This window comes from Mustelus asterias, chromosome 23 (assembly GCF_964213995.1).
Source record: "Mustelus asterias chromosome 23, sMusAst1.hap1.1, whole genome shotgun sequence".
Lineage (NCBI taxonomy): Eukaryota > Metazoa > Chordata > Chondrichthyes > Carcharhiniformes > Triakidae > Mustelus > Mustelus asterias.
In genome coordinates, this window is record NC_135823.1 from 11,833,455 (window position 1) to 11,896,116 (window position 62,662).

General features: G+C 45.0%; 3 protein-coding genes and 1 pseudogene across 7 annotated transcripts; 3 read left to right on the forward strand and 1 right to left on the reverse strand.

The window, feature by feature from the left end:
* The first annotated feature begins 15,402 nt into the window (after positions 1-15,402).
* On the forward strand, positions 15,403-28,363 carry LOC144510914 (uncharacterized). Its single transcript, XM_078240971.1, has 2 exons — positions 15,403-15,696; positions 26,626-28,363. Exons 1-2 carry the CDS (start codon positions 15,403-15,405, stop codon positions 27,745-27,747), a joined length of 1,416 nt encoding a protein of 471 aa, XP_078097097.1. The 3' UTR covers positions 27,748-28,363.
* A 3,077-nt stretch (positions 28,364-31,440) lies between these two features.
* On the reverse strand, positions 31,441-38,872 carry LOC144510514 (uncharacterized). Of its 3 annotated transcripts, none has more exons than XM_078240000.1 (3): positions 38,605-38,872; positions 37,822-37,894; positions 31,441-33,444 (listed from the first exon to the last, which is right to left on the reverse strand). In XM_078240000.1, the coding sequence occupies exon 3, from the start codon at positions 33,121-33,123 to the stop codon at positions 32,449-32,451; it is 675 nt and encodes a 224-aa protein (XP_078096126.1). In that variant the 5' UTR covers positions 33,124-33,444; positions 37,822-37,894; positions 38,605-38,872; the 3' UTR covers positions 31,441-32,448. The 3 variants fall into 3 exon arrangements, with proteins under 3 accessions (XP_078096126.1, XP_078096128.1, XP_078096129.1); XM_078240002.1 differs by having other exon boundaries at positions 37,609-37,894; positions 38,605-38,861; XM_078240003.1 differs by lacking the exon at positions 37,822-37,894.
* On the forward strand, positions 38,183-38,402 carry LOC144510963 (U2 spliceosomal RNA; annotated as a pseudogene).
* A 4,500-nt stretch (positions 38,873-43,372) lies between the features above and the next one.
* LOC144510511 (uncharacterized) lies at positions 43,373-48,349 on the forward strand. Of its 3 annotated transcripts, none has more exons than XM_078239995.1 (2): positions 43,373-43,437; positions 46,702-48,349. In XM_078239995.1, exon 2 carries the CDS (start codon positions 47,172-47,174, stop codon positions 47,889-47,891), a length of 720 nt encoding a protein of 239 aa, XP_078096121.1. In that variant the 5' UTR covers positions 43,373-43,437; positions 46,702-47,171; the 3' UTR covers positions 47,892-48,349. The 3 variants fall into 3 exon arrangements, with proteins under 3 accessions (XP_078096121.1, XP_078096122.1, XP_078096123.1); XM_078239996.1 differs by lacking the exon at positions 43,373-43,437 and adding an exon at positions 43,455-43,513; XM_078239997.1 differs by lacking the exon at positions 43,373-43,437 and adding an exon at positions 45,677-45,727.
* The last annotated feature ends 14,313 nt before the right edge of the window (positions 48,350-62,662 follow it).

Consider the following 62,662-nt stretch of genomic DNA (forward strand, 5'->3'; position numbering starts at 1 on the left):
CTCTGGAGTTTAGTATAATGAGAGGCAAACTCATTTAGAAGTCTGAAATTGGGAGACATTTTGACAGTATACATAGAGGTTTCTTCCCACCTAGCTGGAGTATCTAGAACTGCGCTCACGTTCTCAGGATAATGTGTCAGCCATTTAGGACTGAAGGCGACATTTATTCACTCAAAGTTTCATTAATCTTTGGAACCCTGTAGCCCAGAGGTCTGTTGGTCTTCAGTCGATTAGATATTGAAGGCTGAGATGGAACATTTTAAACTGCTCAACCACACTACCATGCTGAAAGGTGTGTGAACAGACTACTTGGAACCAAGAAGCTGCTCTGAAACTTTTTCTTTTAAATCCATTTACGGGATGTGGGTGTCACTGTGCTACCGTGCCGCCCGAAAAGCAAAATTAAACTATACAATTCTTTTTTGGGTGACGGAAGGTCATTTATAGGTAACACTTCTGTTATTTGCCCTTCCTTATTTCCCAAGAGGAGGTCAAGATTTTCCCCCTTTCCATTCGGGCCATCCACATACTGAATGAGAAATTCTTCCTGAAAACACTCAACACATTTTTCTCCATCCAAGCCACTAATGCTATGGCTGTCCCAGTCAATGTTAGGAAAATTAAAGTCCCCTACTATTCCCACTCTATTTTTCTTGGAGCTGCCTGTAATCTCCTTATATATTTGCCCCTTAATTTCCCGCTGACTATTGGGGGTCTATAGTGCAATCCTATCAAAGTGATCTCCCCCTTCTTATTTTTCAGTTCTACACATATAGACTCAGTTGGTGAACCCTCAGAAATATCACCTCTAGGTACTGCCGTGATGTTTTTCCTAATCAAAAACGCAACACCCCCTCCTCTCTTACATCCTGTGCTATCTTTCATATAGCATATGTACCCTGGAAAATTGAGCTGCCACACCTTTCCCTCCCTCAGCCATGTTTCAATAAGAGCTATAATATCCCAATACCATGTACCCATCCATGCCCTGAGTTAATCTGCCTTGCCCGTCAAATCTCTTGCATTGAAATAAATGCATTTTAATCTGTACTTCCCTTGCCCGCTGCCGTGCTTTTGTCTGACATGTCTAGTACTAGGATTTCTAACACTGCCTTTACTATTTAATGTGCTGTCTTTAACTTCCGTGCTGTCCTCAACCTTCTCTTCTGTCTTCCTACTGCTGTGGGTCCCACCCCACTAACAAATTAATTTAAACCCTCCCAAGTGGCTTGGAAAATCTCCCTGCGAGCATATTAGCCTTTGAAGGCCAACAGGATGTTGGCCTTCATCGCGAGAGGATTTGAGTATAGGGATAGAGATGTTTTGCTGCAATTGTATAGGGCGTTGGTGAGGCAACACCTGGAGTATTGTGTGCAGTTTTGGTGTCCTTATCTGAGGAAGGATGTCCTTGCTATAAAGGGAGTACAGCGAAGATTTACCAGGCTGATTCCTGGGATGGCAGGTCTGTCATATGAGGAGAAATTAAATCAGTTAGGATTATATTCATTGGAGTTTAGAAAAGATCTCATAGAGACTTGTAAAATTCTAGCAGGGTTAGACAGGGTAGATTTAGAAAGAATGCTCCCAATGGTGGGGGAGTCCAGAACTAAGGCTCATAGTTTGAGGATAAGGGTAAATCTCTTAGAACTGAGGTGAGGAGAAATTTCTTCACCCAGAGGGTGTAACTACCAGAATGTAACTGAGGCCAAAATGTTGTCTGATTTCAAGAAGAAATTAGATATAGTTCTTGGGGCTAAAGGGATCAAAGGATATGGGGAGGAAGGGGTATCAGGATGTTGAATTCAATTATCAGCCATGATCAAAATGAATGGCGGAGCAGGTTCGAATGACTGAATGGCCTACTCCTGCTTCTAGGTTCTATGTTTCTATTTTTATGTTTCCGGCTATAACTGTTTTTATCTCAGTTTTTACACATTACCGTATTTTTATTTTGTAGAATCCCCACACAATGTCTGGTCTCTATTAACAAGTTATCTGCACTTTCTATCTTGGATTGTGGTTAATTATTGAGTAAGAGGACGGCCTCAACCGGAATCTTGGATTCATGTCACACTATCTGTAACCCCCATGACTTGCCTGGGCTGGCAAAATCTCACTAACTGTCCATAAGACCATAAGACATAGGAGCGGAAGTAAGGCCATTCGGCCCATCGAGTCCACTCCACCATTCAATCATGGTTGATTTCAACTCCATTTACCCGCTCTCTCCCCATAGCCCTTAATTCCGCGAGAAATCAAGAATTTATCAATTTCTGTCTTGAAGACGCTCAACGTCTCGGCCTCCACAGCCCTCTGTGGCAATGAATTCCACAGACCCACCACTCTCTGGCTGAAGAAATTTCTCCTCATCTCTGTTCTAAAGTGACTCCCTTTTATTCTAAGGCTGTGCCCCCGCGTCCTAGTCTCCCCTGTTAATGGAAACAACTTCCCTACGTCCATCCTATCTAAGCCGTTCATTATCTTGTAAGTTTCTATCAGATCTCCCCTCAACCTCCTAAACTCCAATGAATATAATCCCACGATCCTCAGACGTTCATCGTATGTCAGGCCTACCATTCCTGGGATCATCCGTGTGAATCTCCGCTGGACCCGCTCCAGTGCCAGTATGTCCTTCCTGAGGTGTGGGGTCCAAAATTGCTCACAGTACTCCAAATGGGGCCTAACCAGTGCTTTATAAAGCCTCAGAAGTATATCCCTGCTTTTGTATTCCAAGCCTCTTGAGATAAATGACAACATTACATTTGCTTTCTTAATTACGGACTCAACCTGCAAGTTTACCTTTAGAGAATCCTGGACTAGGACTCCCAAGTCCCTTTGCACTTTAGCATTATGAATTTTGTCACCGTTTAGAAAATAGTCCATGCCTCTATTCTTTTTTTCAAAGTGTACGACCTCGCACTTGCCCACGTTGAATTTCATCAGCCACTTCTTGGACCACTCTCCTAAACTGTCTAAATCTTTCTGCAGCCTCCCCACCTCCTCAATACTACCTGCCCCATCACCTATCTTTGTATCATCGGCATACTTGGCCAGAATGCTCCCAGTCCCGTCATCTAGATCGTTAATATATAAAGAGAACAGCTGTGGCCCCAACACTGAACCCTGCGGGACACCACTTGTCACCGGTTGCCATTCTGAGAAAGAACCTTTTATCCCAACTCTCTGCCTTCTGTCTGACAGCCAATCGTCAATCCATGTTAGTACCTTGCCTCAAATACCATGGGCCCTTATTTTACTCAGCAGTCTCCCGTGAGGCACCTTGTCAAAGGCCTTTTGGAAGTCAAGATAGATAACATCCATTGGCTCTCCTTGGTCTAACCTATTTGTTATATCTTCAAAGAACTCTAACAGGTTTGTCAGGCACGACCTCCCCTTACTAAATCCATGCTGACTTGTCCTAATCCGACCCTGCACTTCCAAGAATTTAGAAATCTCATCCTTAACGATGGATTCTAGAATTTTGCCAACAACTGAGGTTAGGCTAATTGGCCTATAATTTTCCATCTTTTTTCTTGTTCCCTTCTTGAACAGTGGGGTTACAACAGCGATTTTCCAATCCTCTGGGACTTTCCCTGACTCCAGTGACTTTTGAAAGATCATAACTAACGCCTCCACTATTTCTTCAGCTATCTCCTTTAGAACCCTAGGATGTAGCCCATCTGGGCCCGGAGATTTATCAATTTTCAGACCTTTTAGTTTCTCTAGCACTTTCTCCTTTGTGATGGCAACCATATTCAACTCTGCCCCCTGACTTTCCTGAATTGTTGGGATATTACTCATGTCTTCTACTGTGAAGACTGACGCAAAGTACTTATTAAGTTCCTCAGCTATTTCCTTGTCTCCCATCACTAGATTACCAGCGTCATTTTGGAGCGGCCCAATGTCTACTTTTGCCTCCCGTTTGTTTTTAATGTATTTAAAGAAACTTTTACTATCATTCCTAATGTTACTGGCTAGCCTACCTTCATATTTGATCCTCTCCTTCCTTATTTCTCTCTTTGTTATCCTCTGTTTGTTTTTATAGCCTTCCCAATCTTCTGACTTCCCACTACTCTTTGCCACATTATAGGCTCTCTCTTTTGCCTTGATGCATTCCCTGACTTCCTTTGTCAGCCATGGCTGCCTAATCCCCCCTCTGATAACCTTTCTTTTGTTTGGGATGAACCTCTGCACTGTGTCCTCAATTACTCCCAGAAACTCCTGCCATTGCTGTTCTACTGTCTTTCCCACTAGGCTCTGCTTCCAGTCGATTTTTGTCAGTTCCTCCCTCATGCGCCTGTAATTACCTTTATTTAACTGTAGAACCTTCACATCTGATTCTGCCTTCCTTCTTTCAAATTGCAGACTGAATTCTACCATATTATGATCACTGCTTCCTAAGTGTTCCCTTACTTTAAGATCTTTTATCACGTCTGGCTCATTACATAACACTAAGTCCAGAATAGCCTGTTCCCTCGTGGGCTCCATCACAAGCTGTTCCAAAAAGCCATCCTGTAAACATTCAATGAATTCCCTTTCTTTGGGTCCACTGGCAACATTATTTACCCAGTCCACCTGCATATTGAAATCCCCCATGATCACTGTGACCTTGCCTTTCTGACATGCCCTTTCTATTTCGTGGTGCATTTTGTGCCCCTGGTCCTGACCACTGTCAGGAGGCCTGTACATAACTCCCATTATGGTTTTTTTGCCTTTGTGGTTCCTCAACTCTACCCACACAGACTCCACATCGTCTGACCCTATGTCGTTTAGTGCTATTGATTTAATTTCATTTCTAATTAACAAGGCAACCCCGCCCCTCTACCCACCTCTCTGTCTTTTCAATAGGTTGTGAATCCCTGGATGTTTAACTGCCAGTCCTGAACCCCCTGCAACCACGTCTCTGTGATGCCTACCACATCATACCTGCCAGTCACAATCTGGGCCACAAGCTCATCTACCTTGTTCCGGACACTGCGGGCATTTAAATATAGCACCTTTAATTCCCTATTGACCGTCCCTTTTTGTTTTCGTAGTGTGGTGAACCTTGGTTTACTGAGCCTTTCCAGACACTGTGTCATATTTTGTGAGATGGGGACTATCGTAACCTCTCCTGAGTGCTGTCTTTTTGTGATTTTTTGTAATCCTAAGCAGCTACGCTTCCCACTGATTCCTTCACCTCTTGGTTCCCTGACTTTCCCTTCCCCCCCAATCTCTAGTTTAAAGTCCTATTGACCACCCTATTTACTCTCTTCGCCAGAACACGGATCCCAGCTCGGTCCAGGTGGAGACCATCCAAACGGTATAGGTCCCCCCTGCCCCAAAACTGATGCCAGTGTCCCATGAAAAAGAACCCCTCTTTCCCACACCACTCTTTCAGCCACGTGTTAACTTCCCTTATTCTTGCCTCCCTATGCCAATTTGCACGTGGCTCGGGCAGTAATCCGGAGATTATGACCCTTGAGGACCTGTTTTTTAATTTGAATCCTAGCTCTTTATAATCTCTAAACAGGTCCTCTTTCCTAGACTTGCCTATGTTGTTGGTACCAACATGGACCACAACAACTGGATCCTCCCCCTCCCTCTCCAGTATCCTTTCAAGCCGGTCAGAGATGTCCCGCACCCTAGCACCGGGCAGGCAACATACCATGCGGGACACTCTATCCTGCTCACAAAGGATACTATCTATCCCCCTGATAATAGAATCCCCTACAACTACAACTTGCCTATTTACTTCCTCCCCTTGAATGGCCTGCTGAACCATGGTGCCTTGGTCAGCTGACTCATCCTTCCTGCAGCCCTGTTTGCCATCCACACAGGGAGCAAGTGCCTCGTACCTGTTGGACAGGGTCAAGGGCTGAGGCTCCTGAGTTCCTGACTGCTGGTTCCCTTTACCTGCCTGACTTGCAGTCACACCCTGCTGTCCCTGGCCACTGGCAGGATTTAAACTATTTACTCTGACAGGTGTGACTGCCTCCTGAAACACAGTGTCCAGGTAAGTCTCCCCCTCCCGGATGTGCCTCAGTGTTTGAAGCTCAGACTCCAGCTCATCAACTCTGAGCCGGAGTTTTTCAAGCAGCCAACACTTACTGCAGATGTGGTCGCTGTAGCTCGCAATGGGATCTGCCAGCTCCCACATCAAGCAGCTCAAGCACATCACCTGACCAGCCATCTCTAATTAATTAATTAGTTTAATTTAAGTTTACGAGTTTAGCTGTGATTTTTTTAAAATTTGGGGCAGATTTGCTATCAACCAATCAGATCATGTCCTGTCTGGAGACAATACACATCTCCTTAACCTGTGCTTAACGCTCTCTCCACTCATATTGTCTGTACCTGTAAAGACTCGCATTCCAACCATTATCTTGTAAATTGAGTTTTTGTCTACAAATGCCCTGTTTGTGAACACAACTCCCACTCACCTGATGAAGGGGCAGTTCTCCGAAAGCTTGTAGCTTGTGCTACCAAATAAACCTGTTGGACTTTAACCTGGTGTTGTGAGACTTCTTACTTAGCTTACCCCAGTCCAACGCCGGCATCTCCACATCATGGTTAATTGTTGAGCCATTTCTCAATGATGAGTGTTTTAAATATAATTACAATTTCGGCACTTCTCTCGTTTTTCTCACACTTGATGGGCCGAAGGGCCTTTTTTGCTCTATGACTCGATGACTCATGGTATTATTATTAAATTCTTACTAATCTTAAATGGACGGATCAGCCCAGCACTGAGAGACCAGTCATTTTAACATCAGTGTTGAAAGCATTTAGAAGCGGAAAGTAAGGATAAAGTTATAGATTTAGCGACATTTGTGGCACAGAAGGTGGCCATTCAGCCCATTGTGTCCACACCGGTCAACAAAGTACTGACTGCACTAATCCCAGCAGCGCATGGCCCATAGCCCTTGGGGCTATGACAGCAAAGGTGAATATTTAAATACTTCTTAAATGTTACAAGATATCTTGACTCTTGCACCCTTTCGGGCAATATGTTAGAACATAGAAAAAATACAGCACAAACAGGCCTTCGGCCCACAAGTTGCGCCGGTCATGTCCCCACCTACCTAGGCTTATATATAGGCTTACTGATAACCCTCAATCCTATTAAGTCCCATGTACTCATAGAAACATAGAAACATAGAAACCCTACAGTGCAGAAGGAGGCCATTCGGCCCATCGAGTCTGCACCGACCACAATCCCACCCAGGCCCTCCCCCCACATATTTTACCCACTAATCCCTCTAACCTACGCATCCCAGGACTCTAAGGGACAATTTTTAACCTGGCCAATCAACCTAACCCGCACATCTTTGGACTGTGGGAGGAAACCGGAGCACCCGGAGGAAACCCACGCAGACACGAGGAGAATGTGCAAACTCCACACAGACAGTGACCCGAGCCGGGAATCGAACCCGGGATCCTGGAGCTGTGAAGCAGTAGTGCTAACCACTGTGCTACCGTGCCGCCATCCAGAAGTCTCTTAAAAGACTCTATCGAGTTTGCCTCCACCACCACTGACGGCAGCCGATTCCACTCACCCACCACCCTCTGAGTGAAAAACTTACTCCTGACATCTCCTCTGTACCTACTCCCCAGCATCTTAAACCTGTGTCCACTGGTAGCAGCCATTTCAGCCCTGGGAAAAAGCCTCCGAGAATCCACCCGATCTATACCTCTCAACATCTTGTACACCTCTATCAGGTCACCTCTCATCCTTCGTCTCTCCAAGGAGAAAAGACTGAGCTCCCTCAGCCTATCCTCACAAGGCATGCCAACCAACCCAGGCAACATCCTTGTAAATCTTCTCTGCACCCTTTCAATCATTTCCACATCCCTCCTGTAATGAGGCGACCAGAACTGAGCACAGTACTCCAAGTGGGGTCTGATGAGGGTCTTATAAAGCTGCATCATTATCTCCCGACTTCTAAACTCAAACCCTCGATTCATGAAGGCCAGCACACCATATGCCTTCTTAACCACCTCCTCTACCAGCGAGGCCAATTTAAGAGTCCTATGGACCCGGACCCCAAGGTCCTTCTGATCCTCTACACTGCTAAGAGTCTTACCCTTGATATTATATGTTGTACACTTCCACCACCCTCTGCTGGGAACGTTTCTCCTCAGCTCCCCTCTTAGCCTTCTGCTTTTTACTTTACTTAACTCTTGGAAAAACGTGTCTTCCTATACCCCTGATCAATACCTCTCATAATGTTAAACACCTCTATCTGCTACCCCCACCCCCCAAACTTCACTGCTCCAAGGAAAACTGTCCCAGCCTATTCAATTTCTCCTCATAGCTCAGACCCACCACTCCATGCAGCATCCTTGTAAAGCTCCTATGCACCCTCTCTTGTGCAATCGTATACTTTGTATAATATGGTGACCAGTTCTCCTATTATGAAATAACCACCAATCTCTGCAGTTCCAGCCTGACCATGGCAGCATAGTGGTTAGTACTGCTGCTGCCACAATGATTCAATTCCCAGCCTGGGTAACTGTCTATGTGGAGTCTCCACGTTCTCCCTCTGTCCGTGTGGGTGTGCTCCGGTTTCCTCCCACATTCCAAAAGAAGTGCTGATTAGGTGCATTGACCATGTTGAATTCTCCCTCAGTGTTCACAAATAAGCGCCAGAGTGTGGTGACTGGAGGATTTTTACAGTAACTTCATTGCAGTGTTAATGTAAGCTTACTTGTGAGACTAATAAATAAACTTAACTTTAAACTTTTAAAAACTTTTCCCTGCACTTGTACTCTATGATCTACCTTGGCTAATGAAGGCAAGTGATGAAGGGAATTTAATCGTATAATACCCAACATAGGGATATCAAGCAACTAATAATTTAACATAAGGTTTTGGAAATAAAACAGGCATTTGAATCATAAATATAAAGCTATTAAGTTTGCCAGTAATTAGAACAGTACAGCACAGAACAGGCCCTTCGGCCCACGATGTTGATTGTAAAACTCAAGAACTGATTGTATCAGTGACTAAAACATGAAAACTCGATTACAATGTAACTTGAACACGGTACAGTTATGAAGCCATAGAATCATAGAAACCCTACAGTACAGAAAGAGGCCATTCGGCCCATCGAGTCTGCACTGACCACAATCCCACCCAGGCCCTACTCTCATATCCCTACATATTTACCCAACTAATCCCTCTAACCTATGCATCTCAGGACACTAAGGGGCAATTTTTAGCATGGCCAATCAACCTAACCCGCACATCTTTGGACTGTGGGAGGAAACCGGAGCACCCGGAGGAAACCCACGCAGACACGAGGAGAATGTGCAAACTCCACGCAGACAGTGACCCAAGCCGGGAATCGAACCCAGGTCCCTGGAGCTGTGAAGCAGCAGTGCTAACCACTGTGCTACCATGTTTAAAAAAACAAATTATATAAATTTGTATTCAAGAACAAGGAGTTCATTCTGGGAATTCTGCCAGATGACTGGGCCCCCATCCAGCAGAAAACAACTGTTCTGACTACCCCACAAAATGCTGAATTAGTTAAAAATGTAGCTTTGTATTGCTAGGCAACAAGGAAGCCATTTTTATTGAGGCGTGTTCTTCTGAAAGTTGAGTGAACAAATGACAAACCATTATTTAAGGTGTCAGATTGTAATTCGATTTGAGAATGTTGTCATTGGATAGATTGAAAAGTTGAATATTAAATTAGATCATATTAAGTTAATTGTTGGGCTGTATAATGTTCAAGTTTTTGACACGAAGGTTGAGATCTGTGGAGGAAACTCGAGGTGCTGTCACATCACCAGATCCTCCTTCAGCCAAACTATTGTATTTGACTAATAAATGTCTTTTGTTATTTGTATTGTTTGCAGATTTTATAACAAAAGTAGATTTGGAGATACATTTATTATACTTTAAATCTGAGTTTCATTTACCTTTGCAAAAGTTATTAGTAATCTGGCCACCAAAACAGAATTCCTCACTACAGTAAGTATCCCATATAACATTTGTACTTTCCCTGCCACTTTCTGGAGTACGTGGATATGCATTCCAAGGTATATCTGATCTTCAGTATTTTCTAAGATCCTACATAGTGTAATACTTTGTGTTGTTAGCCTTCCCCAAGTGCATTAACTCACATTTTTCTGTGTTCGATTCAATTTGTCACTCTTCTGCCCATCTGACCAGTGCATAGATGCCCTTGTGCAGTCTACAGCTATCCCCCTCACTATTTACCATCCTGAAAAAAAAAATTGTGACATCTGCAAACTTCTTGATCATACACTCAAGTCCAAATCATTCCCTCACAACACAAATAACAAAAGCCCCAGGACTGTGGAACCCTACTGAAAACAGTCTTCCAGTCACAGAGACATCCCTCTACCATCTTCCTCTGCTTCCTGCCTTTTAGCCAACTTTGGATCCAATGTTCCAGTTTATCTTGGGTCCCATGGGCCCTTAGTTTTCTGACTATCTGCCAATTTGTTTTATGATGAGAGATTGGACAGTTTAGGACTATAATCCCTGGCGTTTAGAAGAATGAGAGATCAGATTCAGCATAACAAGATGGTAAAGGGAATTGACAAAGGAGATTTGGGGAGAATGTTTCCTTTTGTAGCGCAACCTAGAACAGGAAGTTGTACTTTAATAAGGATGGCAGACTTTTAGCAGAGATGAGGAGAAATTACTTCTCTCAAAGGGTCGTGAACCTGTGGAATGCATTACCCCAGATTATGGTGGATACCAGAACTTTGAGTAATTGTAAGGAAGAGGTGGACAAATTATTAATAAGTAAGGGTTTAATGGACTGTGGTGAAAGGGCAGAAAGGTGGAGTTGAGGCCGCGATGAGATCAGCCATGGTCATATAAAATGGCGTAGCAGACTCGAGGGGCTAAATTGCCTTGCTCTTGAAGTTATTATGACTTATGAAAGATCCAATCAAAAGCTTTGTGAAAGTCCATATATACCGCATCACATACATTACCCTCAACAACATTTCTGGTTACCTCAAAAAATCCCAATCCCGATGCTAAACTCAATTGTTCCTCAGTAACAATTTGAAGCACAGAGTTTGCAGTGGGGATTGAAGCCTTTCTCCTGTAAAGTTGTGATGATAATGAGTGCCCTAGGGAAATGGCACAGTAAGTAGTCTCACAACACCAGGCTAAAGTCTACATGCTCTGTTTGTGAACCCAATTCCCACTCACCTGATGAAGGAGCAGCGCTCCGAAAGCTCGTGCTACCAAATAAACCTGTTGGACTTTAACCTGGTGTTGTGAGACTACTTATGTGCCTACCCCACTCCACAACTAGGGAAATGAGTGTGAATCCCCCAGACAGAATCCCGGACAGAGGGGAACTAACCATCCATCTCTGACTCTAATTCCCAAACCGAGAATGCTGCCAATAATAAGCAAGTCATCCTGAGTCTGACTCTGGTTGGAGTCGAACCTGCAACTTTTGAACAGCGAACATGCCATTGAGTTAGACGTCCAACGCGCTATCCATTGCGCTGCAGAGCCGCGCTTTTGTTACTCTGCAATGTATAAATCTTCACCATTTAGTCTATTTTTACGTTTTTAACTGAATTTTGTGTTAAATTCTATCTGTTGTCTCCCCATTAAATCTCTAAATTCTTCCAGTTTGGAGAATTTGGAAACACAGAGTTTGCAGTGGGGATTGAAGTGGGGACTTACTTTCTCCTGTGAAGTTGCGGTGATAATGAGTGCCCTAGGGAAAAAGTGTGTCCCGGACCCCAGCCCCGGACCGAGGGGAACTGACCATCCACCTCGAATTCCCAAACAGAAAATGCTGCCAATAATCAGCAAGTCAGCCTGAGTCTGTGGCCGCTCCCACCATTTGAAACTCCCACAATGTCCGGCTGATTGACGGCGGCTCCGAACCAATAGGAAGAGAGGGGGCGGAATTGGAGGACCGAGCGTGAGTTGCTGGTCCTCCAGGAATCGGAGTGAATGGAGGGCAGGGCTGGAAGTGGAGCATGCGCAATGTGAGTAATGGCGATGGGGGAGACTGTGATCTGATGTCCAAACGGTTGAATGGCGGACTCGGAGGGAGCGATGCATCCGGCGGAGGGTGCGTAAACATGTTGTATAAAACTGTACACCCGAAAAATAATTTAGCGGACCCCGTTTTCATTGAGAGTGGCCGTTTTTTTTCCAATTAAAGACCCTTGTTAACGACGGCCATGTTTGCAGCTGACAATGTGGTTACAGCGCGTGCGTCGCTGAGGGGCAATGTGTGGTAGGGCGCACGCGTGGTCGCTTTGTTTATTCGGGGTAATCCTAGAACCCCAACACTGCAGAAGGAGGCCATTCGGCCCATCGTGTCGGCACCATCTCAGGAGCTTCGCCAGGCCCTATGACCACAACGACATGCATTTACTGCACTAACCCCACTAAATTATAGATCTTGTGACTCACCTGATGAAGGGGCAGCACTCCGAAAGCTCGTGCTACCAAATAAACCTGTTGGACTTTAACCTGGTGTTGTCATACTTCTTACTGTGCCTACCGGGTGTTTTTCCGGTTGGAGGAAGGTAACTAGTGGCGTGCCGCAGGGATCGGTACTCGGGCCGCAACTATTTACCATTTATATAGATGATCTGGAGGAGGGGACGGAGTGTAGAGTAACGAAGTTTGCAGACGACACAAAGATAAGTGGAAAAGTGAATCGTGTGGAGGACGGAGAAGATCTGCAGAGAGATTTGGACAGGCTGAGTGAGTGGGCGAGGATATGGCAAATGGAGTATAACGTTGATAAATGTGAGGTTATACACTTTGGAGGAAATAATAACAAATGGGATTACTATCTCAATGGAAACAAATTAAAACATGCTACCGTGCAAAGGGACCTGGGGGTCCTTGTGCATGAGACGCAAAAGCCCAGTCTGCAGGTACAACAGGTGATCAAGAAGGCAAATGGGATGTTGGCCTATATCGCGAGGGGGATAGAATATAAAAGCAGGGATGTCTTGATGCACCTGTACAGGGCATTGGTGAGGCCGCAGCTGGAATACTGTGTGCAGTATTGGTCCCCTTATATGAGGAGGGATATATTGGCATTGGAGGGAGTGCAGAGAAGGTTCACCAGGTTGATACCGGAGATGAGGGGTTTGGATTATGAGGAGAGGCTGAGGAGATTGGGTTTGTACTCGTTGGAGTTTAGAAGGATGAGGGGGGATCTTATGGAGACTTATAAGATAATGCGGGGGCTGGATAGGGTGGAGGCGGAGAGATTCTTTCCACTTAGTAAGGAAGTTAAAACTAGAGGACACAGCCTCAAAATAAAGGGGGGTCGGTTTAAGACAGAGTTGAGGAGGAACTTCTTCTCCCAGAGGGTGGTGAATCTCTGGAATTCTCTGCCCACTGAGGTGGTGGAGGCTACCTCGCTGAATATGTTTAAAGCGCGGATGGATGGATTCCTGATCGGTAAGGGAATTAAGGGTTATGGGGATCAGGCAGGTAAGTGGTACTGATCCACGTCAGATCAGCCATGATCTTACTGAATAGCGGGGCAGGCTCGAGGGGCTAGATGGCCTACTCCTGCTCCTATTTCTTATGTTCTTACCCCAGTCCAACGCCAGCATCTCCACATCATCTTGGGATGTTAAGGGGCAAGTTAGCATAGCCGATCCACCTAACTGGCGCATCTTTGGATTGCTTCACACTTTGAGTTACAATGTCTTATTGATGTGGCAGAGTGACAATATGTATCCAATTCCATGAGGACAATTTATATATATACTGTGCCTTTCACATAAAACTTTCCAAAGTAATTTCACAGAAAATAACATTTGATACTGAGCCACATAAGGAGATATTGGGATTGGTGACCAAAATCTTGGTTTTAAGGAGAATCTTAAAGGAGGAAAGTGAGGTGGAGGGACTTAAGAAGGAAATTCCAAAGCTTGTGCCCCAGCTAAATGAAAGAACCAATGTTGAAGTAATTAAAATCAGGAAGGTTCAAGAGACCAGAATTAGATGAGTGTAGAGATCTCAGAGGGTGTGCGTCTGGAGGAGATTACAGATAGGGATGATCGTAACCATGGAGCAATACAAGGATGAGAATTTTCAAATTGAATTGTTTCATAACCAGGAGCATTTGTAGGTCAGTGAGCACGGGTGATGGTTAAATGAGACTTGGTGAGAGTAAGCACACGGCGAGCAGATTTTTGAATGGCTTGATGATTACTGTGTGGTTAAATGTGGGAGGCTGGTCAGGACTGCATTAGATTAGTTGAGTCTAGAGGTAACAAAGGAATGGATGAGAGTTTCAGACAGCAGACGAGCTGAAACTGAGGTGGAATTGGGTGATGTTACTGAAAGAGGTGCCTTGGTGATGATGTGGATATGTGGTTCATCTTGGGGTCAATTGTGACACTGTCTGGTTGTGCATCACGTTTCTCATAGAGGAGGATGAAATCCATGTCAAAGGAGTGCTATTTGTTGCATTGACTGAAGACAATGGCTTCAGTCTTCCTAATATTTACCTGGAGGGAATTTCTGCTCACCTAGAACTTGATTTCAGATAAACCAGGACAGGTTTGCCTTGGTGCTTCTAAGTGGTGAATATTGGATGTTTTGGAAGGTTGTGTTGAAGGTTTAATTGATTTGTAGATATATTAAATCTCTTTCAGCTGTTGTGTCCACCTCTCACTATTGATGTATCTCTTGTTCTCCCTCTCTCCTCTGTCAGACACAAACCGTGTGGCAGATTTCCTTCTCTGAAGGACATTAGTGAACCATTTGGGTTTTTACAACAATCCAGCAGCTTTCATGGTCACTTTTTCCAAGTGCCGACCCCACAATTTGCCAGATTCATTCAGCTCAATTTCACAACCTGACTCCTTTTTTGTATTCTCTCTCACTCCCTTTTTTCTGTTTATCTATTTTACAGGATATAGTAGAAGGTGAGGATTTGCAGTCGGGAAACTGAAACAAAACATCACATCAGGATCTGACACAGTCGCCCAATTTATGGTAACATGGAAGAAAAAAGCACCATTCACAGTGGGGAGAAATCGTACATGTGTTCTGTGTGTGGACAAGGGTTCAGCCAATCATGTGACCTGTCAGACCATACATGCAGTCACAGTACGGGGAAGCCATGGAAATGTGGGGATTGTGGGAAGGGATTCAATTATCCATCTGACCTGGAAAGACATCGACGCACTCACACTGGGGAGAGACCATTCATCTGCTCCAAGTGTGGGAAGGGATTCACTCAGTTATGCTCCCTGCTGTCTCACCAGCAAGTTCACACTGGGGTGAGGCCATTCATCTGCTCTGAGTGTGGGAAAGGATTCACTACATCATTCCAGCTGCTGAGACATAAGCAAGTACATACTGAGCTGAGACCTTTTCAATGTCAAGATTGCGGAAAGTGCTTTAAAAGTTCAGAGAGCCTCATGTTCCATCAACGTATTCACACCGATGAGCGACCGTTTAGGTGCTCTCACTGTGGTACTGGATTCAGGTGGTCATCTGACCTCACTAAACACCAGCGCACTCACACTGGGGAGAGGCCATTTATCTGCTCTGAGTGTGGGAAGAGGTTCACTGATTCATCCGGCCTGAGTAGACACCAGCGCGTTCACACTGATGAGAGACCTTTCAAATGTCCAGATTGTGGGAAATGTTATAAAAGTTCTGGGAACTTGATTAATCATCAACGTGTTCACACTGATGAGAGACCGTTCAGGTGCTCTTACTGTGGGACTGGGTTCAGATGGTCGTCTCAGCTTACTGCACATGAGCGCAGTCACAGTGAGGAGAGACCTATTTCCAGTGTGAGAATGGATTCATTAATTCATCCAACTTGAAGACGAACAAAACAGTTTACATTGGAAAGAAACCATTACCTGATCCGAGTGTGGGAAGGAAATCAATCCGACAGGGCAGCACGTTCACAAGTAACCATACTGATTGGATTTTATTTTAATCACATCCAGGACTGAACTATTTCTTTGCGATCTGTTTCTGCTGATGTTAATGAACTCCAGCCCCATTATAGGGGTAATATCGTAGGTAGAAATGAAATAAATTACTTTTCTGTTAAACACATGGTGCATAAAATCTTTTTAATATCACCGACACAAATTGGATATGAACATAGACATTAGTAGCAGGAGTAGGCTACCCACTCCCCCGAACTGCTCTGCCATTCAGTAAAACCATGAATGATCTGATTTCAACTTCACCTCCATATTCCCGCCTATTCCCGATCACCTTTCATCCTCTTGCCTACCAAGAATCTATCTACCTCTGCCTTAAAATACTCATAGTCTCTGCTTCCACTGCCTTCTGTTGAAGACTGTTCCTTAAGATTCATGACCCTCGAAGAGAGAAAAAATATATCCCCCTGTCTTAAATGTGAGACCACTTATTATTAAACAGAGACCTCTAGTTCTATTTTTTTTTCCATAAGGGGAGGAAATCATTTACACAGAGTCCCAACTTTGCTGTAAAGAGAACAATGCCAGCCTCTAAAATGGCTCCACAAAACTGAATTTCCTCATACCTGGACATGATCCAAGGCAGAGGATTCAGACAAGATTTTGGAAAATATTGTCTGTTGGCAGGTGGGGAAAATGAAGAAGGAGCCAAACCAGAAAACTCAGTCTCCAGTTTTGTGAATCTTTAGAAACTCTTTGGGAACCAGAATCAGAGGAGAATGAAGGTTGAGCTGTCCAACTGAGCAGAGACAGTCAAGGCAGCTTTCCCTTTAAGATGTTGGAACATTGACTCTGATGTGATCAGTGAAATTAATTGATCTGAGATGTTGAATGGATTCTCATTACTGAACATCAGAAATTCAAACCTAATATCAGTTTCACGACAATCAGAATACTTGGCAACAGGCTTGAAGGGAGATGGCATTGTTTGTAGGAGTGCTGGTTCCTAGTGACATGGATATGTCTGGGGTGGGTGGGATCACACAGTTTCCATATACCCACCATGAATGTCCCACCTGTTATTTTGGAATAGTAAAACTAAGATAAAAATCGTAACTATTCGAGCAGCAATTTGAAGTGTTAATTCACAGAAGCTTTAACACACTTACGATACCTCATGGTCAGTACGTTTGGCTGTGAACCAGAACTTTGTTGGTTCCAGACCATCCCACGGGCGCAGCATCCACTGTTTTCCCCTCATCAGCATTCGTCATCTCACAGTTCCACACTTTCAATGGGGACTTGACAAGCCATTTAAAAAATCTCAATTACCGTTGGCTCTGCTGTTATTCAGTGTTGCCCACCTTATTAATTAAATTAATATCTATTTTTAACATGATATATAATATGCAATATATTTATTGTAAACATTCTATTAGGCTTAACATGTGTCTCCATCTAACCCATGAGAAATCCATGAAATTATTGCTTTCAAACAAACACACTAATTATTCTCTCTTCCTCAGCTCTACAGCGTTGAGAGCGGGCTGCGGAGTGAGCAGGTAGCAGAGTGAGGGCTGAAAGGCTTTGGCTCAAAACGGGCTTCGGCGAGAACAGGCAGAGGCGAGAGTAGGGTTTTTTTTCCCCAGAGTAAAAAAAAAATGCCAGGCAAGATGTTGGAATGTTCCTCTTGCAGGATGTGGGAGATCAGGGAGACCTCCAGTATCCCTGACGACAACACCTGCAAAAGATGCATCCAGCTGCAGCTGCTAGCAAAGCGTGTTAGGAAACTGGAGAAAGAGCTTGATGCCCTCCATCTAATTCGGGAGAATGAGAAGTACATAGACAGTAGCTTTAGGGAGGTAGTTACACCTAAGCAGCAGAGCACAGGAAATTGGGTTACTGTAAGGAGAGGAAACGGAAATGTGAAACGACAGGCAGAGCAGGGTTCCCCTGTGGCCACACCCCTCCACAACAGGTATACTGAATTGGATACTGTTGTGGGAGATGCTTTACCTGGGACAGGCTGCGACAGCCGGAACTCTAATACTGAGTCTGGTTCTACAGCGCAAAAGGGTGTGAGGAAGAAGAGGAGAGCAGTAGTGATAGGGGACTCAATGGTCAGAGGTACAGACAGGAGATTCAGTGGTCAGGACAGAGACTCCCACATGGTTTGTTGCCTCCCTGGTGCCAAGGTCAGGGATGTCTCTGATCGCGTGCACAGCGTTCTAAAGTGGGAAGGTGATCAGCCAGATGTCATGGTACAAATGACGTAGGTAGGAAGAGTGAGGAGGTCCTAAAGAGTGAGTACAAAGAGCTTGGAAGGAAGTTAAAAAGCAGCACCCCGAGGGTAGTAATCTCAGGATTGCTACCTGTACCACGTGCCGGTGAGGTTAGGAGTAGGATGCTTGGGCGGATGAACACGTGGCTGAGGAACTGGCATAGGGGGCAGGGTTTCCGATTCTTGGATCATTGGGACCTCTTCTGGGGCAGGTGGGACCTGTACAAGAGAGACGGGTTACACCTAAACTACAAGGGGACCAATATACTTGCAGGGAGGTTTGCTAGTGTTATTGGGGAGTGTTTAAGCTAGATTTGCAGGGGGATGGGAACCAGAGTGCCAGAGCAGATAGTGGAGCAGGGGTAAAAAGACAGGTTAGTTCAAGCAAAATCACAAATGGAAGGGTTGAGTGTGGTGGAAATAACCTTTTGAGGTGTGTCTATTTCAATGCCAGGAGTATTGTGGGGAAGGCAGATGAGCTGAAGGCGTGGATAGACACATGGAAATATGACATTATAGCCATTAGTGAAACTTGGCTACAGGAGGGGCAGGACTGGCAGCTCAATGTTCCAGGGTTCCAATGTTTCAGGCGGGATAGAGGCAGAGGGATAAAAGGTAGGGGGGGTGGCATTGTTGGTTAGGGAAACTGTTACAGCGGTACTCAGGCAGGATAGATGAGAGAGCTTGTCTACCGAGGCCATATGGGTGGAACTGAGAAACAGGAAAGGTATGACCACATTAATGGGGTCGTATTATAGACCACCCAATAGTCAGCGAGAATTGGAGGAGCAAATCAGCAGAGAGATAGCTGACAACTGCAAGAAACACAAAGTTGTGATCGTAGGGGATTTTAATTTTCCACATATAGATTGGGACTCACATACTGTTAAAGGTTTAGACAGGGTAGAGTTTGTAAAATGTGTTCAGGAGAATTTTCTACATCAGTATATAGAGGTGCCAACTAGAGAGGATGCGATATTGGATCTCCTATTGGGAAATGAGTTAGGGCAGGTGATGGATGTGAGTGTGAGGGAACACTTTGGATCCAGTGATCATAATGCCATTAGTTTCAACCTGATCATGGATAAGGATAGATCTGGTCCTCGGGTTCAAGTTCTGAACTGGAAAAAGGCCAAATTTGATGAAATGAGAAGGGATCTGGGAAGTGTGGATTGGCACAGGCTGTTCTCTGGGAAGGATGTAAATGGAAAGTGGGAGGCCTTCAAAGGAGAAATTTTGAGAGTGCAGAGTTAAGAACATAAGAAATAGGAGCAGGAGTAGGCCATCTAGCCCCTCGAGCCTGCCCCACCATTCAATAAGATCATGGCTGATCTGAAGTGGATCAGTTCCACTTACCCGCCTGATCCCTATAACCCCTAATTCCCTTACCGATCAGGAATCCATCTCTCCATGATTTAAACATATTCAACGAGGTCGCCTCCACCACTTCAGTGGGCAGAGAATTCCAGAGATTCACCACCCTCTGAGAGAAGAAGTTCCTCCTCAACTCTGTCCTAAACTGACCCCCCTTTATTTTGAGGCTGTGCCCTTTAGTTCTAGCTTCCTTTCTAAGTGGAAAGAATCTCTCCACCTCTACCCTATCCAGCCCCTTCATTATCTTATAGGTCTCTATAAGATCCCCCCTCAGCCTTCTAAATTCCAACGAGTACAAACCCAATCTGCTCAGTCTCTCCTCATAATCAACACCCCTCATCTCTGGTATCAACCTGGTGAACCTTCTCTGCACTCCCTCCAAGGCCAATATGTCCTTCTGCAAATAAGGGGACCAATACTGCACACAGTATTCCAGCTGTGGCCTCACCAATGCCCTGTACAGATGCAGCAAGACATCTCTGCTTTTATATTCTATCCCCCTTGCGATATGGGCCAACATTCCATTTGCCTTCTTGATCACTTGTTTGTATGTTCCTGTTAGGATTAAAGGCAAAGTAAATAGGAATAAGGAACCTTGGTTCTCGAGGGAGATTGTAACACTAATTAAGAGGAAGAGAGAGTTGTATGAAATGTACAGGCAGCAAGGAGCAGATCAGATGCTCGAGGAGTATAAAAAGTGCAAGAAGCTACTTAAGAGGGAAATCAGGAGGGCTAAAAGACCTGAGGTTGCTTTGGCAGACAGAGTGAAGGAAAATCCAAAGAGCTTCTGTAGGTATGTTAGGAGCAAAAGGATAGTGAGGGATAAAATTGGTCCTCTTGAAGACCAGAGTGGTAGACTGTGTATGGGAGCAAAAGAGATGGGGGAGATACTAAATGGTTTTTTTGCATCTGTATTTATTGAGGAAACGGGCATGGAGTCTACGGAAATAGGGCAAACTGGTAGGGAGATCATGGAACCTTTACAGATCAAAGGGGAGGAGGTGCTCGGTCTTGAGGCAAATCAGAGTGGATAAATCCCCAGGACCGGACAGGGTATTCCCATGGACCTTGAGGGAAGCTAGTGTTGAACTTGCAGGGGCCCTGGCAGACATATTTAAAATGTCAGTATTCACGGGGGAGGTGCCGGATGATTGGAGGGTGGCTCATGTTGTTCCGTTGTTTAAAAAAGGTTCCAAAAGAAATCTGGGAAATTATCGGCCAGTAAGTTTGACGTTGGTGGTGGGCAAGTTATTGTAAGGTGTGATAAGGGATAGGATCTACAAATATTTGGATAGACAGGGACTTATTAGGGAGAGTCAACATGGCTTTGTGCGTGGTAGGTCGTGTTTGACCAATCTATTAGAGTTTTTCGAGGAGGTTACCAGGAAGGTGGATGAAGGGAAGGCGGTGGATGTTGTCTACCTGGATTTCAGCAAGGCCTTTGACAAGGTCCCTCATGGGAGGTTAGTTAGGAAGGTTCAGTCACTGGGAATACATGGGGAGGTAGTAAATTGGATTAGACACTGGCTCAATGGAAGAAGCCAGAGAGTGGTTGTGGAGGATTGCTTCTCTGAGTGGAGGCCTGTGACTAGTGGTGTGCCGCAGGGATCGGTGTTGGGTCCATTGTTGTTTCTCATCTATATCAATGATCTGGATGATAATGTGGTAAATTGGATCAGCAAATTTGCTGATGATACAAAGATTGGAGGTGTGGTGGACAGTGAGGAAGGTTTTCAAAGCTTGCAGAGGGATTTGGACCAACTAGAAAAATGGGCTGAAAAATGGCAAATGGAATTTAACGCAGACAAGTGTGAGATATTGCACTTTGGAAGGACAAACCAAAGTAGAACGTACAGGGTAAATGGTAGGACTCTGAAGAGTGCAGTTGAACAGAGGGCTCTGGGAATACAGGTACAGAATTCCCTAAAAGTGACGTCACAGGTGGATAGGGATCGTAAAGAGTGCCTTTGGTACATTGGCCTTTATAATTCGGAGTATCGAGTATAAAAGTTGGAGTGTTATGGTAAGGTTATATAAGGCATTGGTGAGGCCGAATTTGGAGTATTGTGTACAGTTTTGGTCACCTAGTTACAGGAAGGATGTAAATAAGGTTGAAAGAGTGCAGAGAAGGTTCACAAGGATGTTGTCGGGACGTGAGAAGCTGAGTTACAGAGAGAGATTGAATAGGTTGGGACATTATTCCCTGGAGCGTAGAAGAATGAGGGGAGATTTGATAGAGGTGTAGAAGATTTTGATGGGTATAGATAGAGTGAATGCAAGCAGGCTTTTTCCACTGAGGCTAGGGGAGAAAAAAAACCAGAGGGCATGGGTTAAGGGTGAAAGGAGAAAAGTTTAAAGGGAATATTAGGGGGGGCTTCTTCACGCAGAGAGTGGTGGGAGTGTGGAATGAGCTGCCGGTTAAAGTGGTAAATGCGGGATCACTTTTAACATTTCAGAAAAACTTGGACGGGTTCATGGATGAGAGGGGTGTGGAGGGATATGGTCCAAGTGCAGGTCAGTGGGACTAGGCAAAAAATGGTTCGGCACAGACAAGAAGGGCCAAAAGGCCTGTTTCTGAGGTGTAATTTTCTATGGTTGTACAGTGAGTGAAACTGGGAAAAGCAGAACACCTCTCTCTGGTGAAAAAGATCTGAGATGAAAATAATAAGCCCCAGTTGTATTTGAATCATAAAACGGATTGTCTATTGAACGGCGGCACGGTAGCACAGTGGTTAGCACTGCTGCTTCACAGCTCCAGGGTCCCGGGTTCGATTCCCGGCTCGGGTCACTGTCTGTGTGGAGTTTGCACATTCTCCTCGTGTCTGCGTGGGTTTCCTCCGGGTGCTCCGGTTTCCTCCCACAGTCCAAAGATGTGCGGGTTAGGTTGATTGGCCAGGTTAAAAATTGCCCCTTAGAGTCCTGGGATGTGTAGGTTAGAGGGATTAGCGGGTAAATATGTGGGGGTAGGGCCTGGGTGGGATTGTGGTCGGTGCAGACTCGATGGGCCGAATGGCCTCCTTCTGCACTGTAGGGTTTCTATGTTTAAAAAAAAAACCATACCACTTTTCAATGGTGGGAACTTCACCTCGCATTCCCAACAGGCAGTGGCGGGTTTTTGATTACGCGACTCAGTGGTGTTTAGTGCATGCGCAGTGGGTTGCTACAGCAGCTGGAAGGCAGTTATATCGATTCCGAAACGGGAGAGGAAAGGCTAATTCTGGAAGGTAATGAAAGCGGCGGAGTGGGTGGGGAGGCTTTATGAAAACCTTGTGCAGAACACAAAACCTGAATAAGAACTGCTTGGTGTTTCGTTCTCTCCAATCGGGGCCGCGGCGGCAGCTGCCTGAGTTGGAGGCCCCCCGACTTGCCGGCCGCCATCTTTATAGGGGCTAAAAGCAAATTACTGTGGATGCTGGAATCTTAAACAAAAGGGAAAATGCTGGAAAATCTCCGCAGATCTGGCATTATCTGTAAGGAGAGAAAAGAGCTGACGTTTCGAGTCCACATGACCCTTTGCGCTTGAACTTTGAAAGTTCAAAGTGTGTTTCCATCTGTCTTGCGTGATTCTCGTGCAAGAATTTTTGTCCCGGCTAGGACTTGTGTGAGAGATGATGTTCCAGTTGAGACCCATGTATCCTAGACACAGGAAGGTACAACTCTGGAAGACGTAACCCAGGAGGTGTACACAGGAAAATGTAAGTCAGTAAGGATCGACCCAGGAAGGTGTAACCCCAGTAGGCGTAACCCCGGAAGATCTGGCCTGGCAGGGTGGGACCTTGGAAGTATTTGGATGAACTATTTGACTATTTGCGATCCTGGAAGGCAAAAGCCCTGGAAGGTGAAGTCCCCGGAATGCTGCAAGATAACTTACAATGGACTCTGTTGTTACTGACAGTGGACTCTATTGCTAATTATAATGGACTCTTGTTGTAAAGAGATTGTGTGTTATTATATTAGGGCTCGGTATTGTGTTAGTTTGCTAGTTTATTACTTTCTCATTTTTTCACTTTATTTGTGGCCCGAAGGGTGTTTCTCGCTTCCCCGGACAGAGTAACCCTGGAGGGTGTAACCTCTGACAAGGGAAAAATCCAGAAGGCGAAGTGCTGGACAGAGTAACCCCAGAGGCCCTCCTCACCTCCCCGACCCCTGCTGAAAATCCAGAAGGGAAGGTTCGGACAGAGTAGTTCCGGGGTGGTGCTCCCCCCTCCCAAAAATCTGTAAGATATAACTCTCATACGGAGAGTTGCACCTCCCTCCCTAGCCCGGACGGTCTCTGTAGCCCGGACGGTGTACCCCTCGGATAGAGTAACTCCCAGTTAGAGGCAAGCTAATCCGGAAGGTGAAAATCTGGAGGGTTGCAGATAACTCACAATGATCATTTTGTTGTAACAGAGATGTCTGTTATTGTATTATGGTGTAACCCCCAGAAGGTGCAGCCTCGGAAAATGCAGTCCTGAGAGCAGAACCCTGGAGGTGAAACTTTTGGAAGAGGAAAATATGATGGGTAAAGCCCTGAAAAGTTGTAGATAACTTGCAATTAACTTCTTATTGTAAGGGGGTTGTTTGTTATTGGTTAAAGGACGTCATGTCAGCAGTCAGTATTGTGTTTATATTATAGCTTGCTGGTTATAGTTGTTGAGTTTGCAACCTTGAAAGGCCCGTTGTGGATAACTCGCAATGCATACTAGCCGTTTGTTACTGTGCTATTGTATTAAAAATGGCATGTTTATTGTTGATACTGTGTTATATCGGTGTTATCTCTATAATTTATTAAGGTGAGATGGTATTGTATTCTGGTTTGTAATCTGAAAGTGTAATGCAGTTTGTATTTGTAAATTGTTTGATAAATAAAAGATTGGCTCTGAGTTCTGGAAATTCCTTTTATAGGGGATTAGAGGGGGTATTTACATACACAAAACTCAGAGAAATGTTTGTCTCTTCTTAATTTCTATCCTTTTTTTTTGTAGGATATTAAAATAGAAGAATGTAAAGGTGGGAAACTCAAACCAAACATCAGATCAAAACCTGACAGAGTCACTTGATTCATCAGAACCTGAATGTAAGTGTGTCAAAAAACAACAAGAGAAATGTTTGTCTATTGCATTCAATCCTGCACAAAGTCTGATATATTCTGTAAAATTATTTTATATTAGAAGTGGACTTACTAATTAGAAACTCAAAGAAAAGTTACATCAAAACCTGACTAAATCACTCAATATATCAGAACATGGATATTATCAGCCTTTCAGGTCAGTAGCACTCGTTTTGTAGCTGTAACCTTTTTATGATCAAGCAATGAGAACAGCTTTTCTTCATCTACCTTACCTAAACCCATCATAACATTATGCACTCCGCTGCTCCTTCACTAACAAGACCAGCAGATATTGCCAATACCCAGTTGCCTGTAGTGAAAATGATTTTTAAACTTCATGAACCGCTGCAGTCCATGTGGTGAAGATGTTGGGTCAGGAGCTACAGTTTATTCGGCCAACGATGAGCAAAAATCAGTGATTGTTTAAATTAACAGCACAAAATTTGACACTGAAGCACAAGAAAATACCATACAAATATGAGCCCGAGAGGTTTCAGGAGGAATTTGCAAACCTTACAGTTCTGACAGCTGAAAGTGCAGCCACCAAAGGTGGAATGATAAACATCAGGAATGTTCAAGAGTTCAGAATTAGAGGAACACAGATATGTCAGGAAGATTGTGAGGCTGGAGGAGATTACAGGGACAGGGAAGGGCAAGACCATGGGGATATCTAAAAACAAAGATGAGAATTTTTATAGTTGGGGGGTACTTAAACCAGAGTCTCTGTATGTCAGCAAGCACAACAGTGATAGCTGAACAAGACTTGGTGAGAGCAAGCACGTGGGCAGCAGAGTTTTGGAAGACCTCAGAATCACATAGAGGTTGTATGTGGGAGGCTGGCCGAGAGTGCGTTAGGATAGTTAAGTCTAGAGGTAACAAAAGAATAGATGAGAGTTTCAGCAACAGATGAGTTGAGACTAGGGTGGAGTCAGACAATGTTACTGAGGTGGAACTAGGTGGTCTTGGTGATGATGTGGATATGTGGTTGGAAGCTCGTCTTGTGGTTAAATATTTCACCATGGTTGTGAACAGTCTGGTTCCGTGTCAGACAGTTGTCAGGGAGAGAGATGGAACCGATGTCCAGGGAGTGGAGTTTTTAGCAGGAACTGATGGCAATAGCTTCAATCTTACCAATATTTAAATAGAAAAAATGTATTTTCATTCAGTACGAGATGTCAGACATGTCAGGATGGTGTGTGACTTGGAGGGGATCCTGTAGATGATGGTGTTGACACAGCTGCTACCCTGGTCCTTCTAGGTGGTGGAAGTTGGGAGTTCAACAAATTCTGTCAAATTTTTGTTTGAGGTGTGGATATACAGAATCTTTCTTCTCCATCTTGTTACTTTTCCACCTCTTTCTCTCCTCCCAAAGAGTCTGTGTAGACCCAGAGTTATTGACAAGTTCCCTCATATTCCTGTACTAATGTTATACTATTTGTCCTTTATTTCTTAACAGACTTCCCTGTGTTATAATGTAACCAATGATAACATTGGATCTGTTATAATATAGCCAGTGGTAACATTCTGTGAGGGTCGGCTGACCCAGTATAAATAAGAAGCAGATGGGAATTGTGGGGAGCTTGGTATCGCCCAGGGTGTGGCCCCAAGTGTTGGAGCAATGAAGTTTCTTTATTAAAACTTCTTTTTTGATTTACTTTCTGAAGTTAGTTCTTTTATTGCTTGCAACTACCCCTACTGCCGGGTGAACACCCTGAAGGACATTAGTGAACAGGTTGGATTTTACAACAATCCAGCAGCTTTCATGGTCACTTTTTCCTTGTGCCGGCCCCACAAGTTACCAGATTCATTCAGCTCAATTTCACAATCTGCCTTTGTGCTTTTGTGGGTTCTCTCTCACTCTTTTTTCCTGTTTTAAATCAATTTCACAGGGTATTAGAAGGAGAGAATTTGCAGTCGGGAAACTGAAACCAAACATCAAGATCCGACAGTTGTCCCATTTATCATAACCTGAATATTATTGGATTTGAACATGGAAGGAAAAAGCACCGTTCACAGTGGGGAGAAACCATACATGTGTTTGTCATGTGGACAAGGCTTCAGCCAATCATCTGACCTGTCCAAACACAAGCACAGCCACACTGGAAAAAAACCATGGAAATGTGGGGACTGTGGGAAAGGATGCAGAACCCCATCTGGGCTGGAAATTCATCGGCGCACTCACACTGGAGAGAAACCATTCATCTGCTCTGAGTGTGGGAAGGGATTCACCATTGCATCTGATCTGCTGATACACCAGCGAGTTCACACTGGGGAGCGACCTTATAAATGCTCAGATTGTAGGAAGTGCTATAAAAGTTCAGGAGAACTGATGCGCCATCGACTTGTTCACATGGACAAGAAACCGTTCAGGTGCTCTGACTGTGGGACTGGATTCAAGCGATCATCTGAACTCACTGTACATCAGCGAGTACACACTGGGGAGAAACCATTCACCTGCTCCCAGTGTGGGAAGAGATTTACTGACTTATCAACCCTACTGAGACATGAGCGTGTTCACACTGGAGAGAGACTTTTTAAATGCCCAGACTGCAGGAAGTGCTATAAAAGTTCTGGGAACTTGATGCTTCATCAACGTGTTCACACTGATGAGAGACCATTCAGGTGCTCTCACTGTGGGACTGGGTTCAGGAGATCAGAGCAACTCATTGAACACCAGCGAGTTCACACTGGTGAGAAACCATTCACCTGCTCCGAATGTGGGAAGGGATTCACTCAGTCTTCCAACCTGCGTAGACACCAGCGAGTTCACACTAATGAGAGACCTTTCAAATGCCCAGAGTGTGGGAAATTCTATAAAAGCACCCAGGACCTGATGTCCCATCAACGCATTCACACTGACGAGAGACCGTTCAGGTGCTCTCTCTGTGGGACTGGGTTCAGGAAATTATCTCAACTTACTTTACATCAGCGAATACACACTGGGGAAAGATCTTTCATCTGCTCTGAGTGTGGTAAGGAATTCACTCAGTCATCCAACCTGCTGAGACACCAGCGAGCTCACACTGGAGACAGATTATTCCCCTGCTCCAAGTGTGGGAAGGGATTCAGTCAGTTATCCAATCTGCTGAGACACCAGAGAGTTCACAATTAACTACTGTGATTAGATTTTCATAATAATGTTCAGGATTGAACTATGTTAATTTGGATATGTTTCTGCTGCTGTTCATCAACTTCAGCAAAGTTAATAGTGTAAATAAGTCAAAATAAATTCACTTGGTGTTACACAAACAGTACTTTGAGTCTTAATATTTCAAATATAACTTAGCTATACGTTTGAAGGTCTCCCTTTCTTCTCCATTCTTCCCTCGAACAACAAGTGTGAGGAGGTCATGGAGCTTCTTTGTGACTAAGATTTGAGAATCCCATCAGTTGTCTCTGCTGCTTCCCTCCATCCCACTAGCCCACTGGGACAAACTGTCTCTGAAGTTGCCTTTTGTCTGAACTCTGAATTTTCTCCAATTTGTTTCCCATTAACCCTTATGTCTTTAGTGCTCTCTGTGTGTATCATCTGCTCCCTTGATCCTATTCCGACTAAACTGCTCACCAACCAATTTCCCCATGTTTGCTGATATTGTTCATGGTTTCTCTCTTCAGATACTTTCCCTCTCTCCTCGTGAGATTGTCCTTTTATTGCAGCTTAAATAGTTTAAATGGGGTTTTAGTTTTAATCTGGGTTTAATGTGATGTCCTAGTGTTTTATGAGTTTACCACCCTTTTGAATTGTTAGGGGGATGAATGACTAACAGCACAGGTGACAAGAGTTCCATTACTTTCAGTTTTGGGCTGCTGGCTACTGTTTTAGTTAGGTGTGTGGACTCCTGGCTGAAGACCGTGTGTGTGTCCATAGAACCATAGAAAATTACAGCTCAAACAGGCCTTTTGGCCCTTCTTGTCTGTGCCGAACCATTTTATGCCTAGTCCCACTGACCTGCACTTGGACCATATCCCTCCACACCCCTCTCATCCATGAACCCGTCCAAGTTTTTCTTAAATGTTAAAAGTGACATTTACCACTTTATCCGGCAGCTCATTCCACACTCCCACCACTCTCTGCGTGAAGAAGCCCCCCCTAATATTCCCTTTAAACTTTTCTCCTTTCACCCTTAACCCATGCCCTCTGGTTTTTTTCTCCCCTAGCCTCAGCGGAAAAAGCCTGCTCGCATTCACTCTATCTATACCCATCAAAATCTTATACACCTCTATCAAATCTCCCCTCATTCTTCTACGCTCCAGGGAATAAAGTCCCAACCTATTCAATCACTCTCTGTAACTCAGCTTCTCAAGTCCCGGCAACATCCTTGTGAACCTTCTCTGCACTCTTTCAATCTTATTTACATCCTTCCTGTAACTAGGTGACCAAAACTGTACACAATACTCCAAATTCGGCCTCACCAATGCCTTCTACAACCTTACCATAACACTCCAACTTTTATACTCGATACTCCGATTTAAAAAGGCCAATGTACCAAAGGCACTCTTTATGACCCTATCCACCTGGGACGTCACTTTTAGGGAACTCTGTACCTGTATTCCCAGATCCCTCTGTTCAACTGCACTCTTCAGAGTCCTACCATTTACCCTGTACGTTCTTCTTTGGTTTGTCCTTCCAAAGTGCAATATCTCACACTTGTCTGCGTTAAATTCCATTTGCCATTTTTCAGCCCATTTTTCTAGTTGGTCCAAATCCCTCTGCAAGCTTTGAAAACCTTCCTCACTGTCCCCTACACCTCCAATCTTTGTATCATCAGCAAACTTGCTGATCCAATTGTCTCTCTACCTATTATTAGAAATTCTACTACGTTGGAAACAGTTTTTCTCACCTTTCTGGAGTGGAAGCTTTCCTGCAAGTGGTTTGCTGGCTAAAAGCTAGAGATGATGTGGAGATGCCGGCGTTGGACTGGGGTGAACACAGTAAGAAGTCTCACAACACCAGGTTAAAGTCCAACAGGTTTATTTGGTAGCAAATACCATAAGCTTTCGGAGCACTGCTCCTTCGTCAGATGGAGTGAAGATCTGCTCTCAAACAGTGCAAGCAGACAGAATCAAGTTACAGAATTCTGTAACTTGATTCTGTCTGCTTGCACTGTTTGAGAGCAGATCTTCACTCCATCTGACGAAGGGGCAGCGCTCCGAAAGCTTATGGTATTTGCTACCAAATAAACCTATTGGACTTTAACCTGGTGTTGTGAGACTTCTTACTGTAAAAGCTAGAAGCCAGCAGTGGCTTTATCTCTACCTCGAGGTCTGCTGAAAGTTACAAGGCTGGGAAGTTAGTTTCAATTCTATCCAAAGGACGAATTCACAGCAGATATTGCTGAGCTGCAGAACTACGTGAGCATTCTTATTTTCTGTGCTAAACCTGTGGCAGGTGTATATTTATACGGTTTGTTGTATTGAAACAGTGCATTCAGTTGTTAAGGTTAATTCAATATCATGGTTGTTTTTTCCCTTGTTTGTAATTGGTAAAAGCTATTGCTAATTTTGTGTTAACTGTATTCTTAAACTTTGATAAAAGCTGCCTTGTGGGTCATTTAAATTATACCATCTCATGTTTACCCTAGCCAAATTCAAAGTGCAAAATTTATGGTCTAGGCTGACTTCATAAAATCCTTGGAATTTCTGACCTGACCTTGTACTGAAGCAGCTGTAATCCATGTCTCCAATGACATCCTGTGTGACTGTGACAAAGGTAAACTTTCCCTGTCTGTGGGGGATTTCCTTCTCTCAGACCCTGGCTTTCCTGTGTTGTTCTGAATGCTGACAATCTGAACCTTCTCCCTAACCTGTCCCAACCCTTCAGCCGGTTCATTCATTGTAACCACAGTCTCTGCTTGTTCCAATGGGGACATTCCATCTGCCCAGTTATTCCCTTGAAGTTAATGCTTGAATAGTTAGTACATTGCTTCTTCATGTTTGCATTAACAAATATTTGCTCCACACCTTTCATGTGGTTAAAGACACAAATGCAAAAGGTCACTTTTTCCCCTCGACTTTCACACCAATCAGCTTCCATAATGAGGCAGATTTTCAGCCAATGAGATCCAAATTCTGCTAACCCCTCATTAACAGTAACAATCAATTTAAGATGATTACTCAGGTTCACAACGAGGCTCACTTACACGTGCTCAAAGCTTCAAATATTCACACAGTCTTATCCTTAACAAAAAAAAACACTTCCATGCATTGTGCCTTTTTCAACTAAACAAAAGCGATACGATTCACTTTACTGCAGCCAGTGCTAGCTATTTCCACTTTCTTACCACTCTGGAGAAGAGGTTTCTCCTGAATTTCCGATTGGATTTCTCAGCAATTAGTTCCGCTCTTCCCCACAAGAGGAAACATTCGCTCTGTATCCACTTCATCAAAGCCTTTCATCATTTCAAAAATATCGATTAGCCTCAGCCTTAAATTATTTTCTCAGAAAAGAGACTGAATCTCTCAATCCTTTCCTGCACGTTTCTACTTTCATAGAATACCTACACTGCAAAAGGAGGCTGGTCAGCCCATTGTGCCTGCACTGACTGTCCGACAGAGCATCTTACCCAGGCCCTATCCCCGTAATGCCATGTATATATCCTAATTCTCCTTACCTACACATCTTGGGACATTAAGGGGCAATTTAACATTGTCAATCCACCTAACCTGCACAACTTTTGTGTGTCGGAGGAAACCAGAGCACCCGGAAGAAACCCAGGTAGACTCGGGGAGAACGTGCAAACTCAACACACACAGTCCCCCAAAGCCAGAATCAGAGATTACCCGAAAAGGGAGTTGAGCTCAGAAGTGATTTTAAATTAGTTTATTCAGCAGAAACATTTTAAATACGATGTGGAAGCTAAATAGACAAGAAAAACACTTGACCTATGACAGGCGAGAACAGTTTACCAGTTCCAGAGGACAAATGGAAGGATGACGCAGAGTGAGTGCTGGTCTCTGACGCTGGTGGCAGCAGTCTCTTAACAGTTAACTGGTGTGAGGCAGAGTGCAGGTGTTGGGCTGAAGCCAGTACAGATCACTTCAAAATCTCTTCGCTCTCGACAGCCTGTTTTAACCTTTGCACACTATTGGATTACATGTGATTCATGAGATTCAATCGTATCAGGGTCAGATATTTCTTGTTTCAGGGCCTGTGCTGGAGCCATGTCCTTGACAGCGATAACAGGCCTGTCCTGTGTCTGTCAGCCAGTAAGCTGCTATGGAAGTTTTCTTCATTAGACAGTGAGATATTTTTATAATATTCCATAAATTTCTGAAGATTTTATAAGGTTATCAGAGATTTCTTTCAGTCGGTTACTTGGATTGAACTTGTCTCCGTTCCTGTGCCGAAGGGATTTCTGTCCCAGGTGGGACGGATGACATTTGGGAATTCTCAATTCTCCATCAATTCCCACTCCCCTTCTTTCTGGTGAGTAATGAAGGTGTCACTGTGTGAAATGTGCAAGTCAGTAAGAATTGTCAATGATGATTAATCAGCACTTTCTAATTGGAGATGTTAATCAGTGGAATGTCTCAGACATTGAATTGTAGAGTTGATATCAAAGATGCAGGATTGTAGTAATATCTTGTTGTAAACTAATAGTTCCTGAATTATGAAGAAAGATTACAGACAGCGGTTCTTAAAGGGACACTGCAGCCCCGAGAATACAATTAGCTACAGATCCAGAACATTAAACTTCAACCCAGTTAGAGATTATTACCACCAGCAGAAACAAACCTCAACTGTCAGAATGAACATGGTTCAGTCCTGGATGTCATCAACAGCAGCAATAACTGCAAAATCTAACCCCTGCTGTCACTTGTGAACTCGTTGGTGTCTCAGCAGGTGCGATGATCGAGTGAATCCCTTCCCACACACAGAGCAGATGAATGGTCTCTCCCCAGTGTGAACCCACCAGTGTTTCAGCAGGTCAGATGACTGAGTGAATCCCCTCCCACACTTAGTGCAGATGAACGGCCTGTCTCCTGTGTGAACTCGCTGGTGTCTCAGCATGTCAGATGACTGAGTGAATCCCTTCCCACATTCAGAGCACATGAACGACCTCTCTCCAGTGTGAATTAGCCGGTGTGTCAGCAGGTTAGATGATTTAGTGAATTGCATCCCACATTCAGAGCAGATGAACAGCCTCTCCCCAGTGTGAACTCGTTTGTGTGTGAACAGGTGGGATGATTGAGTGAATCCCTTCCCACACACAGAGCAGGTGAATGGTCTCTCTCCGGTGTGAATTCGCTGGTGTATCAGCAGTTGGGATGACTCAGTGAATCCCTTCCCACACTCTGAGCAGGTGAATGGCCTCTCTCCAGTGTGAAGTCGCTGGTGTCTCATTAGGTTTGATGACTTAGTGAATCCCTTCCCACAATCAGAGCAAATGAACGGCCTCTCCCCAGTGTGAGTGCGCTGATGAATTTCCAGCACGGAAGGACAATTGAATGCTTTCTCACACTCCTCACATTTCCACGGTTTCTCCATGGTGCCGTTGTCTTTATATCTCTCCAGATTGGATCATCAATTGAATCTTCATCCAGACACACGTGCACAGTTTCACCCCGCTGCGAATGGTGTGATTTTTTTCAGGCTGTGTAACTGGTTAAATCTCTTTCCACACAGTTCACTGGAACACTCTCACTCGGGTGTGTGTGCGTCTCAGTGCTTTTCCAGTCACACACGTCACATTTCTTCTTCCACATTCAAAGGCTGATGATAGTCAGATCCTGATGAATCAAATAACTCTTGTCTGATCTTGATGTAATGTTTGAGTTTCTTGTCTGTAAATCCTTCCTTTCTAACTCACTATAAAAAGAGTCATCACTGTCAGTACAGAACAAATATTCAGTCCAGACAATTCTAGTTTCTATTGAAATTTTTTTTCTTCTCTTGTTCCCACAGAGCTCCAAATTCCCATCCCACAAACTCTCCCTCCTCCCTGTGCTGAAATCCAAACAAAGTTTTGAACCATTCTTTCTGTACTTTTTTAAACAAACTTTTACAACTAGAGATAACAATATATTTGATTATTCACTTCAGTCATTACTCATGACAAAACATGAATCTGAAACCCCCTGGCCAATCATACAGAATAACAGATGTTAACCTTATGTTCAAAACTTACTGTGTGGAGATTTAATGAGCGATGGTGAAGGTGGTTTCTCCAAACCTCCCAGGGTTTCCTTCCTTCCTTTCTCTCCCTATCTAACTTAGTTAAACCTGGGATCAGTCCTATGGCCCATTCTGGTTCTCTTCCTGATGACTAATTAACTCCAATGAAATAGTGAGCAGACAGAAGACACAGTTTCCACTCCCTGCTCCAATCATAAGAACGTAAGAACTAGGAGCAGGAGTAGGCCATCTGGCCCCTCGAGCCTGCTCCGCCATTCAATAAGATCATGGCTGACCTTTTCATGGATTCAGCTCCACTTAGCTGCCCGTTCACCATATCCCTTAATTCCTTTACTGTTCAAAAATGTATCTATCCTTGCCTTAAAAAGTTTCAATGAGGTAGCCTCAACTGCTTCACTGGGCAGGGAGTTCCACAGATTCACAACCCTTTGGGTGAAGAAGTTCCTCCTCAACTCAGTCCTAGATCTGCTCCCCCCTATTTTGAGGCCTAGTTCTAATTTCACCTGCCAGTGTACCAACTTCCCTGCTTCTATCTTATCTATTCCCTTCATAATCTTGTATGTTACAAGATCTCCCCTCATTCTTCTGAATTCCAATGAGTACAGCCCCAGTCTACTCAGTCTCTCCTCATAACCCAACCATCTCAACTCCGGAATCAACCTAGTGAATCTCCTATGTACCCCCTCCAGTGCCAGTATATCCTTTCTCAAGTAAGGAGACCAAAAGTGTACACAGTACTCCAGGTGTGGCCTCACCTGCACCTTATACAGCTGCAACATAACCTCGCTGTTTTTAAACTCCATCCTTCTAGCAATGAAGGACAAAATTCTATTTGCCTTCTTAATTACCTGCTGCACCTGCAAACCAACTTTTTGTGATTCATTCAGAAGGACATCCAGGTCCCTCTGCACAGCAGCAAGCTGCAATTTTTTAACCATTTGAATAATAGTCCATTTTGCTGTTATTCCTACCAAAATGGATGACCTCACATTTACCAACATTGTACTCCATCTGCCAGACCCTTGCCCCACTCACCTAGACAATCTCTATCCCTTTGGAGCCTTTCAGCGTCAAAGAACAAAACAAATTGCAGCACAGGAACAGGCCCTTCAGCCCTCCAAGCCTGCACCGACCATGCTGCCCGACTGAATTAAAACCCGCTACCTGTCCGGGGACCATATCCCTCTATTTCCATCCTATTCATGTATTTGTCAAGACGCCCCTTAAAAGTCACTATCGTATCCGTTTCCACTACCTCCCCCGGCAACGGGTTCCAGGCACCCAGTACTCTGTGTACAAAATCTGCCTCGTACATCTCCTTTAAACCTTGCCCCTCACATCTTAAACCTGTGCCCCCTAGTAATTGACTCTTCCACCCTGGGAAAAAGCTTCCGACTATCCACTCTGTCCATGCATCTCATAATTTTGTAGACTTCTATCAGGTCGCCCCTCAACCTCCATCGTTCTAGTGAGAAACTCTGCACACTTTGTTCTGCCACTCATCTTGGTGTCACCTGCGAATTTCGACACACGACACTTGGTCCCCAACTCCAAAATATCTATGTAAATCGTAAACAATTGCGGTCCCAACACTGATCCCTGAGGCACACCACTGGTCACTGATCGCCAACCAGAAAAACACCCATTTATCCCCACTCTTTGCTTTCTGTTAGTTAACCAATTCTCTATCTATTCTAATACATTGCCCGTAACATCGTGCACCTTTATTTTATGCAGCAGCTTTTGGTGCGGCACCTTGTCAAATGCCTTCTGGAAATCCAGATACACCATATCCACAGGTTCTCCATTGTCCACCGCGCACATAATGTTCTCAAAGAATTCCACCAAATTAGTCAAACATGACCTGCTCTTCATGAACCTATGCTGCGTCTTCCCAATGGGGCAATTTATATCTAAATGTCTCGCTCTTTCTTCCTTGATTCCAAAATTCCAGAAATTAAGCATCCCCCTTCTCATCCTCTAAAGGACCAATGTTTACGTTAGCCACTCTTTTTCCATAGAACCTATATCATCTCTCACTACCTTTTTTAAACAGTGGCGTCACATTTGCTGTTTTCCAATCTGCGGGAACCATCCGAGAGTCCAGTGCATTTGCTATTTCCCCCACCATCTCTTTTAGTATCCTGGGATGCATTCCATCAGGGCTGGGAGAACTGTCTACCTTTAGCCCCATTAGCTTGCCCAACACTACCTCTTTAGTGACAATGATAGTTTCTGGGTCCTCACCTGCCATAGCCTTTTGGTCATCAATTTTTGGCATGTTATTTGTGTCTCCAACTGTGAAGCCCAACACAAAATACCTGTTCAATGCCTCAGCCATTTTCTCATTTCCAGTTATTACATCCCCTGTCTCATCCTCTAAAGGACCAATGTTTACGTTAGCCACTCTTTTTCGTTTTATATATTTGTCGAAACTTTTGTTATCTGTTTTTCTGTTCTGAGCTAGTTTACTCTTATAATCTATCTTACTTTTCTTTATAGTTTTTTTCGTGGCTTTCTATTGACCTTTTAAAGATTTCCCAATCCTCTAGTTTCCCACTAATCTTTGCCACTTTGTGTGCATTTTCTTTCAATTTGATACCCTCCTTTATTTCCTTAGAAATCCATGGCTGATTATCTCTTTTTTTTTCTGCAGTCCTTCCATATCACTGGTATATACTTTTGCTGAGCATTGTGAAAAATCGCTTTGAAAGTCCTCCACTGTTCCTCAATTGTCCCACTATAAAGTTTTTGCTCCCAGTCTATGTTAGCCAACTCCTCCCTCATCCCATTATAGTCTCCTTTGTTTAAGCACAAGACACTAGTATTGGATTTTACCATGTCATGCTCCATCTGTATTTTAAATTCCACCATAATCGCTTTTTCCAAGAGGATCCCTAACTAAGATCATTAATTATTTCTGTCTCATTACACAGGACCAGATCTAGGATAGCTTGCTCCCTTGTAGGTTCCATTACATACTGTTCAAGGAAACTATCGCGGAAACATTCTATGAACTCCTCCTCAGGGCTGCCTTGACCAACCTGGTTTGACCAATCGACATGTAGATTAAAATCTCCCCATGATAATTGCTGTACTAGTTTTACACGCATCAGTTATTTCTTTGTTTATTTCTCGCCCCACCTTGATGTTATTATTTGGTGGCCTATAGACTACATCTATCAGTGACCTTTTCTCCTTACTATTTCTAATTTCCACCCAAATGGATTCAACCTCTTTTCCATAGAACCTATATCATCTCACTACCATTCTGATGTCATCCTTAAATATCAGAGCTACACCATTTCCCTTCCCTTCCTGTCTGTCCTTCTGAACAGTCCGATACCCCTGGATATTTAACTCCCAGTGGTGACCATCCTGCAACCAAGTCTCTGTAATGGCCACCAAATCATACTCATTCGCGATGATTTGTGCCGTCAGCTCATTTACCTTGTTTCGAATGCTACAAGCATTCAGATAAAGTGCACTTATGCTTGTTTTTGAATCCAACACTATTAATATTTCCTGAGTTTTCCTTCCTTTTAACTTTTTTCCAGATTTTTAATGTAGTTGAAACCTTCTCCCCACATGCTAACCTGCCACTTTGCTTTCTATTAACCATTATATTTCCCGTAGTTTTACTCTTCCCTTCCCCGCCCCACTTGTTACTTTACAGTCCTTGTGACCACCCTATTTATCCTTTGGACTGGTCCCAGATCAGTTCAGGTGAAGACCGTCCCAACGGTACAGATCCCTCTGTTCCAATACTGATGCCAATGCCCCATGAAATGGAACCCCTCTTTCCCGCACCATTCCTTTAGCCAGGTGTTAACTTACCTAATTTTCTCAACCCTATGCCAATTTGCACGTGGCTTGGCAGTAATCCAGAGATTATAACACTTGAGGACCTGTTCTTTAATTTAGACTGTGTGCCCTGTCTGAGAGCAGATATCCACTCCATCTGACGAAGGAGCAGCGCTCCGAAAGCTAATGGCATTTGCTACCAAATAAACCTGTTGGAATTTAAATTGGTGTTGTTCAAACTCTTACTGTGTTTCTCTCCTGATCAGTGTGAGTTGAAAGTCTTTGACAGCTTCTCTCTTTTTTCAGTAATACTCAAGTTCTGTAAAAAATGAGCGATTACTTCAGACTCTCAATCCGCTTTACCGATAGCTTTTTTCGTCAGTTGCCCTAATATCTCCTCATGTGTCTGAGTGTCAGGCATTTTTTAACAATTATCATGTGAAGTTCACAGGGATGACTGATGAGGTTAATAGTTGTTGTTTCTGCCTGTAACGCTGACCTCCTGTTTTTACAACAACAACCCATTGAATTCACACCAAACTGTCTGATTCATTAACCACGCCCCCTCCCTCGTGGGTTATTCATCCAAGTTTGCACCCTTTACACGATCGCTTCTCGGCCTTTTGGCTAAGATCAAGTGTAGTATGGTCGGCAGCCCATGGTCGGCTGCACTTGGTTGAGGTCATTAGGTTACACTGAGGCTTCATATGTTTCATATGAAGCAATTTTTAAAAGCGGCATCTCGGCCTTTTGGCTAAGATGCAAATGAGCTCAAGTCTTGGAGGAGGAACCTCCCCCTTCTCCAATCAGCTTGGCTCATGTAGATCAGGCCCAGGACAGGGTGGTTTGGTCGCTCGCCCTGTCTTGTCAGCCTGGATCGGAAATGCCTCAACTTGTTGAGGCTCTGAATTGGATTTGATTTGATTGAATTGGAAAAGTATTAAAAAAACGATGGCGACAGCGCATGCTCCCTGCAACTCATTGCCCCATGAAGATGGCTGCTATATATACGCTCTCTCGTTCACTGACCTTCACAAAGCTGGCGGACGTTAATTCGGGCCTGTTTCCTGGTGCCCCGAGACCCTGCTCCGAAGCTCATTCCCCGTTTGCTATTGAAGCGAGATCGGTAATTTTATTATCCGGAGTTACAAATCTCCACGGGATATTTATGAAACCTCCTCGTCCACTCCGCTGGCTCTATTACATCCCCCCCCCCCTCACCGGCTCCTTCACTCAACCACTCTCCATTGTTTCTTGCCCGCTCCTCGCAGCTCCAGGGACAGCCCGCATTGCGCATGCTTCACTCATAGCCGAGCACTGCGCCTGCGCCAGGAGCTCCTGTAGTTGGAATAGGGCACTTTCTAAGCCGGAGCGAATTCTGGGTGCATAATCTGCCATTGCAACACATGTTGCTGCATAGAAAATAATGACTGGCGATCCGATTGCAATTACAACCACTGAGAAGATAGAAAATTCATAATATTAAATCCATTGATACAACAACTAACCAGCACCCTAATTCTGTTCTGGGTAAACTTAAAAACAGTATAAACTGCTACAGTTAGATGTGAACTCAGTAGAGTCTTAGTAAGTGGGGTGAACACGTGATTTATTTTGGCCCATCGACAGAGAAGTTAAACTGCCCTTTGTCAAGATGAATCTCTTGATAATGGATCAAAGGTTTGAGATTTGAAATCTTCAATGTCAACCAGTGCAAAAATTGAATAAAGCCCCTTGCATATGTGAAGTATCTGAATTCTCTCCCTCTGATGGGTCTTTGCTGTTCTGACAATAAATGGGATGACCAAGTGAATCATTTCCATATTTAGCTGGTAAATTAACCTTTTTATGGCAGTGTTATACCCATGATTTTCCAGTTGGATCGAAATTCCAAATCCTTCGGATATGAGATTCATCTTGTCTGTACATTCTAATTGAAGAAATGCAAATCACTGAGGACGCTGGAATTCTGAAATATAAACAGAAAACTTTGGAAATGCTCAGCAGATCAGGTAGCATATAAGCAGACATAAACCGAGATTAAATTTTAGGGCTATTGCAAGATTAAAGCACATTGGATTGGGGGAAGTGTATTGAGATGGATAAAAAACTGGTTTGCAGAGAGGAAACAAAGAGTAGGAATTAATGGGTGCTTTTCAAATTGGCAGGCAGTAATTAGTGTGATGCCACAGGGATGAGGGAACAAAATGTAACATCTCAAAGTTTGCAGATGATACCAAGTTCGATGGAAGGGTGAACTATGATGAGGATGCAGAGATCCTTCAGAATGATTTGGATAGGTTGGGTGAGTGGGCAAATCAATGGCAGATGCAGTATCATTTGGATAAATGTGAGGTTATTCACTTTGGAAGCAAAAATAAGAAGGCAGATTACTACCTGAATGGCTGTAAATTGGAAGAGGGGTGTGTGCAGCGAGACCTGGGTGTCCTTGTGCACCAATCACTGAAGGTAAGCATGCAGGTGAAGCAGGTGGTAAAGAAGGCAATGGCAAGTTGGCCTTCATTGCAAGAGGTTTCGAGTGCAGGAGTAAGGATGTGTTCTAATTATACAGGCCTTGGTGAGGTCACACCTAGAGTATCGTGTGCAGTTTTGGTCTCCTTTTCTGAGGAAGGATGTTCTTGCTCTTGAGCAAGTGGAAGGTTATCAGGCTGATTCCAGGGATGGTGGGACTGATGTATGAGGAGAGATTGATTAGGTTGGAATTGTTTTTGCTGGGGTTCAGACGAATGTGGGGGGATCTCATAGAGACTTATAACTTCTAACGGGACTAGACAGGGTAGATGCAGGGAGGATATTCCCAATGGTGGGGGAGTCCAGAACCAGGGGTCACAGTCTGAGGATTCAAGGTAGACCATTTAGGATGGAGGTGAGGAGACATTTCTTCACCCAAAGAGTGGTGAGTCTGTGGAATTCATTACCACAGGAAGTAGTTGATGCCAAAACATTGAATGTATTCAAGACACGGCTGGATATAGCACTTGAGGCGAATGGGATCAACAAATATGGAGAAAAAGCAGGATTAGACTATTGAGTTGGATGATCAGCCGTGATCATAATGAATGGTGGAGCAGGCTCAAAGGGCCAAATGACCTCCTCCTGCTCCTATCTTCTGTGATTCTATGTTAACTTTCATCAGAACTGTGCTGGATCATTGCACAGACCAGTAGCATTAACTTTCTTTTTGCATCCACAGATTTGCTGAGTATTTGCAGCATTCTGTTTTTTTTCCAAACAAACAATTGCTCTTGATTTGCACATTAAATTTATTCAATATCTGGAATTGTCCTTCCAGTGGAAATATCTTCCAATTATCTATCCAGTCAAACGTTTTCATAATGTTATAGGATCAGGTCATCCTTCACTGTCATATCCTGAGAAAATATTTTGAGTCTGTCCAATCTTTATTTATTTTTTCTTCACTTGGTGGTTTAGTTTATTTCCTTCTCTCATTATCATAGTGTTGCACCATCATCCCCTTTGTAATTTTTCTCTCTCACTCCAGCCTTCTATCCTATTACAACACAATTTCCTCTATCCTCCTCTACTGACTCTTCTCCCTGACTCGTTACCAGTTTATAAACTATTAAATCTCTATATTTTCCAGTTTAGATAAAAGTGAAACGTTCACTCTGTTTATCTAATGAGCTGAGGTCTTTCACTTTCTGTGTGTTTCCAACATTTTGTATTTTGAGGTGGGATTTGCTGTATCTTGTTTTTGGGTCACAGTGGATCAGTTTTCCCTGACTGATCATTCCCTGTTTAAACGTGAAGAAGGAGCTTTTAAAGGATGAGACAATAACCGTACCATTCAACGTGAAACTAAACTCACTGCTCATTCCTCCTCAATTTTAAACATAGAGTTTGCAGTGGGGATTGAAGCGAGAACTTTCTCCTGTACAGTTGTGGTGATAATGAGTACCCGAGGGAATATGTGTGAATCTCCCAGCCCCAGACAGAGGAACTGATCAAAGAACAAATAAAATAACAGCACAGGAACAGGCCCTTCGGCCCTCCAAGCCTGCACCGACCATGCTGCCCGACTTAACTAAAACCCCCTACCCTTCCAGGGACCATATCCCTCTATTCCCATCCTATTCATGCAGTTGTCAAGACGTCCCTTAAAAGTCACTACCGTATCAGCTTCCACTACCTCCCCTGGCAACAAGTTCCAGGCACCCACTACTCTCTGTGTAAAAAATCTGCCTTGTACATCTCCTTTAAACCTTGCCCTTCGCACCTTAAACCTATGCCCCCTAGTAATTGACTCTTCCACCCTGGGAAAAAGCTTCTGACTATCCATTCTGTCCATGCCTCTCATAATCTTGTAGACTTCTATCAGGTCTCCCCTCAACCTCCGTCGCTCCAGTGCGAACAAACCAAGTTTCTCCAACCTCTCCTCATAGCTAATGCCCTCCATACCAGGCAACATCCTGGTAAATCTTTTCTGTACCCTCTCCAAAGCCTCCACATCCTTCTGGTAGTGTGGCGACCAGAATTGAACACTATATTCTAAGTGCGGCCTAACTAAGGTTCTATAAAGCTGCAATATAAAGCTGCAACATGACTTGCAAATTTTTTAACTCAATACCCCGGCCGATGAAGGCAAGCATGCCGTGTGCCTTCTTGACTACCTTCTCCACCTGCATTGCCACTTTCAGTAACCTGTATACCCAGATCCCTTTGCCCATCAATACTCTTAAGGGTTCTGCCATTTACTTTATATTTCCTATCTGTATTAGACCTTCCAAAATGCATTACCTCACATTTGTCCGGATTAAACTCCATCTGCCATCTCTCTGCCCAAGTCTCCAACTGATCTATATCCTGCTGTATCCTCTGATGGACCTCATCGCTATCCGCAAATCCACCAACCTTTGTGACGTCCGCAAACTTACTAATCAATCCAGTTACATTTTCCTCCAAATCATTTATATATATTACAAACAGCAAAGGTCCCAGCACTGATCCCTGAGGAACACCAGTTGTCACAGCCCTCCATTCAGAAACACACCCTTCCACTGCTACCATCTGTCTTCTTTGACCGATCCAGTTTTGTATCCACCTTGCCAGCTCACCTCTGATCCCATGCAACTTCACCTTCTGCACCAGTCTGCCATGAGGGACCTTGTCAAAGGCCTTACTGAAGTCCATGTAGACAACATCCACTGCCCTACCCTCATCAATCAACTTCGTCACTTCCTCGAAAAACTCGATCAAGTTCGTGAGACACGACCTCCCCTTCACAAAACCAAGTTGCCTCTCACTAATACGTCCACTTATTTCCAAGTGGGAATAAATCCTGTCTCGAAGAATCCTCTCCAATAATTTCCCTACTACTGATGTAAGGCTCACCGGCCTGTAATTACCTGGATTGTTCTTGCTACCCTTCTTAAACAAAGGAACAACATTGCCAGATGTTGATTTGCCTTCAAACATCTGCCCCCAATCTATATTCTTCAGTTCCTGTCAAATATTGTTGTAATTAGCCTTCCCCCAGTTTAGCACCTTAACTTGAGGACTACACTTATCTTTATCCATCAGTACCTCAAAGCTTACTGAATTGTGGTCATGATCATTCATCTCTAGCTCAATTCCCAAACAGAAAATGCTGCCAATAATCAGCAAGTCAGCCTAAATCTATGGCCGCTCTCACCATTTGAAACCGTCACAACGCCCGGGTGATTAACAGCAGCTCCGGACCAGTAGGAAGAGGGTGTGGGCTGGAGGACTGAGCGGGAGCGGCTGGTCCTCCAAGCAATCGGAGTGAATGAGGGGCGGAGTGGAGCTAGAGCATGCGCAGTGTGAGTAATCGGGATGAGATAGTGATCTAATGACTAAACGGTAAGTCGGTGGAATGGCGGCACGGAGGGAGCGATAGATCCGCCGGATGGGCGGAGAAGCTGCCTAAACATGTTGTGTAAATTAAAAGCCGAAGAGCAAATCCCCAGATCCGCGTTTGCACCGAGTGGGGCATCAACATTTTCTAAGTGACAGATCCGAGTTCACGGCAGCCATGTTTGCCGCGAGCAATGTGCAGTAGGGCGCATGCGGGTACGCCATCTTTGTGGGGGGCACTGTGTAGTACAGTGCATGCGCCACCGACATATTTAATGGGGCAATGTTCTTCAACTAGTCCATCTCAATCATAGAATCCAGGCAGTGATCATAGAATCCTTCAGTGTAGGAGGCCATTCGGCCCATCGAGTCTGCACCGACCACAATCCCACCCAGACCCTATCCCCATACCCCATGCATTTAACCTAGCTAGTCGCCCTGACACTAAGGGGCAATTTAGCATGGCTAATCCACTTAACCCACACACCTTTGGACTGTGTGAGGAAACCGAAGCACCCGGGAACAAGTTGTCAGAGGTTGTGGAGTGGGAGGGGTTGGGGTCAAAGAAACTGAAGGCACCGCTACTCCTGATGGAGATATTATAACATGGAGTATACGAGTGGCTAGAATTAGATTTCCGCAGCTATCTGAGTGCTGTGTGGCTGGAGGAGATTACAGAGATGGACAGGAACGAGGATTTAAAACAAGAATCAGAAATTTAAAATCAAGTTGCTCCTTGACCGGGAGTCAAGACAGGCCAGGAAGTGGAGGGAAGATAGGGGAACGGGTCTCGCTGTGAGTGAAGATACAACAGACTTTAGGATGGTGTCAGGTTTACAGAGGGTACAATGCTGGAGCCCAGCAAGGAGTGTGTTGGATTAGTCGAGTCCGGATATAACAACGGCAGGAACGAGGGTTTCAGCGGAAGATGCATCGAGACAGGGGTGAGGTCCGGTGATATTACAGAGTGGAAACGAGGCATCTTAGTGATGGCACAGATACAAGGTCAAGAACTCATCCCAAGATCAAATATGACCCTGAGATTGTGAGCAGACTGGCTTCATGTCAGAGTGTTCCCAGGGAGAGGAATGAAGATGGTATCTAGTAAATGGAGATTGGAGCAAGGAGTGCAAACTGTGTCTTCAGTCTGCTCACTGTTTAATTTGTAGATGATAGTAAAATAGATGGGAAAGCAGGCAGTGAAGTGGAGATAAAGATTTTATGGATGGATATTGATAGGCTAGGAGAATGGTCAAAATTTGGTAGACGGAGTTTAATGTGGCTAAGTGTGAAGTTGTCCATTTTGAGCATAAAATAAAAAGGCAAATTATTATCTAAATGGAAAGCAGATTCAAAACGTATCTGGGCAGAGGAATCTGGGTGTCTTTGTTCATGAATCACAGGAAGTCAGTATGCTTGTACAGCATGTAATAAAAAAGGCAAATGGGAGACAAGGACTGGAGTATAAAAGTACAGAAGTGCTGCTGTAATTCTATAAGGTGTTGGTGAGATCACATCTGGAGTATTGTGTCCAGTTTTGGTCTCCTTATTTGAGGAAGCATGTAGTGGCATTGGAGACAGTTCAGAGGAGGTTCACTAGATTGATTCCAGGGATGAAAGGGTTGACGTATGAAGAGAGATTAAGCAGTTTGGGCTGATATTCACTGAAGATTGGAAGGATCAGAGGGCATCTGATTGAGGTATATAAAATACTGAAAGGGATTGATAAAGTAAACATGGACCAAATGTTTCCCCTTGTCAGGCAATCTAGAACAAGAGGTCACAGCTATAGGTTGAGAGGTGCTAGATTTAAAATGGAGATGAGGAGGAACTACTTCCCGCAGTGTGGTGAATTTGCAGATCTCACTGCCCCATAGCGTGGTGGAGTATGAATCATTAAATGGTTTCAAGAAGGAGATAGATATATTTCTGATAAAAATGGGTTAAAGGGATATGGGGAACAGATGGGGAGGTGGATTTGAGTCCAGGGAGAGATCAGCCATGATCTGATTGAATGGCAGAGCAGGCTTGAAGGGCTGAATTGCCTACTTCTACTCCTCAGACCTATGCTCTGATGTTAATTGGAGTTAATTAGTCATCGGGAAGAGAAACAGAAACCAGAATAAGCCATGCTAGAGGAGGAGAAAGAAGGAAGGTGTTGGAAGAAATGAACGAACTGAGTCTTCAGAGATCATGTAGAACATCAACAAAAACGGCTTTATTCAACATGCATGAGGGAGACCAGAACTTGTGGTTGTAATTCCAGCTTGCCTCCAAGCTACTCTGCTAATCATAGGTTCTTGCATATTTTTATACTTTTTTGTGTTACAAAGTGCTACATTTCAATTAGGTCATCAGATTGTTACTTTAAATTAGTTACAATTTTGTTTTTGATCACATTACATGCATTCATTGACCTGTCTGCTTTAACTTTAATCATTTTCTGGACATATTACAGTATCAAACTGATTTTGATGCTGTGCTAATTGTCCCATTTCCCTGATACTTGATTAGTTTTCGAGAGGCACAATGATTCCTCTAGACGACATGGAACCTAGATAAGATATTGATTCTCTTATTGTTGCTGTAACCTCGGAAGCATCTCACCTGTTAGTGCCGTCTGAGATGTAGTTATTTGTAATTTGTCATGTGTCTGCCTGCAGTGAGTGTGGATACTGCAGTGCTGTCTGCTTAACCTTTCCATTCAAAATTGCCCTTCGTGTCCAGAGATGCGTAGGTTAGAAGGATTAGTGGGTAAATATGTAGGGATAGGGCCTGGGTGGGATTGTGGTCTCGATGCAGACTCGATGGGCCGAATGGCCTCTTTCTGTACTGTAGGGTTTCTATGATTTCTATGATTCATTCCTCTCCTGCTGCAGCCCACATGCCCTGGGTTTGCCCTGCTACAGAAGGAAATCCTGGGATGTTTGCAGAAACCACCTTCACTATTGCTCATTAAATCTCCAAACAGTAAGTTTTGGACACAAGGTTAATGTCTGCTATTCTGTATGGTCAGTCAGAAGGTTTGAGAATGTTTTGTCACAAGTAATGACTAAAGTGAATAATCTAACATGTTGTCATCTCTAACTGCACACACTTGTTAAAAAGATACAAGAAGAATTCAGTATAGGGAGGAGGGAGAATGTGTGGGAGGGGGATTTGCAGCTTTGGAAGTAAAGAGAGGAAATAACGTTCCATAGAAGCTAGAATTCTCTGTTCTGAATTTTGATCTGTACTGACAGGGATGATGTTTGTGAACTCTTTTTACAGACCACTTGAAGTGGGGGAAACTCAAGCAAAACATCACCTCAAGGATTTGAATATCATTGTCCTTTGACTGCGGAAGGAGAACTCTGTTTTTTCTGTCTGTGGGAGAAGATTTCAAGCATTAGTGTGGGTGGAAAAGCACTGAGACACACATACAACCTGAGTGAGCGTGTTCCAGTGCACTGACTGTGGAAAGAGCTTTAACCAGTTTTACACATGAAAAAAAAAATCACACCGTTCACAGCAGGAAGAGACTGTCCACGTGTTGTGTGTGTGGACAATGATTCAACTGATCATCCAGCATGGTTAGGTGCATTGGCCGTGTTAAATTCACCCTCAGTGTACGCGAACAGGTGCCGGAATGTGGCGACTAGCGGATTTTCACAGTAACTTCATTGCAGTGTTAATGTAAGCCTACTTGTGACTAATAAATAGAATTTAAAACTTTGGAGAAACACAAGCACATTGGCACCATGGAGAAACCTTGGAAATGTGAAGACTGTGGGAAAGGATTCAATTACCCATCCCTGCTAGAAATTCATCGACGCAGTCATACTGGGGAGAAGCCGTTCACTTGCTCCGAGTGTGGGAAGGGATTCATTCAGTCAGCCTACCTGTTGAGACACCAGCGATTTCACACTGGAGAGAGACCATTCACCTGCCCTGTATGTGGGAAAGGATTCACTGCATGCTCTGACCTGCTGACCCACCAGCGAGTTCACACTGGGGAGAGGCCATTCAGTTGTCCTACCTGTGGAAAGAGATTCAGGTCCACATTCAACCTCACTGTACACCAGCGAATTCACACTGGGGAGAGGCCGTTCAGCTGCTCCAAGTGCGGGAAGAGATTCACTCAGTTATCTCACCTACTGACACACCAGAATGTTCACACTAGGGAGAGACCATTCACTTGCTCCGAGTGTTGGAAAGGATTCACTCGGTTATCTCACTTGCTGACACACCAGCGGGTTCACACCGGGGAGAGACCATTCACCTGCTCTGAGTGTGGGAAGGGATTTACTCAATCATCCAATCTACTCACACACCAGCGAGTTCACATGAAGAGAGGTGGTTTATCTGCTCAGAGTGCAGGAAGGGATTCACTCAGTCAGTCTACCTGCAGACACATCAGTGGGTTCACATTGGAGAGGGACCATTCTTCTGCCCTGAATGTGGTGCTGAAGCATCAGTGAATTCACACTGGAGATAGGCTGTTTACCTGGTTTGTGTTTGGGAAGGGATCCATTCAGTCTCTTGCCTGCTGCGACACTAGAGAGTTCACAAGTGACTGCAGGGATTGGATTCTGCTGTTATTGCTGCTGTTAATCGTACCTAGGACTGAAATGTTCATTCTGACAGTTGGGATTTGTTTCTGCTGATGTTAATAATCTCTGTAACTGGGCTGGAGATTAATATTCTGATTAATAAATCAGCTTCAGCCCAACACCCACACCCTGGCCCACACCAGTTAACCGTTCAGAGGAGACTGTCACCGCCACCAGCTGCAGAGACCAGCACTCACTCTGCATCATCCGTCTGTTTGTCGTCTGGGATCGGTAAACCATTCTCACCTGTCACGGGTCGTGTTTCTTTCCTGTCAATTTAGCTTCCACATCATATATAAACTGTTGTTTCTCAATAAACTAATTTAAAATCACTTCTGAGCTCAACCCCCTTTTTCGGGTCATCTCTGACTCGCAAACCTAAATCTTACAAGTGGTCTTAGAAGTGGGATCACAGTGGTTGAGATCGTAGTCTCAAGTTAAACATGAATGGGGAAGTTCCTAAGTGAAGCCAGGAAATTACAATGGCATTGACACATTACAGGGAATGAGAAATACAGAGTGTGATAGACACTAGTTACAGGGAGGTTGTCACACAACAGGTTCAGTCAGGTAGATGGGTGACTACCAGTAGAGGCAGGCAGGTAGTGTAGGAATCTCCTGTGGCTATTCCCCTTTCCAACAGGTATACCATTTGGATACTGTTGAGGGGGGAAAGCCTCTGGGGGGGGTGGGGGAATATCAGCAGCAGCCAGGCCTATGGCACCACACCTGCTTCTGCTGTAGAGCAGGGTCGGGCAAAGAGCAAGCAACAATAATAGGGGACTCGCTAGTTAGTGGCACAGAAAGGCATGTGTGGCCGCGATCGAGACTCCAGGATGGTGTGTTGCCTCCATAGTGCCAGGGTCAAGGACATCTCTGAGCGGTTGCAGGACATTCTTAAAGGGGAGGGTGAGCAGCAAGAGGTCGTTGTACACATTGGTATCAACGACATAGGTAGGAAAAGGGATGAGGTTCTGAAGTGTGAATATAGAGAGTTAGGCAGAAGGCTGAACTGCAGGAACTTGAGGGTAGTAATTTCTGGACTACTGCCAGTGCCACATGCTAGCGAGAGTGGGGATAGGAAGATTTGTCAGATGAATGCGAGGCCTGAGAGCTGGGGCAGGGATTTAGATTTGTGGATCATTGGGATCTCTTCTGGGGCAGGGGTAACCTGTTCAAGAGGAAAAGGTTACAACTGAACTGGAAGGGGACTAATATCTTGGTGGCAGAATTTGTTAGAGCCACTCGGGAGGGTTTAACTAGTTTGGCAGAGGGGTGGGACCCAAAGCAATAGGGAGACAGAAGAGAAGGTTGAGGACAGCATGCAAGTTAAAGAGAGCACATTAAATAGTAAAGGCACTGTCAGTAATCCTCATACTAGATATGTCAAGCAAGAGCAGGGCAGAGAGGAAGGGAACTCCAGATTAAACTGCATTTATTTCAATGCAAGAGGCCTGACAGGCAAGGCAGATGAACTCAGGGCATGGATCGGTACAAGGGACTGGGATATTATAGCTATTATTGAAACATTGCTAAGGGAGGGACAGGACTGGCAGTCAATGAGAGAAATTTGTTGAGTGTATTCAGGAGGAGTTTCTCATTCAGTATGTAAGTGGCCCAACTACAGAGGTGGCAAAACTGGATCTCTTGGGAAATAAGGAAGGGCAGATAACAGAAGCGTTAGTGAGGAATCACTTTGGGACCAGTGACCATAATTCCATTAGTTTTAAGATAGCTATGGAACATAATAGATCTGGCCCAAAAGTTAAAATTCTAAATCGGGGCTAGGCCAATTTCGATGGCATTAGACAGAAACGTTGATTGGGGGAGTCTGTTGGCAGGTAAAGAGACAGCTGGTAAGTGGGCGGCTTTCAAAGGCATGTTAACCAGGGTTCAGAATATGCACATTCCTTTTAGAGTGAAAGACAAGCCTGGTGGAAGTAGGGATACAGAAGTATACTCAAGAAGAAAATTAGAAGTGCAAAGAAAGGGCATGAGGTGGCTTTGGTTGAGAGGATTAAGGTGAATCCAAAGGGATTCTTTAAATATATTAAATGAAAAAGAATGAGAAAGAGAATAGGACCTGTAGAAAAATAGAAAAGAAAAGGGCTACTATAAAATTGCCAGACTTGCTAGGGTTTTTGTTTAATCAACTTAGATGTAGAATTCACTTTATCAATGGGGGGGTAAGTTTGCTAGTAATTGTAATGAGCTGTTTTAAATACTTTGTAGTTTTAAAGGTACATGTAATACCTTTAATTAGTCCATATATGTAAATATATCTTCTATACATTTTTAGAAATTAAACAAAGAAACTTTGATGCACAGTTACAGAGTGCCCCTTTGATACCAAATACATGTTAGATACATTCCTTTAAAGCCCCCAACTGTTGGAATCACAAGGCCATAAAGGAGACTTAATTCCCTTACCAGACACCTTATCAGAAACAACTGATAAAAGAGTGAGTTTTAATGAAGCTGCCTTCACAGTTTCTAATCAAAACAGAGTCAGAAAGAGAGTAATGTCTTCGCTAATGAAAAAGTTATGGTAGAGGACTTAGTGGGAACTGAGAAGAATTAATGGTAACATAATGATACCCCTTGAAACTGTAGGTAGTGATAAAAAGCTCAGTCATTGAATTGATAATATATACATGTGTTTCATTATGTTGGCAATAAACAAAACTTATCAGGGCGGCACGGTAGCACAGTGGTTAGCACTGCTGCTTCACAACTAGAGGGACCTGGGTTCGATTCCTGGCTTGGGTCACTGTCTGTGTGGAGTTTGCACATTCTCCTCGTGTCTGCGTGGGTTTCCTCCGGGTGCTCCGGTTTCCCCCCACAGAGCAAAATATGTGCCGGTTAGGTTGATTGGCCATGCTAAAAATTGCCCCTTAGAGTCCTGAGATGCGTAGGTTAGAGGGATTAGCAGGTAAATATGTAGGGATATGGGGGTAGGGCCTGGGTGGGATAGCGGTCGGTGGCAGACTCGATGGGCCGAATGGCCTCCTTCTGCACTGTAGGGTTTCTATGATTTCTATAATCGGGGAATATCCTAAAGGCAAGTTGAGTTGACCACATCCCTTAGAGATTCAGTTAACTTCACTGACAAGGCCATAAAATACTAATGGCATTTGTAGGCCCCCTTTATCAATTAAAGGATGCCTATGTGAGACTGTTTTAGTGAAGATGCTTTGTGAGGCTATCATCAAAAATAGAGACATGATGTCTGACTGAGAGAGTAGAGGACAGGCTTAGGGATGATATATTGGGGTATCCCATGAGGTATCGTGATCTCATAGGTCAGGGTGGTTCAGTATTTTTTCTATTGGATCAATACGTAAAGTATGTCATTTGTTACACTTTTGATTGGATTGTGCCCAACTGACTGTGAGCTGCAGAATTGTGTGAACCAGGATGATTTTCTTTGTCCTTTAGAATGGTGTCTCGACCCATTGTGCCGAGAACCAAACCCCTTGCTAGCAAGTAAAATAAAGACAATCTGTCGGTTAAGTATCTTGTGTTAATGTGTGTTTGTGTTAAAGTCAAGATTTCGACAGACCCCTCAAGGACCAAAGTGGACATGTGTGTGTGGAACGGCTGGAGATGGGCGAGGTCCTCAATGAATATTTCTCCTCTGTTTACCGTGGAGAAAGACATGAAGATTTGGGAACCTGGGAAGGTTTGTGGTGATATATTGGACAGTTCGCATTACAGTAGAGGAGGTGATGGATGTATTAAAATGTATGAAGGTGGATAAATCTTCTGGCCCAGATCAGGTATATCCAAGAATACTGCGTAAGGCCAGAGAAGAAATTGCAGGAGCCCTAGCTGAGATATTCGCATCATCCTTAGCCACGGGTGAGGTACCAGAAGACTGGAGGGTAGAAAATGTTGTGCCCTTATTTAAGAAGGGCTGCATAGAAAAACCTGGGAATTATGGACCGGTAAGCCCAACATCTGTGGTAGGTAAGTTACTGGAGAGGATTCTGAGGGATAAGATATACGGACATTTGGAAAGGCAGGGTTTGATTAGGAGTAGTCAGCACAGGTTTGTGCATGGGAGTTCATGCATTACAAATTTGGAAAGACAGGGTTTGATTCGGAATAGTCAGCACAGTTTTGTGCACAGGAGATCATGTCTTACAAATTTGTTAGAGTTCTTTGATGAAGTGACCAGGAAGGTTGATGAGGGCAGGGTCGTAGAGGTAGTCTATTTGAACTTCAGTAAGGCCTTTGATAAAGTTCCACATGGTAGGCTGCTCTGGAAGGTTAAATCACATGGAATCCAGGGAGGACTGGCAAATTGGATGTACAATTGGCTTGATGGTAGGAAGCAGAGGGTTATGGTGGAAGGATGTTTGTTGGACTGGATGCCTGTGACTAGTGGTGTGCCTCAGGGATCAGTGCTGGGCCCATTGCTGTTTATCTATATCAACAATTTGGATGAGAATGTACAACGCAGGATCAGTAAGTTTGCAGATGACAGTAAAATAGGTGGTATTGTAGACAGTGAGAAAGGTTATCAAAAATTGTAGCAGGATTTTGATCAGCTGGGGAAGTGGGCCAAGAGACAGCAAATGGAGTTCAATACAGATAAATGTGAGGTGTTGCATTTTGGAAAGTCAAATCAAGGTAGGACTTTCACGGTGAATGGCAAGATCTTAGGGAGAAACTGAAGAAACTCCAAAAGTCACAAGAGATAGGGCAGTGAAGAAGGCTTTTGGCATGCTGGCCTTCAGTCAGGGCATTTAGTATAGAAATTGGGAAGTTATGTTGCAGTTGTACAGGACATTGGTAAGGCTGCACCTGGAGTGGTGTGTTCAGTTTTGGTCACCTTGCTATAGGAGAGATGTTCTTAAACTGGAACGAGTGAAGAAGAGATTTACAAGGATGTTGCCAGGACTGAGTGAAAGGGAGAGATTGGACAGGCTAGGACTTTTTTCTTTGGAGTGTAGGACACTAAGGGGTGATCTTATAGAGGTGTATAAGATCATGAGAGGCATGGATCAGGTGAATGCGCTCAGTCTTTTTTCCAGGGTTGGGGAATCAAGAACTAGAGGACATAGGTTTTAAGTTAAGAGGGGAAAGAATTAATGGGAACCTGAGAAGCAACTTTTTTACAGAGGGTGGTATGCATGTGGAATGAGCTGCCGGAGAAAATGGTTGAGGCAGGGACATTGACAACATTTTAAAGGCACTTGGACAGATACATGGATAGGAAAGGTATGGAAGGATATGGGTCAAATGCAGGAAAGCAGGGTTAGCTTAGATGATCATTTTGGTTGGCATGGACCAGTTTGGGCTGAAGGGCCCGTCACTGTGCCGTAGATTCTATGATTCTAATAAATGAGAGGTGATGCGTTTTGGTTGACAAAATAATGAGGGCAGAGATCAGGTAACAAAAATATAGAAACTAGAAGCAGGAGCAGCCATTTGGCCCTTCGAGCCTGCTCCACTATTTATTTTGATCGTGGCTGATCATCGAATTCAATATCCTGATTCCCCTCTTCCGCCCATATCCCTTCATCTCTTTAGTTCCAAGAGCTATATCTAATTTCTTCTTGAAATCAGACGTTTTGGCCTCAACTACATTCTGTGATAATGAATTCCACACATTCATCACCCTCTGGGTGAAGAAATTTCTCCTCACCTCAGTTCTCAAAGGTTTATCCCTTATCCTCAAACTATGATCCCTAGTTCTGGACTACCTCAGCATTAGGAACATTCTTTCTGAATCTAGGATAAAAGCAAATTATTGCGGATGCTGGAATCTGAAACCAAAACAGAAAATGCTGGAAAATCTCAGCAAGTCCAGCAGGATCTGTAAGGAGAGAAAAGAGGTGATGTTTCGAGTCCAGATGACCCTTTGTCAAAGCTAAAAAGCAGAGAAAGTGGGGTATTTATACTGCAGGGTGAGGGAATGAAAGATGAGTCATAGCCATAGAAATCGGGTAAAGGGCTGCTAATGGCAGTCCACAGACAGAATAAAGTATGTGAGTGGCCAAACAGCAGAGAAGCTGAAATCAGAGGGTAAGCTGTGAAAGATGATGATATGGGGGGAGGCAGGGGGAGGGAATGGATAGGAGAGAGGTAAAATTAGAGAAAAAGGAGGGGAAAGGGGAAGCAAAGGGGGAGAAAAGGTAAGGAAAGGGGGGAATCAAGTAGGGGAAAGGGGGGGAAGAAAAATGAAGAAAGACAATCAAGAAATCAAAGATCGAGAACAGTAAAAGTAAATAAAATGAAAACAAAGGGGTCAAGGTGGGGTGGAGCTAATCATCTGAAGTTGTTGAACTTGATGTTGAGACTGGAAGGCTGGAAAGTGCCTAGCTGGAAGATGAGATGCTGTCCCTCCAGTTTGCATTGAGCTTCACTGGAACATTGCAGCAGGCCAAGGTCAGACATGTGGGCATAGGAGCAGGATTGTGTGTTAAAATGGCAAGCAATGGAAAGCACAGTAAGAAGTCTCACAACACCAGGTTAAAGTCCAACAGGTTTATTTGGTTGCAAATACCATAAGCTTTCGGAGTGATGCCCCTTCGTCAGATGGAGTAGTTATCTGTTCTCCAACAGTACACAGACACAGAAATCAAGTTACAGAATACTAATTAGAATGCATATCTCTACAGCCAGCCAGGTCTTAAAAGGTACAGATAATGTGGGTGGAGGGAACATTAAACACAGGTTAAAGAGATGTGTATTGTCTCCAGACAGAACAGCTAGTGATATTATGCAAGATCAGGGGGAAAGCTGTGGCGAGCTGTGGGGGTTACTGATAATGTGACATAAATCCAACATCCCGGTTTAGGCCATCCTCATGTGTGCGGAACTTGGCTATCAGTTTCTGCTCAGCGACTCTGTGCTGTCGTGTGTTGTGAAGGCCGCCTTGGAGAACGCTTACCTGAAGATCCAAGGCTGAATGCCCGTGACTGCTGAAGTGCTCCCCCACAGGAAGAGAACAGTCTTGCCTGGTGATTGTCGAGCGATACACATCTCTTTAACCTGTGTTTAATGTTCCCTCCACCCACATTATCTGTACCTTTTAAGACCTGGCTGGCTGTAGAGATTTGCATTCTAATTAGTATTCTGTAACTTGATTTCTGTGTCTGTGTACTGTTGGAGAACAGATAACTACTCCATCTGACGAAGGGGCATCGCTCCGAAAGCTTCTGGTATTTGCTACCAAATAAACCTGTTGGACTTTAACCTGGTGTTGTGAGACTTCTTACTGTGCTTACCCCAGTCCAACGCCGGCATCTCCACATCATGACTGCAATGGAAAGGTCAGGGTCCTGATTGTGCACAGACTGAAGGTGCTGAGCAAAACGATCATCCAGTCTATGCTTTGTCTCTCTGATATAGAGGAGACCAGAGGTGCAAGTGAAACACTGCTTAACCTGGAATGAGTGTTTTGGACCTTGGATGGTGAGCATGGAAGAGGCAAAGGGGCAAGTGTTACACCTGCCATTGCATGGGAAGGTGCCACGAGTGACAGGAGAGGTGTTGGTTATAGTGGAGGAGTGTACTCGGTTATCCCGAAGGGAACAGTCTCTGCAGGATGCTGACTGAGGCTGACTATCTACCAATATCCATTACAAACCCACTGACTCCCACAGTTGTCTGGACTACAAGTCTTCGCACCCTACATCCTGTAAAGACTCCACCTCTTTCTCTCAGCTTCTTCGCTTCCGTCACATTTGTTCTGATGATGCCACTTTCCAAAGTGGTGCTTCTAATAGGTGCTCCTTCTTCCTCAACTGTGGATTCCCAACTACAGTTGGCGACAGGGCCCTCAACAGCGTGCGGTCCATCTCCCATGCTATGACCTTCACCCCCTCCCAGAACAAGGATAGAGTCCTCCTTGTTTTCACATTTCACCCCATCAGCCTCCGCATGCAAAGCATAATCCTCCACGATTTTTGCCAGCGTGATGCCACCACCAAACAGATCTTCCCTTCACTCCCTCTGTCAGTATTCCGCAGAGACCATTCCCTCCTGGATAACCTATTCCACTCATTCACTATACCCAACACCTCCCCCATCACTCATGGCAACTACATGCAATCGTAGAAGGTGTAACACCTGTCCATTTACTTCTTCCATGCTTGCCATCCAAGGTCCAAAACACACATTCCAGGTTAAGTGGCATTTCACTTGCACCTCTTTCAATTTGGTGTATTGCATTCGCTACTCCCAATGTGGTCTCCTCTATACCAGAGAGACCAAGCGTAGACTGGGTATCGCTTTGCTGAACACCTTTGGTCTGTGCGCAACCTGACCTTCCTGTTGCTTGCCGTTTCAACATAGGATCCTGCTCCTTTGGTAAATCCATGCTGACTTTGTCTGATTGTACCACTGTCTTCCAAATGTCGAGTTATGAAATCCTTGATAATAGACTCTCGCAACTTCCCCAGTACCAACGTTAGTGGTCCATTTTGGCAGGTAAAATGGGATGAAGGAGTACAATATAAAGGGAAAGACTCCTAGTACTGTAGAGGATCAGAAGGACCTTGGGGTCCGGGTCCATCGGACTCTAAAATCGGCCACGCAGGTGGAGGAGGTGGTTAAGAAGGCATATCGTGTGCTGGCCTTTATCAATCGAGGGATTGAGTTTAGGAGTCCGGGGATAATGATGCAGCTGTATAAGACCCTCGTCAGACCCCACTTCGAGTACTGTGCTCAGTTCTGGTCGCCTCATTACAGGAAGGATGTGGAAAAGATTGAAAGGGTGCAGAGGAGATTTACAAGGATGTTGCCTGGATTGAGTGGCATGCCTTATGAGGATAGGCTGAGGGAGCTCGGTCTTTTCTCCTTGGAGAGACGTAGGATGAGAGGAGACCTAATAGAGGTATATAAGATGTTGAGAGGCATAGATCGGGTGGACTCTCAGAGGCTTTTTCCCAGGGTGGAAATGGCTGCAACAAGAGGACACAGGTTTAAGGTGTTGGGGGGTAGGTACAGGGGAAATGTTAGGGGGAAGTTTTTCACACAGAGGGTGGTGGGCGAGTGGAATCGGCTGCCGTCAGTGGTGGTGGAGGCAAACTCAATAGGGTCTTTTAAGAGACTCCTGGATGAGTACATGGGACTTAATAGGATGGAGGGTTATAGGTAGGCCTAGAAGGTAGGGATATGTTCGGCACAACTTGTGGGGCTGAAGGGCCTGTTTTGTGCTGTAGTTTTTCTATGTTTCTATGTTAGGCTCGCTGGTCCATAGTTCCCTGTTTTCACTCTACCTCTCTTATTGAATAACAGGCTTACATTAGCTACCCTCCAATCTGTAGGAAATATTCCAGAGTCCAAAGAATCGAGGGGAGTCTAAAACTTGAGGGCATAGGTTTAAGGTGAGAGGGGAGAGATGCAAAAGGGTCCAGAGGGCCAATGTTTTCACACAGAAGGTTGTGAGTGTCTAGAATGAGTTGCCAGAGGTAATAGTAGAGGCGGGTACAATTAAAGTTAACGTTTATTTATTAGTCACAAGTAAGGCTTACTGCAATGAACTTATTGTGAAATTCCCTTCGTCGTCACAGTCCCGCGCCTGTTTGGGTCAATGCACCTAACCAGCATGTCTTTCAGAATGTGGGAGGAAACTGGAGCACGCAGAGGAAACCCACGCAGACACGGGGAGAACGTGCAAACTCCACACAGGCAGTGACCCAAGCTGGGAATCGAACCCACTGTGCTACCGTGCCACCCCATTTTGTCTTTTAAAACTTTTGTCTTTTAAAAAGCATTTAGACAGTTACACGTGTAAGATTGGTATCGAGGGTTATGGGCCAAATGTGGGCAATTGTGACTAGCTGAATGGTAAAAACTGGGTGCCATGGACAACTTGGGCCGAAGGGCCCGTTTCCATGCTGAAAATCTCTGTAACTCAATAAAACACATACTCTTCACCTTAAACCTATGCCATGGGGAAAAGATTCTTTCGATTTACTCTACCTATTCTGTCCACCTCGGATCTCCCCTCAGCCTCCTCTGCCGCAACAAACACGGAGACTAGGCATGCGCTGTCCTCACATTGCCCCCAGAAATATGGAGACTAGGCATGCGCTGTCCTCACGATGCCCCCAAGAAATATGGAGACTGGGCATGTGCTGTTTTCACAATGTGCTGACAACCGCACATTGCCACAGGAAACATGGTAGCTGTGAACTTGGGTTAAAAACTAGGAAAAACACTGGACGAGAAATTATTTTCCAGGGTTTACGGTTGACATAACATGTTTCCGAAGCCTCTCCGCCCTCCCACCGGATCCATCGCTCCTTCCGAGCCACCATTCACCCACTTACCGATTGGACATCAGATAATGCCTCCCCCTTCCCGCAAAATCGCCACTACACAGTGCGCATGTTCCTACTCGAATTTACTCCGATTTCTTGGCGGACTCGGTGCTCCACCATCACCCCTCATTTCGTATTGGTCCGTAGCTGCCGTCAATCAGCCGGGCATTGTGAAAAGTGAAAAGTTTATTTATCCGTCACAAGTAAGGTTTACATTAACACTGTGATGCGCGATTAATCCACTCGGGAGGCCAGGACGTACCCGGGAATAAAGGCTTTTATTCGGAACAAGAATAGAGCATACTGCTTAACAATACTATCCCAGACTAAGGGCCACTAGGAAGTAGCAGTGACCTTTATACTCCTATAAGGTGGAGCCAAACGGAGTGTACCACAGAACAATGCTAACAGGTGGAACACCCCAACCCTAAGCCCAACAGTAACAAGAGTAACATATGTACAAGTACCCATAGTGGTAACCATCTATGGTTCACCACATTCACCCCTCCTTTAAAAACAAAGGCCGGTGGGGTAAAGAGACAATACAAACTGTCCATATGTTCACAAGTTCAGTCGTATCGGAGGGCCGCACCGTCTCTGCGACTTCCGCAGCACTGGCTCCAGTGCCGGTTCTGGTGTCCGTGGTGTCCCTCTCGCCGAGGTGGTGTCCAGTGACTCCTCCAGTTCCTCCCGCACCTGTGGACCTCGAGGTGGCGACAATTTCCTGGACTCAGGGAAGCTGTACACGGGAGTAAGAGGATTAAGTGGAGGTCCCGATGCTGCCCGCGCCGTGTCAGGAGGGGAGAGAATGGGCAAAGGAATCCTAACCAGGGGTGCGGGAGTGACGGGGGTTTCCAGGTCCCCTGCAGGCGCCAGATCTCTGATAGAGACCGTGTCCTCTCGCCCGTCAGGATATGCCACATAGGCATATTGAGGGTTGGCGTGGAGGAGATGGACCTGTTCAACCAAAGGGTCGGACTTGCGGGCCCTAACATGCCGCCGCAGGAGGACAGGTCCTGAGTACGTCAACCAAGATGGCAGTGAGGTCCCAGAGGAAGACTTCCTGGGGAAGGTAAACATCCGCTCATGTGGGGTAGCGTTGGTTGCCGTACACAGGAGGGACCGGATTGAATGGAGCGCATCAGAAAGTACCTCTTGCCAACGGGAGACTGAAAGACCCCTAGACCTTAACGCCAGTAAGACAGCCTTCCAGACTGTAGTGTTTTCTCTCTCGACCTGCCCGTTACCCCTGGGGTTGTAACGCGTAGTCCTACTTGAGGCAATTCCTTTAGAGAGCAGGTATTGCCTCAAGTCGTCGCTCATAAACGACGAACCCCTATCACTGTGGATATAACTGGGGTAGCCGAACAGGGTAAAAAGACTCCGCAGGGCTTTGATGACCGTGGCAGAGGACATGTCAGAACAGGGGATGGCAAAGGGGAATCGGGAGTACTCGTCAACCACGTTGAGGAAATACACATTCCGATCTGTCGAAGGAAGGGGGCCCTTGAAGTCGACACTCAGTCGTTCAAAAGGGCGAGTGGCCTTAATGAGATGTGCCCTGTCAGGCCGGTAGAAGTGCGGCTTGCACTCTGCACATACCTGGCAGCTTCGAGTTATCGACCTGACATCTTCTATGGAGTAGGGCAGATTCCCGGCCTTTACAAAATGGAAGAGCTGAGTGATCCCCAGATGGCAGAGATCATTGTGGAGGGCCTGTAGCCGGTCCTCCTGCACACTGGCACATGTTCCACGCGACAGGGCATCTGAGGGCTCATTGAGCTTCCCCGGACGGTACATGATATCATAGTCGTAGGTGGAGAGTTCGATTCTCCACCTCAAGATTTTATCATTCTTAATTTTTCCCCTTAACGTGTTGTTGAACATGAAGGCCACGGACCGCTGGTCCGTGAGCAGGGTAAATCGTCTGCCAGCCAAATAATGGCGCCAATGCCGTACGGCCTCCACAATGGCCTGAGCCTCTTTTTCCACAGAGGAGTGCTGAATTTCAGGGCCTTGGAGGGTGCGAGAGAAAAAGGCGACGGGCCTGCCCGCCTGGTTAAGTGTGGCGGCCAGGGCAAAATCAGATGCATCACTCTCCACCTGAAAGGGGATGGACTCATCGACAGCGTGCATCATGGCTTTCGCGATGTCGGCTTTTATCCCTTCAAAGGTTAGGCGAGCCTCTGCTGTCAGGGGAAAAGAGGTAGACTTTATGAGCGGACGGGCTTTGTCCGCGTAATTGGGAATCCACTGTGCATAGTACGAGAAGAAGCCTAAGCATCTTCTCAGTGCTTTGATGCTAGTGGGTAGGGGAAGTTCAAGGAGGGGACGCATACGGTCTGGATCGGGGCCGATGACCCCATTTTCCACCACGTATCCGAGGATTGCTAGGCGGTGCTTGCTAAATACGCACTTCTCCCTGTTATAGGTCAGGTTCAGGAGAGACGCAGTGCGTAAAAACTTCTGGAGGTTTGCGTCGTGGTCCTGCTGGTCATGGCCGCAGATAGTGACGTTGTCCAGGTACGGGAAGGTAGCCCGTAGCCCGTTTTGGTCCACCATTCGGTCCATCTCACGCTGGAAGACCGAGACCCCATTAGTGACGCCGAAAGGGACTCTTAAAAAGTGGTAGAGACGGCCATCCGCCTCAAAGGCCGTGTATTTGCGGTCCTCTGGGCGAATGGGGAGCTGGTGGTAGACTGACTTCAAGTCGATGGTGGAGAACACCCGGTACTGCGCAATCTGGTTGACCATGTCGGATATGCGCGGGAGAGGGTACGCATCCAGCTGCGTGTACCTATTAATGGTCTGACTATAGTCTATGACCATCCGGGGCTTGTCCCCAGTCTTGACCACCACGACTTGTGCTCTCCATGGGCTAGTGCTAGATTGAATGACCCCTTCCCTGAAGAGCCGCTGAACCTCAGATCGAATAAAGATCCGATCCTCAGCGCTGTAACGCCTGCTCTTAGTCGCGATGGGCTTGCAGCCTGGCACAAGATTTTCAAATAGGGAAGGCGGGGTAATTTTGAGTGTCGAGAGACTGCATGTGGAGCGCGCTGGACAATTTGGAGGCTGCTGTTCTCCCACTGAAAGTGGAGGGAGTGGCCCATCGTACTGCAGGGTCACACTCTTCAGGTGGACCATAAAGTCTAGCCCCAGGAGTACCGGAGCGCAAAGGTGCGGTAACACGAGGAGCCTGAAGTTCTCGTAAACTGTGCCCCGCACCGTTAAGGTTACCACACAGCTCCCAAGAACAATAACAGATCGGGACCTCGACGCCATGGAGATTGTCTGCCTGACAGTTTGTACACGGAGAGCGCACCGTTTCACTGTATCCGGATGGATGAAACTCTCCGTGCTCCCGCTGTCAAACAAGCAATGTGTCAGGCACCCGTTTACCTCTATGTCCATCATGGACTTGTCGAGTCTGTGAGGCCTGGCCTGGTCCAGGATGATTGACGCCACTGTTGGATCTCGAGTGTAACTGCAGGCAGCTGAGATAGTCGACGACGAGGACCCCTGCTGGTCTTCTGCGGCCGGTGTCGACCAAAATGGCTGCGCCCACGAATCGCACGTGGTCGATGGTGTTGAAAGCGGCGGCACCCGCAGGTCGCACGTGGCTTGCATCGTCGTCATCAGAAATGGCGGCGCCCGTGAATCGCACGTGGTTGAAGACACCGACAAGGCCGGAGACGAGGAGATGGATCCTGGGGAGTCACATGCAGCACTGCTAGGCTTGGAAGGGGTCTTTGCTCGGCACACTTTTGCATAGTGCCCTTTCTTCCCACAGGCAGAGCAAAACACCGTCCTGGCCGGACATCTCTGACGAGGGTGCTTCGCCAATCCGCAGAAATAGCACCGTGGGCCTCCTGGAGCTGCCGCAGCCGTCAGGTCTGAAGTTGAGAGCATTATCGCGCAGTTCCGAGGAGCCGCCGGGTACAGTTGAGGCGGCGGCTGTACTTGCCACGATGTTCCCACGTGGTCGGTGGGGTAGGTTTCAAGACTTCTGGAGGCCGTTTCCATCGCATCGGCCAATTCTACCGTCTTAGCCAGGTCCAAGTTACCCTGCTCTAGCAGCCGCAGGCGAATAGAGGATGAGCCGATTCCCGCCACGAACGCATCTCGGATCAGATCGTTGGTGTATTGAGTAGCCGACACCTCCTTGCAATTGCAGGCTCTGGCTAGCTGTTGAAGTTCGCGCAGGTACTGTCCCGTCGTTTCGCCGGGCTGCCGCCGTCGAGTGGCTAATAGGTGACGAGCATGAATTTCGTTCGGCGGTTTATGGTACAGCTTCTTGAGTAATTCGATGGCCTCTTTGTAATCTTGGGAATCACGGATTGTTGCATACACAGTGTC

What these genes read in the sequence shown, in the direction of transcription:
- LOC144510914 (XM_078240971.1), top strand. Translation starts at nt 15,403, where the DNA reads ATGTTCCATCAACGTATTCACACCGATGAGCGACCGTTTAGGTGCTCT. An exon ending in CTGATGAGAGACCGTTCAGG is followed by an intron (nt 15,697 to 26,625) that starts TGCTCTTACTGT and finishes TTGGATTTGAAC; the next exon opens with ATGGAAGGAAAAAGCACCGT.
- LOC144510514 (XM_078240003.1), bottom strand. Translation starts at nt 33,123, where the DNA reads ATGGAGAAACCGTGGAAATGTGAGGAGTGTGAGAAAGCATTCAATTGT.
- LOC144510511 (XM_078239995.1), top strand. Translation starts at nt 47,172, where the DNA reads ATGGAGAAACCTTGGAAATGTGAAGACTGTGGGAAAGGATTCAATTAC.